The sequence below is a fragment of the Martes martes genome (genome assembly GCF_963455335.1).
Source record: "Martes martes genome assembly, chromosome: 3".
Classification (NCBI taxonomy): Eukaryota; Metazoa; Chordata; class Mammalia; order Carnivora; family Mustelidae; genus Martes; species Martes martes.
Genome location: NC_137890.1, coordinates 147,883,553 through 147,955,641, shown reverse-complemented (window position 1 = coordinate 147,955,641; position 72,089 = coordinate 147,883,553). Strand labels below are relative to the sequence as shown.

At 40.4% G+C, this 72,089-nt stretch overlaps 1 protein-coding gene across 1 annotated transcript; it reads right to left on the bottom strand.

Moving 5' to 3' along the window:
- Window positions 1–20,227: 20,227 nt before the first annotated feature.
- On the bottom strand, window positions 20,228–40,409 carry RND3 (Rho family GTPase 3). The gene is made up of 5 exons (XM_080798422.1): window positions 40,034–40,409; window positions 39,476–39,563; window positions 27,766–27,875; window positions 23,884–24,018; window positions 20,228–22,272 (listed from the first exon to the last, which is right to left on the bottom strand). The coding sequence occupies exons 1-5, from the start codon at window positions 40,181–40,183 to the stop codon at window positions 22,021–22,023; spliced, it is 735 nt and encodes a 244-aa protein (XP_080654548.1). The 5' UTR covers window positions 40,184–40,409; the 3' UTR covers window positions 20,228–22,020.
- Window positions 40,410–72,089: the final 31,680 nt, after the last annotated feature.

Here is a 72,089-nt window from a genome sequence, read left to right as displayed (position 1 = left end):
CCCTCAATCTGACTCCTTTGTAATTAGTGTCAGTTATCTAAGATCTCAGTTGTGAGTCAGTTGTCAGTTATGGTTTCTGATGTTGCAAGTTTTTGGTTTCTTCTCTGTCTTCCCAGGTACTTTATGGAAAAGGCAGTGAGAACTTTGGGAATGATTTTCTGACCTCCTTGGAATACGCTGGACCACCAATAAGCTGTGATTCTGAGCCATCATTTCTGGACAGTGAAAAACTGCTTTCATTAAAATGAGCTTTGGAGTAACTTGCTAGCCTTTTTAGAGTGAGGTTGAAATGCCTAAATTATAAAAGTCAGTGTAGCAATTTAGAATTTTGGAGATGTTTTATCCTGAGGAACAACGAAGTATCTGGGAGGAAATATATACTGCATTATCAGAGGAAGGGACACTTCCAAGATGTGCTTTGATGGAACACATCTCTAGAGAGTCTGAAGCCAAGCTTCAAGCCCTACCTGAGCTGTCTCCTTCTGTTTAATACAGCTCAAATGAGCCCCACACTTCCCAGCGGAAATTATAAAGGCAAAGACTATACTTTGTATGCTTGAAGAAGTAAGAACTCTTTCCCCCTTTTGCCCCCTTCAATTTGCACAGGCTTATGCAGAAAGATAGAAATAAAAGGAAAACAGATGAAAAATGGCCTCTAACTTCAACTATGAATATTAGCCATGTTTTTTATCCATGTTTTTATTGTGGAGTCTCTAACATTGTTTTGGCCCATTTGAAGTTCCCACAAAAAGACAGTAATTATGTAATAAAAAATGGGAAGCAATTGGGGGCAATATTAAAGTCTGAAGCAGTTCAATAAATAATTGTCGGCTAAGGTATCCACATCCATGTTTGCCTTTGACTTTTTGAGCCCAACTTTTAAATTTCGTGTCCTTTGGAGAGGTACAGATTTGTAAGGTGACTTGTGATTTAAATTACCTGGAACTATGAAAAATTACTATCAAAGAAACTATTGAACTCTTCAGTTAGTCTTTACCTAACTAATATCTTATACTGTCAGTATGGTTGTCAGTATGGTTGTCTTATAAACAGGGTCCACAATGTAAATTATGAGCCAGAGAATTGATTGAATATGAATGATACAGTTCCAAAAAATAACAGGGAAATAAATTGTTTCTACAGTAGCATTTTATTTAAGTTATGTGATAATTATCTTCACTGTAAACCAGGCATGCTTAGTGTTCTCCCAAAACAAATCTATAATAGAAGAAATGTAGGAAGCCATAGTGGGCTGAACCTGACAGACATACCTACCACATAGTGGTAGTAAAGCTTTGCTCATTGTCTACTGACTGTAACCTAATATGGAGAATCAAAATGAGAAGTTTTAATTAACCAGAAAAGTAATAAATCTCTGCTTGATTATGGCTGTGTAGATAAAAGCTCAGGGACCTCTCTGAGCAGTGTTTCGTTTTTAATGGCATGCTTCTTGAGTCTTTGCAAAGAATCCACTTCAGTAGCGTACACAGAACGTGGGTATACATGTGTGCATTTTTCCTCAAGTGAAAAATATAAATACTGTATTAGGTTGTGGAAAGGAGAGGACCACACATGTGAATGAAAGAAACTTCAGAGACTGAAACAAAACTAATTGTGGACTTAGAGCTCTTTTTGGCAGTATGTGCTTTGATGAAGATGTTGGGGGAGTTAGGAATTTTCATGCGTAAGAAGCTACAGGATAATCAGGTCTCCAGCCAAAAGGCAAGCATAAACTATGCTGCAAGTTTCGCCTCCAAATCAGTGGCGGGGCAGGTTTTCTGTTCCGGAGTTTACCCGTACAGGAAGCGATTGAGTTTTTGAAGATGAAAGCCTGTAAAAGGTCCTGGGAACTAGCCAACAATGGCTAATGTCACTGACAGGATATAATGGATGATTAAAAAAAAAAAATATGTGAAGAATAGAGATAAAATCTTTGGGTTACTTGATTGATCCTTCATAAAGATTTAAAATATACTTAAATATATAAAAACTTAAGTCTTTAATCTGAAAATAAAGTTCCGTTTTCGGTGCTATTTTCACGTCGGCCTCTGATTTTACCAGATGAGACAACAATATGAAGCACTCAAAAATGTAATTATCTCTAAAGTGGGGTGTGGGGTTTTTTTTGAGATTTTATTTGTTTTATTTGAGAGAGAGAGCAAGCATGAGCAGGTTGATGGGCTGAGGGAGAAGCAGACTCACTGCTGAGCAGGGAGCCCAATGTGGGGCTCAATCCCAGGGCTCCCGGATCATCACCTGAGCCCAAGGCAGATGCTTAACCGAGCCACCCAGGAGCCCCTAAAGTGCTATTTTTAAATAAAAGTGACAAATTCTAGGTATGGATCTCAAACTGATTGGAACATTTTGTGTACAAAATGGAGTCCCGTGTTGTCATTTACACTACTTTCGTACATATATGGTAGCAATGGAGTTGCATAACTTTTGTAAAAGCAGAAATTCTACCTTTCTATGTGCCATAATTTTATAAAAATCCTATTTCTTTGTAATTCAGTAAAAAACAATTTCTGACATTCTCTGTCATTATTTTATAAAATCTTATTTCTAAAACTCAGTCTCCACAATGAGAAACACGAAAAAAGTAAAATTTATGATCAATTTTCCATCTCCTCATGTTTCCTGTGTCTTTAAACACCCCAACTTCCTGACTTTGTTCTAATAAAATATTCCTTTCTGCCTTTCTGGTTCAAAATGTATCCCCCCTTCTTTCCCTGTGAAAACAACAATCTTTGTCTAATTTCTTACTTAGTAGGCTTTGCTAGAAAACTAGGAAAAATTATTTAACCTAAATCAAATGGGTGGCAACAGGGTTTTGTGGTGTTTTGTTTTTTTTGTTTCTATGTCACTTTCCCAGTGAGAAAAAGAAAAGCAGTCTCTGACAAGCAGGAGCTGGCTGGCAATCACAGCGAGGGCTTGGTGTTCTCCTGCTAAACACAGCAGTCTCACAGAACATCAACACCAGATGAGGGTACTCTGGGATCACGACAGATCGAGGCAAAGACGGGACTACTCTGTAATAACGTCTGAACAGAACAAAACATGAACATTGTCCCTGTCACAACATGCCAAACACCCCTCTGTCCAGATAATATGAGTCACTCTTGCATATTTACCAATGACAGCTACAGTGCCCCTCAATTCCTCCTTTATCTCTACTTACAATTCATTAAGCTACTCAACTATAGCACTAACTCCATTTGCTGACAGCACCCAATCCACTGTGAATTTTCTCTTCCTTGAATCCTTCTCCAAATCCCCTACAAGATCAGATCCTACAATAACTCATTCCTCTTTCTCTATGATTCTCTCATGGCAATGAAATAAATTCAATCCAATTTTATCTACTATAGCTGTGTTCCTGGTGGTCTTTTGTATGGATGATATTGAAGCAAAATTCCAAAATTCAGTCTAGTGACAGAAGCTGCTGATTTTCAAAAAATAAGTGGGCAATGTTAAGATTCTATTGGTCAGATAAGCTTTCTCTCAAGATGTAAGAGAATATTGCTTAAGTTCTTACATCTGTTTTCATTTACCCAATCCTTCCTTTACATTGTTTCATTAAACAAATATTTACTGAGTACATATACTGTGCCAGGCACTGTGTGTTAAGATCAAGGAATTAAAAAAAAAAAAAAATCAAAGTTCCTGTACTCATTAAGCTTACAGGTTAAACCAGGTATTAAAAAATAATAATCTACAAGTGCCAAGAATGAAGAGATTTTTGTCTTACACACTTGGATATTTCCTCTGTCATCACAAAATTTAAAATGTTTTAATCAAATAGGTATTCCTATTTCTGCCATTTATTCAACGCTTGGGGAATAAACAGGTCAATTACTGTGTTAAAACAAGAAAAAGGCTCACCTCACTACCATAACTGAGATTTTGGAATAAATAGTAAACATTAACTATGATTCAACGTATAATTTTTTTAAAAGATTTTCTTTTCTTTTTTTTTCCCCCCCTAAGATTTATTTATTTATTTTAGAGAGAGAGAAAGAAAAAGCTCACATGAGCAGGGAGAGGGGACTGAGGAAGAGGGAGAGAAATCCTCAAGCACACTCCCCATTGAGCACAGAGCCTGACATGGACGGGGCTCCACACAGGGCTTGAACCCAGGACCATGAGATCATGACCTGAGCCAAAATCAAGAGTCAGCGGCCCAACCAACTGAGTCACCCAGGCACCCCTAAAGGCTTTTCTGATTTGATTATCTAACCTTAGTACCAATTTCCTTTCCTGACCAATGGGAGGCAAGATGAATTTCTTAACAATTTTAGTATTATAAGATATAGAAGGGAACAACAATTAGTTTAAATTATATCCATAACCCTTTTGAAAGTTTTTAGTGAGTGAATTTCTAGATTCAGAGATGAAGGTCTGTTGATACAATGTTTCCCCACGGTAACAATGGGAGAATTTTCTTAGCCAAGGTTATAACATTACTCAAGAGGACATGCATTGAGCTAAGTATGTACCATGTTATATCTCTTAACCTTTATTCATGCCTATAGTCATTCTTCAATTATTCATTTATCAGACTAAATTTATTGAGTATCAATAGTTTCCAATAGGCTCTAGTAGTGGTCTAAGTCCTGGGGACACACATTAATCAAAAACCACAGACATAAATATAAGGTTACAACTGTGATCAGTGCTAAGGAGAAGGGACACATGGTGCTCTGAGAGCATCTAATGCAGACAGCAAAAGTGACAGTATTGGATGAATCAGGAAAAGCTTTCCTGGGAATTGTGCTAAGATTTAGAAGTAAAAATGTTCATAGCAAGACTGTCGTATGTTTTATCATAATCACATCTTAGAAAAGAGAATAGAGTCTCAGATATATCTAGCAATAGAAAAGTGGCTGAGCCAAGATTTGAACCCCTGTCTACAATTTTTACAATCCAGCATGTATCCACCACACTTAAAGACCTTGAACTTCAACCTCTTAGGACATTCTTGCTCTGCTGGAATTATGTGTACTCACTTGCCTTCCCAATTAAACAGAGGTATTCTAGAGGAAAGAAATTCTAGCTTAAATAACACATGGCTCAGGATACATAGTGTCACTCTCCGAAGGTTGACTAGATGACAAATAATCAGTATGTTCAATGCAATTTTGTTCATTTTTAAAGATCTTTTTTAGGGAGAAGGGATTTTGGAGGATTTATGTATCTTAAAACAAAATGTCTATGGAAGTGTCAATTGTTGCTATTTCTTTTTTTTTTCTTTTCTCTCAATTATAGAGATATTTATCCAAAATCTTTCTACTGAAAGTAGGACTGCACTAAAAACTGTATTTTTTTTTTTTGTAGTAACCTGTGGTCTCTCACTATTTGAAGGATTTCCTCTTTGATTTCCTATGAAAAATCAAAGCCAAAAACATGATTCATTTTAAAGCAAATGCAGATATATGTAACACAGGTCTTGATTCAAATTATTTTTTTTCCTTATTTTTGTGTATTTATTTTATTATCTTGTTTTTATTTTCTTGTTTTTTTTAAATTTTTTTTATTATCTTATTATCTTTTTTTTATTATCTTGTTTTTATTTATTATCTTGTTCCGTATGTCCTACAAGTCACCTCTAATCCTTCTTGGAATATGGCAAGATATAAATGAATAAACCAATATTATTTTAAAAGGTTTCACAAAAGAATTTAGATTTAGGGAATGAACTTCCATTAAATCTAGTTCCATTATTCTTCTCCTGTTTTTTTAATTTTAAATTTAATCTCTGTATCATGGAAAAAGTAAGAAAAGCTCTTCAGCAGAAAAGAAAACAGAAAGGGGACCTAAAGTGGATGCATGAAGATGAAGTTACAGAAACAGTTAAGTCATCGTTATCTCGATGATGATGATGATGGTGGTGGTGATGGTAATGAAGAAGGCTTAGAGGATAATTGTGTGGATATTTTCTACAGAACCTTTGTACTAACAGTAAATGGTTCTGTCACCTGGTTCCTGATTCACTGCCAAGTGCCAAAATTTAATGGGTAAATAAAAGTAATAAAAAGTGAAGGATATGGATATTAAGACCAGTGAATGAGCAAACTAAAATGGGGAGAAAAGCGAACCTAAGGTGAGGTTGAGTGGAAGAAAGGATGGGTGTTTTATGGAGTTGGTATTATAGAGGATTTTGTTTTCTTTGCCTTGTTTTCCGAAAACAAGAATACATTCATGGATTACATTATGTAATTAATTCATTTCGAGAGTAGCTGCCTACCGAGCTAGCTCTCTGGCTGGGATTTCTGCATCTTATAAGTTCACCTATATCACAATCACTACATAAGCAGCAATCTAGTGAGAGCCCAAAACTTATTTTTTCCAAAGTCCTTAGGTCCTTTCAATCTTAAAGTGATTATCATCAAGTTTCAAAACTATGTTAACCTGAAGGATCTTATATAGATATATAACTAGATTTTCTAAAACTGAATGCCACTTAGTAAAAAACCTAATCTAAGGTTAGTTTTTATTTATTTATTTTTTAGCATAGAATGTATTATTTGTTTCAGGGGTACAGTCCTGTGATTCCTCGGTTTTACACAATTCACAGCACTCCCCATAGCACATTCCCTCCCCAGTGTCCTTCACCCAGCCACTCCATCCCTCCCACTCTCCCCAACCCCTCCAGCAACCCTCAGTTTGTTTCCAGAGATTAAGAGTCTCTTGTGGTTGGTCTCCCTCTCTGGTTTTGTCTTGTTTCATTTTTCCCTCCCTTCCTCCATGATCCTCTGTCTTGTTTCTCAAATTCTTCATATCAGTGAGATCATACGATAATTTTCTTTCTCTTGATTGACTTATATCGCTTAACATAATACTAAGTTTAGTTTTTAAAGCAGATGCTATTTTGGTCAACTCTTCTGTAAAGGGAAGACTTAACTAGATGGTTTGTTGTTAACATAAAGGAATTCTTAGAATCACCAAAAACGCAACTGTTCTACCAGCTTGATACAGAGAAAAGAGCCCAAGTTTCAGACAAATAAGACATCTGAGCTAATTTCACTGCCTAGTTTTGTACAGAGCTCTGGACCCCCGAAAAGAAGAAAAATGACATTTTTCCCAGTGGTATTTTATGTTAACGGGTGTGCAAACATCAACACTATGGAAGATTTGGCTATAACAAAACCATATGGAACTATTACTAGCCCATATGGAACCATGACAGGGGAAATGTCAGCTAATGGTTTTCACCAAATAATGCTGCTTATAAAAGTGGAAGGATCAAGAAGGTAGAACAGAAAACAGGGGGTAAATCAATTCAGGGAAATTCCTGTACGTTATTTGTTTGAGCAGCCAGGAAACCAATATTTAGTGAGCATGTATGAAAGATGCTAAGGAGAGTTAAAAAGAATATGACTCAGTCCTCACTCATCGTGAGATACCAATCAGTACTCTCTCTAGGCCTTAATTTTTGTAATGGCTTTAATAATTTTAATAACAATTTAAAATCCCTGCAAGTTGCTAAATACATTGCTTATATTCCTGAGAGAAGTGTATTTTTCTTTGTCATTCTGCACTACTCTTTACTTAGTCAACACAAGGAGATTCAGAATTCCCTTTCATCTCTAAAATACTGTACTACATTGGGGCGCCTGGGTGGCTCAGCAGGTTAAAGCCTCTGCCTTCAGCTCAGGTCATAATCCCAGGGTTCTGGGATCGAGCCCCGCATCAGGCTCTCTGCTCAGCGGGTAGCCTGCTTCCTCCTCTCTCTCTCTGCCTGACTCTCTGCCTATTTGTGATCTCTGTTTGTCAAATAAAAATAAATAAATAAATAAATAAATAAATAAATAAATAAAATACTGTACTACACTATAGTACAATATAATTTGATGATCCTAATTCATATAAGGGCATAAGTAGGTCTATTTTTAATTCTATCCAAGTGTATTTCATTGCTATCATATACCTTGTAAAAAGAAGGCCCATACTTTTAGTGTGTAATAATTTTTCATTGTTTATTTAAAAAATACTCATTGGATAATCTTTATGCACGAGATACTGTGTTAGATGCTGGGATAGAATTCCGAGACTCACAGATCTTACAATGTAGTGATCTTTATCACAGCAACACACAGGACAGATTTGTGGAGGACTTACAAAGATTTAAAGAACTACATTCACAAGAATTGGGTTCCACTTTTCTTTAAAAAATTTTAAAAAATTTCCTTAACTTTGTCAAAAGGTATCCGTGATCTTCATTTGGCCTCAGCAGTACACTAAGATCCTCCAAGGATATTATCAGGAGAAGTAAAACTATGATGGGTTATACATAGTAACACAAGCAGCTCCACTGGGTTAAAAGAACAAGAACCATGAGACAGTGAGAAAAAAGCAGGGAGGATGAAAAATTATAGATAAGCGAGCCAGAAGAAAAGTCTACTACTGTGTAATTATCTATTGCTTAAGGATGTGGTCCCTGTGGTTTTGGGTAGACTTGTTGGAGGCATGTTTGTCTGCAGGGTTGGGGGGTTATAGGCAGGGATTGGAGGACAAACAAAGATAAATCTTGTTGGGGAGCAAACACAGAAGGAACTGCACTACGGAACCTTCTCGTGAACATTCCCAAATATCTCCTGGATTAGCTTGTTGGTAGCTATATAAGTTACATGCATTTCTGAAAAAGCAAGCAAATAAAGAAATTAACTGAAAAAGTCCTGATGATGTTTTCCCATGAGAACAATGGGAAATTTTGCTAGTGTAAGGTATGGTATCGCCTAAGAGGCAAGGCACTGAGCTAAGGATGTGCCATTTTATGTCTCTTAATCTTTTTATTAATCTTAATCTTTATTCAGGTGTATCTACATTTTTTAAATGAATTTAAATCTAAATTTAAATTTAAATTTATTCAGCACCTCCTATGTTGCAGATGCGAGACTAGGTACCAGAGACACACATTAGTCAAAGAATCACAGAGGTAAGTATCAGATTACAGATGTGATAGTGCTAAGAAGGAGAGGCACACAGTGCTATGAGACTGTCTGATGAGGAAAGTGACACCATTAGATGGGGTAAGAAGAGCTTCCCTGGAATCATGCTAAGATCTAGAAGAAGTAGATGAATGAACTTCTGAGATCTACTGTACAACATTGTAGAAACCATAGTCAAAATATTACATACTACACTTAAAAGGTAGTTGTTGCCAGTTGAGAATGTAGATCTGAGGGCGCGTAGGTGGCTCAGTCAGTTAAGCGTCTGCCTTCGGCCCAGGTCATGATCCCAGGGTCCTGGGATAGAGTCCTGCGTTGGCTCCCTGCTCACTGGGGAATCTGCTTCTCCCTCTCCCTCTGCCACTCCCCCTGCTCATTCTCTCATTCTCATTCTCTCTCTCTCTCTCTCTCTCATGCCCTCTTTCTCTGATAAATAAATAAAATCTTGAAAAAAAGAAGGTGGATCTGATGTTCTTTTCACAATAAAATAAGAGAGGAAGGAAGGAAAGAAGAGAGGGAAGGAGACAGATATTTCTGAAAGAATAAGGGAGGAAGGATAGGGAAGGAGGAGGAAGGAAAAATAAGATGTTCAGAGCAAACCTATGTTGTAGGTATTATTATCCTCATTATCATTCCGTCTCTTAGGAGAAAGCATGAATTCTCAGAATCCAGCAATGGAGAAGTGGAAGAGTCAGGATTTGAACCTGTGTCTCCATGCTTATCTACCATATTGAGGTACGTGCCTATAAGGAGCTCATGATGCCATTAGTCATGATGCTAGGACCAGAAGGGATCTTGCTTTGGGAAGGCATGATCGACCTTACCTCCGGACAGCTGGAGGTCTGTGCTAAGACTTCACTGCTTGCTTCAGTGTCCTTTCTGCTATTTAGTGTTTCTCATTGGTCAGTTCTTTTTTTAGAGCAAATTGTGTTCTAATTGCATTTTCTATTAGTTTCTATTTCTTATTTCCTAAGTAAAAATGAAAAATGTTGACCATACTCTCTCACAGTTGAATAATGACAACAAAGCGAAAAAGCCCTATTCTATGACCCACCTTTGAAAAGCAAGTCTTGTTACTTCATTTTCTTATCTTGAAATAACATGGATTGCCTGAAAGCAATAACGACATTACTTTTCATATTTAGAATATTCTGTTTTTTGAAGTTTGTTTTAAAATGAATTCTACTTTGGACGCTTCCAATCCCTCTTTCATTTTGGAGGCCTGAATCTAGTGTTACAATCTGCATGCACTGACTGCCTCTGAAAATTTAGTGGAAGGTTAGGCCCAGGTTTCCTGAAGACCTTCTTCTGTACTGTTACCCCTCATGCCAAGACTGAATCTATTTTCTTAAACACAATTGCCTACTTTTTCTCATATATTCACTTGGAGTCAAATTAAAAACGTCTTAGGCCCTTTTCCTATTTTCTCAAATGCTGTTCATTATGTCTTGTCTTCTATTTTTACGGTTTTCCATCCCCCTTCCCCATCTCCACTTGGCACATGTTCTTGGCACATGAGTTTCAGTCTCCTGGCTTCAGATGAGCATAGCCCTGATTTGCTTTCTTCCTTTCTGTGGGAGTGGGCTAGTATTGGCAGGGAAAACGAAGGAAGAATTTTAAATTTGCCATTCCTTCAATAAACACATATTTATTGAGAGCCTAGTGTGTGCCAGAAACAAGGTCAGATTGTGGTTGTAATGATGAAAAAGGCGGATATGTCTCCTTATACTGTGATACATCCTGTTATAGGGCAGTCCCTTAGATCCAGAAAACAGGAACATTTAACCCAGCTTGTAAGGTCAGTGGGAATATACCCAGATCAGTGTTACCTGAGTTGAGATTTGAAGGACCAGAACAAGTTTGCCAGATAACCAAGGCCAACTATGGGAAGAGAAAAGAGTATTTCTCGCAGAAGCAACAGAGAATATAATGACAGTAGGCTTTTCCCTAGTTTTCGTGCAAACTAAGGAATGCAGAAGAACATATATTAATATTTTATTCTTTTAGTTGGGACTGGGAAAAAAGCTTACATCCTATATGTAGTATTATATAAATAATTCCCTTATAAGCAATTACCTCTACACTTTGGGATCAAATTATGACCTGTATGGGGGCAGGGACTAGTGGTCCATGGACAGTAAGAGTTATAGACTTAAAAGACCTCAAAGAGGCTCCTCGAGGCTGGGGTAGACCACAGGAAGGGAGGAAACCAGTGGCCGTGAAGAGGGAAAATGTTGTAAGAGATGAATCTCAAGGGCCAAACAAGCAACAGAGGGGGCTGTACCTCAGAATATGACCATAAAAGTAACGGGAAGCCAGTTTTAAGCCAATTTGTTGTTTCACAAGGAAAGGTAGGAGGCATTGTATTTTATCCATCCCCCCTTCTCCTTATGACTTTCTTTGCTCTCCATTAAACTAGAAATATCGGCAATAAAAATCAATTGAAACGATACTGTCTCCTATCTCAGTTTTTTTTTTTAAGATTTTATTTATTATTTTGACAGACAGATCAGAAGCAGGCAGAGAGGCAGGCAGAGAGAGAGGGAGGAAGCAGGCTCCCCGCCGAGCAAAGAGCCCAATGTGGGGCTCGATCCCAGGACCCTGAGATCATGACCCGAGCCGAAGGCAGAGGCTTAACCCACTGAGCCACCCAGGCACCCCTCCTATCTCAGTTTTATGAGAAACAACCCCATTGATCCTTCTAGGGTGGTTTGATTAGAATAAAAACCCAGATTGAAATTATCACCAAAACCATTTTCTCACCATCTCATTGTGGACGGCGCTTAAAGGAGTAACAATGTGGGGGCGCCTGGGTGGCTCAGTGGGTTAAAGCCTCTGCCTTCGGCTCAGGTCATGATCCCAGGGTCCTGGGATCGAGCCCCGCATCGGGCTCTCTGCTCAGCAGGGAGCCTGCTTCCCTTCCTCTCTCTCTCTCTCTGCCTACTTGTGCTCTCTTTCAAATAAATAAATAAAATCTTTAAAAAAAAAAAAAAAAAAGGAGTAACAATGTGAAAAAAAATGCAGAGATCTGGGGTCTGTTGTCTAAAAGCTTCTCATACACTATTCTGCCTCTGTTCTCCCGCCAGCTCTCACCATTCCTCCACCGCTCCTCAACCTTTTTTTGTGTCATTCGCGAACAGCACATCCAACCCAATTTTTCTCTTGAGTGATGTCGAGAGATGCCAAGGAATTTGGCAGCACTCTATCTAGAAAGATATTTTCTTCCCACCCCAGCAGGACATCAGAGAGTGACAAAAGGAGCCACGATATGGACCCCGACGAGGTTGGGTTTCTCTTGGCTGACAGCTTCATTTCAGGAACATGCTTTGCCAACACACCCAGACTTCTGCAGCTGGAAGGTTTACATAAATCTAGATGACTCTTTAAAAATAGAAGCAATCTGTTCCTTTTTCTCCAGACACCCATTTCTTTATAATTAAGTCAGCATTAAGGGGATTTCCCACCATCTTTTATCTAAAGCTTCAGAGAGGATGAGTCACTCCTGCCTAAGGTGGGTTTAACAGATCCTGGGTAAGCAGTAGGAAAGTCTCACAAATTAAAAAGATGGCTTGGTCTGAGAGGAAAAGACACCACTCACATTGTCCCTCGTTAAGGAATTAAGGCTTGGGATTTGAATTGCTGAATTCTGTTCTTTAGGACAGCTCAGCTGTGACTGCTACTTTGCTCTTGAAGTTAATTGGTCTTACCGTGTAGATCAGGGTCCTCTTTTCTCCAGCAACACACACTCACGCTATGGTGCTTGGGTCTTTATTGAGACATCATGTCACTCCTTTTGTTATTGATTATGAAAAAAGTAATACCCTCCTGCTTCTGCACATGGGATCAGGAGAACACCTGTGCCTTCTCTCTTTTAATCCCAAGAAAAGTATGAGCTTGCATTTGGAAGACAAAGGATCACTTTTTTTTTCATTGGCGGAATTGGATTAGTCCTTGTTCTCAGCACGGTTACAAAGCGGGGGAAATACCTGCAAACTGTAATCTGATTTTATTTTTTTGTCTTCTAATTCTTCTAAGGCTCTGTCTTTGGAATATAGGACAGGAGCAGAAAACATCGTCAACAATAATAGTAACAGCGACCGGAGAGAACTGTTTATACTTTCCCAATGTTAACTTACCTCTCTGAACTCTGGTTTTATTTTTATTTGTCTTTCTCACCACTAGACTGGCATCCATAAGGCCAAGGGCAGGGTCTCAGATTTATCTCTCTCTGTGCCTGGCACTGAACACGGTGTCTGACACATAGGAAGTACTCAAAAAGCATTGGCTTTTTCCATGTTGGCTATGGAAATGATTAGGTCCCCCAAAGCATAAAACATCACCCAACCAATAACTTTTGTTGTGTTATTTTTCACTCTCAGAAAAGTTCTGTTGCATTTGCCTGCAGTGCCACATCTGGATTTAGAAGAAACCATGTATTCTAGCCCCATCAAAAGGCCCATGCACAGTAACTGGGCCTCCTCATGCTGTAGGCTGCTCATTGGTCAAGGTTCAGGAAAACAATGACTCAGGAATTCCAAGGCCTAGGTTTCCTCATTCCAAGGCCTAGGTTTCCTCTCTGCCAGTACCTTGTTTCTAATGACCTCCAGCAAGTCCCCAAATGTGACAGGGCCTCCATTCTCCTGTTTGTGTAATAGAGAAGTTGTACAGAGGAATTTCTAGCCTGGAGAGCATAGATATATGGGTGAGTATCAAAACACCCCTGGGAACTTCCTGAAATTGTGTGGAAAATGTTATGGTTACATGGATAAATGCACATATGCATTTTGGGCGGGGGGAGGGAGGGTTATCCTTATCATCAAGTTTTTTTTTTCTTTTTAAAGAAAAATGACTTAAAAAATAAAGGTAAAGAAAATCCTGAATAGATAACTTCTGACATCATTTTCTCCTATAAAATGTCTACATTTCTAAGGAAACATCAAAAACCTCCTCAGCCACAATACTTTTTCCCCTCTGATTGTCCATTTTGCCTCTGATGAGAATATAAATATCTATATACATCCTGCTTAAACTCCACCTACATTAATAAGTGTGGAACTAAGCCTCTCACTCTTCCAAGGCCCACAAAAATTTTTGTATATGTTTTATGCTAAAACACTGACTCTTTTCCCTCAAATACTCTGTCTTCTAGGATTAGGGCTATAAATATTACCAACCCAAAAAGAGCTGGGGAGATAGCACCCCCAAGATTATCCCTCCACATGGCAGGCCATGGGATGAGACTGCAGCCTAGGAGCTTTGGAGGGAAGATTCCAGACACTCACCACGTATGGCAGGTAGACACTGAAGGAAAGGAGTGTCTTGGGTCTTTGGTAGCAACTCCATGAGCAAAGCCCATTACCTCATAACATAAAGGAGCCGAATGTAAAGGATGAAGGAAGAGGAGAGTTCTGTTTAATTTACCTGTGTTAGCTTCCTATGGCTCCTTTAACAGATTGCCACACACTTAGTGGCTTAAAACAACACAAATTTATTATAGTACAGTTCCTGAGGTCAGAAGTCTAGCTCTTCAGTGGTGCGTTCCTTCTGGAAGTTCTAGGGGAGAACTCCTTTCCTCTATCTTTCCAACTTCTAGAGACCAACTACGTCCTTTGGCTATGGGTCTTCTGCCTCCTTATTCAAAGCCAACAGCTTCGCTTTCTCTTTCTCTCTGTCCCTCGGTAGAGCCTCTGTCCTCACACCGCCACTGTTGACTCTGAGTCCTCCTGTGTCCCTCGGATAAAGATTTATGATTACTTGGGGCCCACCTGGATAATCTAGAATGGTTTCTCCATCTTAAGATCTTTCTCTTGGCCACAAATGCAAAGTGCCTTTGGCCATGTAGGGTAACATTTGCAGTTAGTGGGGTCAGGAAGCAGGCATGCCTGGGGAGCTGCTCTCCAGCCTCTGGTGTATTTGTTTGCCTCTATTTACTTCTTATGCCACAGTTTTGTAGGAAGAATCATGTTCACGGATACGATGTGCAGAGAAGGAAAAAGCAGAAAAGGAATTCATATGGCTAAGCATGAACACGTAGTAAGAAAAGAGGGAAAGAACTATGTGTTTGGAGTGGAAGAAAACCCAAAGTTTTTAATAAGTGGTAGACTGCCACTGGGGGACATAAAGAATGAAGGAGTCCCCCCTCCGCAGCAATTTGTCACATACCCCACTTTCAGATTATTTATGTACAAAGTTAGAAAATTGGGAGGATTTTCAAGTAATAATATTATATATTACAATATTATCCTAATACATTACTGTGCTTTATAACTAAATAAAATGAGAATGTTCTGTGATATTCTCATAGGTTGATGTTTTCCTGGCAGTAGAGATGTGTGTGGTTAAGAAGGGGGGCAACTGTAGAGTTGGGATAAAAATGGGGTGAGTACATTCCGGATGGCCACAGGTACACAAAGATTTCCTGCATAGTCTTGTCCTCCCATTAGGGTAATTCCAGACCCAGCCAGCTTCTCAGGGGCTGAGATAATCCTGAGAACTCTGCTTAACCCAGACTATTGGACATGATTCCAGTCAGGCTTTAGCAACCCAAGGAGTACCCTTTCATTTGGTAGTTCAGGTTGTGACTTAATTAGTCAACTAACCTGCCATCTACTGTTGCAAATGATGAGTATACATTGGCACATGAGACGTAGTCCTTCCCTTGCAGAGCTAAGAGGAGTCAAGGGCATTTCAAGACACCCTGGAGTTCCTGCTGTCTCAGAAAAAGGAGACCTAGAGGTCTACACTCACAGACTGGAGTACATCTGGACACACAAAATGACTGAGAAATTCCAGATCTTCTCAGACTGTCTGAAGATGTTAAAAAGACCATAAAAGTCATATTGGCTGATCGCCTTTGACCATCTTTCCACAGGAGATGTTTGAAGAAAGATGAACAAATGATTAGAAATGACCACTTGGCCCAGTTGGACAATGAGTGGTTGAAGGGCAAGGCCTGAGAGGTTGGGAACTAGACAAACAAAGGATGACAAACTTCTTTTCCAGAGGTGTGCAATGGCACTTAAAAAAGAGGAAAACTTACCACACCATCCTGATGACAGGGGCACGTAGCATTTCCCTCAGCTCTGCTATGGTGAGTTAATTTCCCCTGGTGATGATGAGTCAAGTGGAAATCACTGCCTTGTTTGAATCGAGTTGAGCGTTCTCTGTCCATCTCTGTTCTCTAGAACTACATCAGCTGCCCGCGAAGGAAAGTAAGTTTTAGCTATCAACATCCTTAAACAGCAATTTATGGAGGGTACACGTTTGTGAAACCAAAAGTGAGTAACTGTAGCTTTCTCTTCTAATTGGCATTCTTGGATTTTGAAAGGCCTTATGTGTCAACCATCCGTGAGTCCCACTATGGACTGAATCGTGCACCCCAAAATTCATATGTTAAAGCCCTAATTCCCAAAGTGACTGTATTTGGAGATAAGGCTTTTGGGAGGTAATTAAGTTTAAAGGAGGTTATAAATGTTGGGGTACTAACCCAATAGTATTGGTGGCTTTTTAAGAAGAGAAGGTATCTCCTCCTTTTCCACCCCCACTCTGAAGAAAGGCCATGAGAGCACACAGCGAGCAGTGGCCATTTATAACCCAGGAAGAGAGATCTCACCAGGAACACGGTGGGGGGGGCACCTCGATCTTGCACTTCTTCTCCAGAACTGTAACAAACACATGTCTGTTGTGTAGTCCCCCCAGTCTGTGGTATTTTGTTAGGGCAGCCTCAGCAGACTAAGACGGGTCTGCTAAGACATTGCCTCCTGAGAATGCTCTCACCTCCCAAGAAGCAGAAGTAAAGGCAGAGGTGAAAGAGGGAGCAGGAGCGTGAGGAGAGTCACGAGGTAGCTGGGATCACGGGAAGGACGAGGAAGGGTGCGGCCCTGGGGAGATGGGGCTTCATGTAGTCACACTCTGGCTCAGCAGGCGGATGCGTGGCCGTGACGTTCGGCTTTCATGCACCCGGGACACACACCATCCACATGAAGTGTTTTTATGGCAAGACGGTGTCGTGGTGAAGAGCGTAGGATTGCAGAACCAGACTGCCCTGCCTGAGCTCTAAGCTCGAGTCTTCCATGGGATCCTGAAGAAAATACCTGGTTCCTCCACTGAAAAGGGGGAACTTGATGGGACTTAACCTACTGAATAGACTTGTGGAGGGGAATGAGTTATTATGGAAACCATTTAGAACCGTGCCTGGCACACAATGTGTGCAATTTCAGTGGTAACTATTACTTTGACGATAGGCGGGACCATATACTGATCTCATTTTCATTTCCATTGTGGAATCCTTTTTCAAAATTTTCTTTCAGTGTTCACGGAAGAAGGGCACTAATGATTGCCCTCAAAAGAAACAAAACCTGAAAAGAAAACAAACAATCCCAAAGAGTGAATTCGTTTTGCCAATCCTCAATTTTTTTTTTTTTTTTTTTTTTTTTTTTTTTTTTTTTTTTTTGCTTTAAAGGTTCATTCGAATGTTTCCTGTGTTCCCAAGTGGGTTCGGAGACAAAGAGTTTTAGAATTCACTGTTAGTGATACTTTCAAAGATTTTTTAGACTCCTACTAAATGCTTATATTCAACATTAGGTAAAGAATGGGTTCTTCACCCAAAGTGCTATCATAAATACCTCCTGAGTTAATTTTGTAATCTCCCGAGATTCATTTTGTAATTGTTTTTTTTTTCCCATTTATCTCAAACTTTATTTCATTTTCACTTTTCCAGTATGTTCAACAAATGAAGACTTCACAGAAAGAAAGTACAGATCTCTAACAATGCCTGCACATTTTATAACAGATTGTGGCTGTTTAGGTTCAGATGGGAATGATCCTTTCCCCTACAGGTCTTCTAACTAGTCACAGAAGTCTAAGTCATTGTACAAGAACTAAAATGATGACTGGCAACCATCATTCACATTGCTCTTCCTCGATCACCATAAAGGGACTCCAACTGTTACGACACTTGAAAATTCCTTTTGCACCATCATTATTATATATAGAAACATCGTGGAACATTGATAGCTCTTTGCATTGGTGTACCTGGGTACATATCGTAGTGTTCACCACCAACCCAGCATTTTCGGTTCAGTTAATATTGATGGAAATCACACCCATACATTGTGCATCCTGTCGCCCTCTACTAGATTGTAACCTCTCTGGACAAAGATTTTTTTAGTTGTGATTATGTTCCAAGTTTAGAAAATGCTAGGCACATAGTAAGTACCCAAAAATATGTGGCCAATTTAAGAATGACATAAATAAAAATTGGGGCGATTCAAAAAAGAGAATGCTAATGTCAAAATAATCTTATCAAAAAGAGGCTATGAAGCTTTCAGAGTTTCAGGAGTCTTAAGGGAATGAGGTGGGTTTATTTTTTTAATTCCTTTTAATAAAAAATAATTCCCTGGGTTCTTCCTAAATTTGCACTTAAGGCACATTTTCTAAAAGGCCAGAATCTTCTAAGCAACTATTCTTGGAAAAGATTAATAGAAGTGAGAGAGACACAATTAAAGTCTCACTCCAAGTTTGAAAATCACCTTTCAGTATTTAAAGAGGCATTAATCATGATCATTAATCAATAGAAAGGAATGTTCACAGAACACTTAGAATAAATGTTTGCAGAAGCAAAACGTCAGAGGAGAAAAGGCAGGCATATATGCCCGGGGCTGAAGACAAACTTTTCTTTTTGGTTTAGCAAATTAAAGCCACTGGAAAAGAACAATTCACTAGAGGGAAACATTACTGTACAACCTATAAAATACTGCCAAGGTCAGCAGAACCTCAGCTGTGTGTGTGTTTGTTTCTGTGCCTGCCACTGTTCAGAAATGTTTCTTGCAAGCCTGATTTAGATATTAAGCCTAGAAGTTACTCAACACCAAGGATTAGGAAAGTACTTTTATTTCCTTTATTGCTTACTGACAAGAATGAGTTACATTTTCGGTAATTCTTCACGCTTTCTCAATTTTTTTTAATAAGGCTATCCTATTCTGTCAATGCTCTTTAAATTTGTTCACTGATGCCAGCTCCTCTGGATTTCCCCTCCTTTGTGCTTCTGAGAATTATTTCCAAGCAAGTAACGATACCTCAAAGATTGCTAGAGGCATTTTTTTTTAAAAAGCCACAAGGATGGGGCGCCTGGGTGTCTCAGTGGGTTAAAGCCTCTGCTTTCAGCTCAGGTCATGTATCAGGGTCCTGCGATCAAGCCCCACATCGATCAAGCCCCACATCGGGCTCTCTGCTCAGCGGGGAGCCTGCTTCCCCCTCTCTCTCTGCCTGCCTCTCTGCCTACTTGTGATCTCTGACAAATAAATAAAATCTTTAAAAAAATGAAAAAAAAAATTTTTTAAAAAGCCACAAGGATGCAGTTTTTATAGGAAGTGACTTAGCTATACAGAAAGAACAGCTGAGTTTTGAAGTCCTACACGGAGTCTCTTTGGACATTTCTGCGGAACTCATGTGCCAAGATTTTTCGAAGTTATTCCATGCTTTCATCTCTCAGGTCACTGGAGAAGCTTATATTGTTTCCCTGTGTTATTCAGAGATGTTGCTACCACAAACAAGGCCATTTTTTCCTTCTGCCTTTTTTTCCCTTCCCTGTAATTGTTAATAGCTAGGTCCTGGGTCAGCTACACAACTGGCCTCTGTGAAGAACATGCAATCCAAGGTGTTGGCTGGGTTAGGGACTGAGGCTGGGGGTGGGTATGGGGAAGGGGACCAAAGGCAGAAACGCAAACCAGGCCTGAGACCGTATCACACTCTCACTACTCACGAGTTCAAGGAATTTCCTTATTTTTTACAATTTTAAAATTAATTTTTTTAAAGATTTTATTTATATGACAGAGAGATCACAAGCAGGCAGAGAGGCAGGCAGAGAGAGAGAGAAGCAGGCTCCCCGCTGAGCAGAGAGCCCGACTCGGGACTCGATCCCAAGACCCTGAGGTCATGACCTGAGCCTAAGACAGCAGCCCAACCCACTGAGCCACCCAGGTGCCCCTCTTTCCTTATTTTTTAATTTTATGCAGTGTCCTAGCTCTTTTTGTCTATGATCATATCACTTCTTCTGATAATACCCCATTTTCTTCTTGTGATTTTAAATCTTCATGAAAACCTCTCATCAAGGCAGATTTTCCTATCCCCAGGAAACTTTCTGGGGATAGAAACTCAGAACTTTTGAGTTCAAAGCCAACTACTTCAAAAAAACGTGAGGCCAGATGCCCGCATCATGTCTACTAAACAAAACCGAACAGTTAAATCAGGAAGTAGATAATAACAGACGAATCACATTTAGACAAAGACATGGTTACTTTTTTATTTGAAGGAAAAAAAAAGTATGTTTTAATAAATACTGCGGAAACATTGACCAAACAAACATACAAAGTGACTTCAACATTTAAAAAAATGCAATGAAAGTTCTGCTTTTAACAGTTATAACTTATTTTTCTCTTTACAATATTTAAATACAGAAAGCACTTGCCAGCTATCTTGTAACACTGCCCAAAGCATAATGTGGCATCGACCAAAGCATATTCTGTTGGTAAAACGTCTGTACTTCGTGGGAAATGACTAGAATGGTATTTTCTTGCAGAGACAAAACAAAGTGCTTGTGAGACAAAGAACTGAGTATTGTAATTACCTTAATCTCTTCTCCTGCCACAATTTAATGGGAGCACAGCTTCAACACTTCAAAAATGAAGCTTTATCACTGGAAAGAAAGCTCGTTTTCAACAAGCGCCAACAATAAACAGGTCAGATCTGGTTTCTACTCTGAAAGAAGCTCTAAAAGGAACTGGTCAAAAAATATCTGTAAACTCTTTTAAATGCTGATTATTTGATGTAACAACAGCAATCAAGTATTGAACACGGACCTTGGGTGAGTCTGGGTAAGTGATGATTAGCAATCTCTCTCTGGAAATGCCCGAGTACAGCGTCGGGACTGACATCACAGACTTTTCCTCTTAAGGATTCTCTAAAGCTTGGGTAAGAGGGTCCTTCTCTTATAGCTGTTCTTTTAAAGGAAACTGAAATACACCAAGAGATCATTAGATGCTGTCAACTTCCGAAGCTTCATCCCAAAATTAACAGGCCTTTTGCTTTGTACTTTTGGTGACTGAATTCCAGACAGCTTTCCTCACAAACTGTGCTTTCTGCTACTATTCCTTCATCATCTCTTCAGGCGAAAATAGTACCTACATTATTTTCCCCCCTTGGATCATTTTAGGACGTCAAACCAAGACACCTCTTCTCTGACTTTGCATTTTCATCAATGATGGCAAAAGAAATCACACACCCTCTTTTCTAAACAGTGCACAAAAATATCACACTGAGCAATTTACCACTTTTTCATGACAATCACAATGATGAACAGAACCATCAGACTGAATAAAAACGGACAACTTTTTTTCTAGTTGATCTCTTTGATCTCTGTAGTGCTGGTCTGCGTATCTTGCAAGACTCCAAAAGCCTTTCTTTGGAACCACCTTGCTCAGCTATCTTCAGGAAGGCAAGATTTCAAAAAGCCTCCCCAACTTTTCCTCTGGATATCCCATGGGTCCTGATACAATTTCCATTTTAATGATGAGCTAGGAGGAAATTAGATCACATCCTCTAGAAAACTAAACGCTAAGGTCACAGTGCCAGTTCCCCAATGAGGACGGTATATTAATATATACTTTTCTGTAAAGGAGATTAAAACATTTAAAAATCAAATCAAAGTAGAGATCCATGAATAGACTGTAACGAAGAAAAACAAAAACGCAAGCACCATTCAGAGCGTCATTCTTCTCCGGGGAGGTCCTCGTGTTCCTCCTATCTACCTCTAGCCCATGTGAATCTCTCTTTTTTGGCCTATTTTTCAAGTCACACTTCCAAACCCTTCCATGTGTTCACGTCACCACCTGTTCTACATGCCGAACCTAAGGACAGGATTCCAAAAAGATGAGCCTCTTTTCCAACACCTCCTAAGCCTCCAGAATATGTGACTCTGGCTGTGCACGTCATTCAGGTGTCACCTTTCTGTTCTCTGGTTTGTGTTCTTTACACGAGGCGTCCTTGTCCTCCTTAAAGACAACGGGCTGGGGGTTCACATCACAGTGCAACTCTTTGCTTTATCCTTTCGTAAGTCCGTAGCAACCGCAGAGAGTTCTGGTCTGCTGGGCATGTGTGAGATCCGCTTTGTGGCCCTCTGTGATTTGTTCCGCTTCACGTTTTTATTTGTCTTGTTTACACATGCCAAGGTGGCAACGTGAAAAATGTCTCTGACACTATTTTCTGACTGTAAAGCTGAGCATTCGATGTACGTGGCTGCTCCAATCTGTTTGGCCATATTTGCCCCCTGAAAAGCAAAAGAATGCCATCATAATCAACAGTAAGTCCTGGGGGTAAGTTACAGAGTGTCTTCCCGATACCACAAAGTAACAGTGCGGCGCAAAAAATTTCTAATATGCGAACTGCATTTCCCAAGTGTCGCTGCAAAAGAAATCCGCTCGGTTTAAAAATTTTGATTATTTATAATAAATATTTTTTAAAGATTTTATTTATTTATTTGAGAGAGAGACAGTGAGAGAGAGCATGAGAGGGGAGAAAGTCAGAGGGAGAAGCAGACTCTCCAGGGAGCAGGGAGCCTGATGTGGGACTCGATCCCAGGACTCTGGGATCATGACCTGAGCTGAAGGCAGTCACTCAACCAACTGAGCCACCCAGGCACCCCTATTTATAATAAATTTTAATAATAAATCATTTCATAAATATCTGCAGTCAAGACTCAGTCCCCTAAGATGTTCAATTATCATTACTCAATAGATAGTGCTTGACTTGCCAGAGGTGTGAAAGTCTGATTTCTCGAGTGTAAATGGTGCTCAAGACTCATGAATAGGCTATATAAAAAGCAGGGGGAGGGGAGGGTATTTGGAACCCATTCTAAAATGGATGGCCCAAAAGGAGTAACCCTGTTGTGACATCCAGAACTGTGGGAAACACAACATATGGACATTCTAAACACAGACCAGACAAGGTGTAGACAGTAATAAGCATGTGTGGACCAAAATGACTTACTGAAGGAACTAGGTTGTTATTAATTAGACACGTAAGACAAACATGACTGCAGCATTTAAAATGATGAATACGAAGGAGAATTCTAGCTGGTTAACTTTAACTCTCTTTAATTCTGGTTTTAAGTTGCAGGAGAATAAACGTCTGAAGTGATCCTCCTCCCTTTGAGATACTTGGGGAAACGCCTACAGAAATGATCAATCTCTAGAAGACAGTTTTATGGAGAGTTCTACTTTCACTGGCCATGTCCTCCTTAAGTATTTGATTGTACTGCTGAGTGTAAAGTAAGATTACGTCTCTCAAAGAGTATTACCAATCTGACCACATCATCTCTTAGATCTATTTAACTTTAAACCCAGTGAGAGTTGCAGAGATAGACAAAGGGCAGAATATGACCCACTGTTTATATACTCAGTAATCAAGTATCATGTGATTACCCTACTCAATGACAGGGCATTTCACATTTTGAAAGATGATCCCCAAACTTGTCTTATTTATGCATACACATCTATCCTTATATAATCCTTATATAAAGTGAACTGCTAAAAAAATATCGAGAAGTTTTTTGAGAGGGCCAGGCATAACCGCCATCAACACCTCAGCCAAGCCCCTGTCTGCCCCACATCACTTTGCAGTCTTCACAATCTGAGCTATGGGCTGTCACAGGGGGCTCTGATGGTCACTGTAAAGGCAGAGGCACAAAATCGCCAGCCTGTTTCTCCAGATGTCACCATCCCAACACGGGGCACTCATTCTCCATCTTACTCAAGAGCCTTTATTCAACCTGGAGTTGACCCCTGGCTGAACCTTTAGAAGAGCAGCTACTTTTACTTTCTTAGGAATGATGTTGTGTCACTCTTCAAAAACCACATTTGCACCCTGACAACATACATACCTGATCATAGGACACCGGCGTCTGTCTGTGATTTGAGAGCTCTACTAAGGTACTGACATCTGTCCGAAGGTCAGATTTGCAGCCAACCAAGAGCATTTTGGTGTTGGGGCAAAACTCCTGGATTTCACCTTTCCACTATGGGGACAGGCAGAGAGGAGAAAGATGAAAATTAACAAAGTACATCTATATATTAACAAAGGCATCTATATGTTGGTCAACAACTCTTCCACTGGCAAACACTGGGAACGGGACTCAAAAAGAACATTTAAAAGACACCGTCACTTCAAATGAAGAAGCAAATGCACATTTATCTTTCAGTATCTTTCAGATTAAATTTCACGATATTTTTTAAAGATTTATTTATTTTTCAAGAGAGATAGAGTGCACAAGCAGGGGGAGTGACAGGGAGAGGGAGAAGCAGGCTTCCTGCCGAGCAGGGAGCCCGATGCAGGGCTTGATTCCAAGAACTTGGTATCATGACCTGAGCCTAAGGCAGGTGCTTAACTGACTGAGCCACCCAGGCATCCCAAGTTTTACTACTTCCTAAAACTTTTTTCCTTATTTATTTGAGAATGAGAGAGCATGCCCACATGTGTGCACGAGTGGGAGGAGGGGCAGAGGGAGGAGAAGATGTAGTCTACCCGCTGAGCAAGGAGCCCCATGCAGGGCTCCATCTCAGCACCCTGAGATCATGACCTGAGCCAAAGGCAGATGCTTAACAAAATGAGCTACCCAGGCGCCCCAAAGTTTTACTACTTTTTAAAGTGGACCCATTAGGGAACACTTATGTATATTATCTATTCTCCTTCTCTGTGACTCATAATCCATCCCTACTGCAAGAGACTTGCTGGGGGTAGCTTCATTAATTTCTTAATTATTAGGGTATCTCTGAAAGATAAAAGTGCCTTACGAGTAATTATATATTCTAACAAACAACTATATCCTCAGATACACTGAGCTGGAATTTCCCCGCATGGAAGGCTGGGAATAAGGTAGAGTCAACACAAGCACAGGTATGCATCCACGAATTCCATCAAGGACTGAACAGCCACCATGGGCTCAAATTTCTAGTGACGTATCAGGGACAGGAGACAATGTTAATAACTTCACTCAAGCGCCTGGGTGGCTCAGTAGTTAAGTGTCTGCCTTTGGCTCAGGTCATCATCTCGGGGTCCTGGGATTGAGTCCAGCATCGATCGGGCTCCCTGCTTGGTGGGAAGCCTGCTTCTCCCTCTCCCACTCCCCCTGCTTGTGTTCCTCTCTTGGTGTCTCTGTCAAATCAATAAAATCTTCAAAAAACAACAACAAAAAAAACCACACCCTCCACCAAGTGACTAGAACACAGACCATGACATTTACGAAGGCCCATCTTTTGAGCTCTCAGGAAAGCATCTGGTCCTATGGCTGTTACGCCCTTAAGTTAGTTTTAAATTACATTAAGTTGTTAAATGTTTCAATTTAGTCCAACTTGGCTAGTTGTCGCCTGACCTAACCAGAATTATTAGAACCTCCAGAAATGCCTAGCAAGGAATTCCAATTGTCCTCTTTAAGAGCGAACAGCTTTTTGTGGTTTCATTTCCTCAAGCTTGAGATGACCATCAGGACGGGAGTCAGGGGTTCAGAGCATTCCCAGGAGAGTTCTGGCTCCTGGAGAAGGGGGACTGGAGGGTGGATATCAGGACCCAGGCCGGCTCTCCCAGACCACACATACAATTATGCATCATGTGCTTTACTAGGTACTGTGGTCATTAAAAAGATTAAGACATAGTTGTGGAATTCACAGAAGAGCAAGGGTGACAAAGCCATGTATGTAATACTAGAACAGAAGGACATCCTGCGGGACTCTCTTAAAAGACCACTAGAGGGGCGCCTGGGTGGCTCAGTGGGTTAAAGCCTCTGCCTTCGGCTCAGGTCGTGATCTCAGGGTCCTGGAATCGAGCCCCACATCGGGCTCTCTCCTCAGCAGTGAGCCTGCTTCCCCCTCTCTCTCTGCCTGCCTCCCTGGCTACTTGTGATCTCTCTCTGTCAAATAAATAAATAAAATCTTAAAAAAAATAAATAAATAAAAGACCACTTGAGGGGACATCTCCAGGTCCAGACGTGTACTTTGGGCAGACTAAAGGAAGTAATTCACTTTCCACGAGAGCCTAACTGATCGACCAACTACCTCCTCCCTTCCTTTCCTCTGGAGTTATTTAGAAGCATCTACCACTTGCTAGATGGCAACCGGAAGATGAACTGAAAAAAAATAAATAAATAAATGAAAAGATCTATCCTGCTTTATGTCACTTGAAACTCTCTGATATTCAAGGACTTAAAGAGTCAATTAATCAAGACAAACCACAGCACGGGTTATCATGAGCCTTAAACTTCACACAAATGTAAAACACATTCATTAATATCTCTAAGGCCAGAGTCACTATTCATTAGGTCTCAGAAGACAAAAGCAAAATAAAACAAGAGCAACGCTTTTCATCATAAATTATGCATAACTTGATACTAGATCAAGTGAAAATCCCAGTAAATAAGCAATCTCTTTCATCTACAGACAAGCCGTAGACACGTCGTTACGCTGTTCTTCGGCTGTGTAATGACTCTGGCCTCCCTCTGCATGTCTAGCAACTGTTCACAAGCCTTGAAGACAGGAAAGGTGTATTCCTGCCCGAATCTGACAAACATTAGCATTATTTGCGTTAGAAAACACATTACTGAAAATTGAACGGAGTTAAAAAGAGCCTTTGATCTTTTAAGAAATTCATCCTTCCCGGAGCTAACTGTGTTTGTTATGTTTGGTAAACAGACAGGGGTGAGGAACGACTGCATCACCGTCCAAATCCTAATTTCCTAATGACACCTAAGACAAGCAAGTCTAACAGGGAAATGTAAACTAACAAAAACAGGCAAGATAAGGAAAACACTACCTTGCTCTCAACCACATTCTCTGCCTAAGCCTCAATGCAAGGGGCAGGGGGTGGGGGGTGGGGGGGGTGGGGAGTGCATTACAGAAGGGTCTGATTCTGAAACCTCCCAGCTCCCAGGCCAGGACTGAGAAAACAGCTAATGGCTAATCCATGCTGATGCATGGACACGCACACGCCTTCTGGGACTAGCAGGAGGTTCAGTCCTAGGCTGGTGGAGGCCCAGAAACACCCTGCCTTCCTCCCTGGTCTCCCCAGGATCTGTGAGAGAGATCTGTGACCCAGCCTGCAACATGCCCCCTTCCTCCCGACATCCTCCTGCTTCCAGCCTGATCTTGCTCAGGGCCCTTCTCCACCTACTGAACCTCATGAACCCCCAGAAACTAGCTATGTTATCTTTCACGTGTTTATAACTCCTGTTTTTATTACTCTATGATTGCTCTCTGATCACAATTCACTTTGTCTAATGTCTGTAAACACAACTCCCCTCCCCCTGTGATAGTTCTATTTCTAATAACTAACATCATTACCAAAGCACAGCTTCTTTACTAAAAGGGCAGTTACTGCATTCATTTCACTAAGCTGAGGTCAAATGTAAACCTGTAAACTAAGGAGCAAACTATAGGGGAAAGGAAAGATGGAAAAAAGAAGACACATGCTTCAGAGTAATCAAGTATCATTATTTTTAGCTGCACCATTTCTGCCCAAAGGATAAACACAGAGGCTCTTTATAGGGTATCTTGTTTCTTAAAATGAAAGAAACTCTTACACAGGTTCATCACCAAAACTTGTGACATGTATGTGTGGAAACACTGGTATGGTATGAGAGTGGTTTTTTTCAATCTTCTAATTACGAAATACGTAGGCATGGTATTAAGCAGACTGTTGGGGCCCCCCAGCCAACACTCCGTGTCTATTTTACACATGGGCCGGACTGAACTGGGCCCTCGTCCCCAGCACTTACCTTTTTTAGGACGCTGTCCAGAGTCTCTGGCCTACTGATGTCAAAGCAAATGAGCACAGCGTCTGAATCCGGGTAAGAGAGGGGTCGGACGTTGTCATAATAAGGAGAACCTGAGAAGGAACAAAGAGACACACATTTTCAGATCAAAATTCCATGTATCCCTCATACATGAACTCTGCCCTTCTGAGCTAGATCCCTTGACTATCACATAGCCCCATTCCTACTTCTTCTAATCTTAGAAAAGAATGCAAACCAGCAAAAGCCCAGTGGTAATATATTCCATTTCTACCAGAAGACAATGAAGCCTCACTGGTATCTGTCTCAAATTCAAGGAGAGCAGCCAGGACCTTAGGTTGAAATCTGCACAGTCCCGAGTCCCTAACGGCACCTGGGTGATGTGCAGAGCGGAAGCATCAATAGTCAGGGGACCTGGGGCGCAAATCTACCTCCACCCCTGAAGGGGGGGCAAGGTAGATTCAGGGCTCTTGTGTCTTTTGATTCTCTATTCTAAAATGAAGATGACAACAGTATCGATCCAGGATTAAATGAACCCCAGAAGGGACTGGCACTTAGGGGGGATGGTAAGCATCAATCATGGTATGGTTATGTTTGTGTTGTTGCTATTATAAGCTGAGTGGTAGCAAGCACTATAAATGGCGCTACTTCTTGGGAAGGAGACCAGAACTCAGATCTCTCTGAAAACAGGATGGCGTTGAGTGGGGGAGGGAAGAAAAGGCCAGCTCTGCAAAGAGAACTGCAGCAAACACAAAGCCACCCTATCGCAAAGTTACAAGTTTAGATAAGCCACTGATCTTTGAGCTTGCTCACTTAAACTTACCCCCAAACCCTATATGGGCTCTCTTCCTGTTACAACCAAAGAATGCAATAAATGTCATATTGGATGGTGTCCCTTTTTCACAGTTCCATCTCGGAGAGGGAAGGATCTCAGCCCAAGCTAAATCCAGGGTACCCGAAAGGTTCAAGTTACCACCCAATTAAAACAACCCCAGAACTATCTCATCATTTAGAAAAATCTCTTCTATTCCTTTAAGAATCCCAAAGGATGGGCCATTACATGAAGTCAATTATTATAAAATGGTGGGGCTACAAAATTAAACACAGCTTGCCGATGTTATTTGTTCTTTAAGGAAGTCATCATCCATATTCTGTATACTGAATCCGTAATCTGACATTTCACAAGCCATCATGTGAAAATCGTTTCACATGCATACACATTTGAGTCCAGAAGAGAGAAAGAAAATCTAAGCTACTGAAGTTGTTTTGAAACAATTTCATTTTGACAACACCTTCCATTTCCAGCAGAAAAACATTCCACGTTGTTGCCCGAGAAATCAAATCTCCATCGTCAAAGTCAGGAGAAGAGCGACTGAAGAGGCTTTTAAAACAATCCTTTACAATTCTAGCAAATCAACGTTTTTCAGGAGGCTGCTCTGGAGATCTCCAAGTTACTAGAGTCAAGGTGCACACTCTATCTTGGGTCCGTAGCTCACTACCTGACCCCACGGACACTGTGGCCTTTTCACTGGCTGCTTTTCAGGAAGGTCATGACAACCTCAAGCCGGCTGTGTCTACAAGGAAGATGGGAATGTTCTAGGAACCAGGAAGGAATCTAAGCCAGAATTTTTCACAAGCTACAGTAGCTCCCTACTCACATCTGGAATCAGGGCTCTGGTGTAACAGAGACCGACAACTCAAAGACATTTTCCAAAAGCTTAAAGGGTTTAGAGTTTAAAAAAAAAAAAAAATCAAGTCACTTTAAATATTAAGGCATGCATACTGGAAAGAAGCTGTCTCTGACAAGTTGTGACTGCTTTTTCAGCCACTTGAAGAATTCTGAGGTCAAGAGAGTAATTCACAAACAGCTCACTAATTCAAACATTTTTGAGAGGTCTCAGAAATGAGGTGGCTTATCACTGTTTCTGAGTATTATGGTTATTTCTGTATTTGTTCTGTGAAGTTCCATTACAGCCTCTCTGGCTTCTCGGTCCAAAGTCCAACTTTGACACAGTTTCTTCCCTAAACATTTAGGAAGTCTCTTGCCAAACACAAGAGTCAGAAGATTCCAGATGGCAGAGTGGAAATCCAAAATACCAGACACTTACACGGGGACTTCCTCTGCTTTTCCAAGTTGGCAAGATAGAACATGACCCCAAATCCATAAAGTACAGCTCTTCAACAATGCCAGTGGTCAGGAGGCCAACAAGGCCTCAGAGATCTTTCTTGGTAATCACTCACATTACAAAATGCAACTAACCCATGGTGGGCTACTTTGCAGCCTGAATCAGACCTCAATTTCAGAGACAAGGCAGCTCCAGGTGCTTTCAGGACAGGAAGACATAGGACTGGATAAGAGTACTCACCACTGATCTCGGATCAAAGAGTACTCTACCTAACGATGGAGACCATCTTTGCCCAATACAAAATTAGGAAAGACATCTGGGGAACTACCAAGGTGCTAAAATAGGATATTTAACGCTGGGACTACTGTAAAATCTAGAGGAATGGTTTCAGCACTCGGGTCACCATGGGGCTGCAGAGAATAACCCTCTCTCCCTTTTGTGAACCCGGCTTCCCTCCCCCACCCAGCATATGGCCACAAAGAGGATCCAGCTTTGTCTTCAGGCCTCAGTCAAGCCTGGAGACCCCTGCTTACAGTACTATCAAGCGAGCTGGCTTCTGTGCTTAGTAGGTATATCCATATATCTGCAGAATGTAGACACTGGCCTGACTTGAAAATGAAAACAGAGTTTGCAACTGAAACCGAATTCCTATGGAGGTCTGTTTCTACTTTTATTTTTATTGGGCTTAGTATTTTGAATGAAAATATATTTGTATGTAAAGGTTCCTGAGAAGGAAACTACCTTGCTTGGTGAGGTACAGAGGTATAATTTTTAGGAGCTTTAACAAGATCTAATTAGGAATGACACTTTGATCTGATCTTATTACTTCTGCTAATGAACGGCAAAACTTTCTGATCAACAAGTGTCCAAGAGTGGTAATAAAAGTGATCCCCACCTTTATTACTTATAAGCGTAATTTGTCTAACCACTAACTACAAGAATAATTTGTCATTAAAAATAAAAAGGCCATTTGTTAATTTTATTTTTTGATAGGCTTCAGGTGAAAACTTCTCGGATCAAAAAGATCTGTCTCTATTGTTTGGTAGTAAAGAAAAAAAAAAAAGACAATATAGAATTATAGAGAACTGTTCTACCAGGAAAAACTCATAACAATTCATCAGCTAAGCGGGGCCTTCAGTTAAAAAAAAAAAAAGGAAAAAAATCCTGTGTCATTTGACAGTGTCTGCTCTGTTTAAACACTCTGAATTCTTCCCTATTCTTCCCATAAAGCCCGTGCTACTGCACAGAGTAAGAAAAGCAAAGCTGGAGAGTGCAGGGTGTAATCACTGGCATGCATGGTGGTATAACTCACCAGCCAAGGGAAAAAGAAGAGGAATTCCAAGAATGCCCCTGGGAAGTGGCAAGCCATGTGGGAAGGCAAAAGTGACATGAAAGGGAGGAACCGAAAGCAAGCCGAGGACAAGGACTGTGTCTGCCTCGAACTCCTACAACCCTCCAGAAAAGTCTTAAAACATCCCATAAAGCCAAACAGCAAAACACTTAACTTCCATAGATTCAGGAGATGCACATGACAAGCTTCCAGGGAACACGCAGGACTGAACCCAACACAAGGAAGGGCGCCTCACATTCTGTAAGTAAGGACGTACCGAACTGAAAGGGCAGTACCGTAGGGCCGGTGCTCTGCTACCCAAGAATGTGCTAGGGCCTGGTTCAGTTAGTCCGGGTACCGAGCTTTGCTTGTCAAGTACAACTCTCCCTCAGCATGTGCACCAGGCTCCATGCCTATGGAATTCCCAGATGCTGCATTTCTCCCCCACTCCACGGAACTCTAAGCACACAGCGCTATTCCAAAGTCCTTCCTAATTCACCTCTCAGACCACCAAAGGGCAAACGCCAGAAAACTCTGTACTGTCAAGACACAACTACAGCACATATGTAAAATGTGTCCATCCCCCGCCCCATAGAGTCAAAGAGCTTTGCTCTGGGTAGACCAGAATCAGGGCGTACTGGGGGCTCTCCGAGTTCCTCAGGCTTGGCCAACATTAGCAAAGTTCTAAAACGCTTTTGAAACTTCAGGTCTAATTATCTTTGTCTTCAAGATCATTAATTCTGGGTGACAGCAGTGTTTCCAGCCCAAGAATAGTCACAAAGTGCCTCACCCAGAAACTAATTCGGAGACGCATAGCTGCTTGCTTCAGTCATCCTCGCACAAAGATAGTACATGCCATATATGTCCATAATTAAATGTATATGTAAGAAGATTCATGCCCAAAAGGGAGGCTTTATGGAACCTTTTGCAAAACCAGTTCAAACACTGAGGCTTTACAGGAGTTTCAGAGCTGCAAACCCTCCTAGTTGAGTATTTCATAAACGCCACTCCCTTTCCTTGAAACTGAAATTGAAAAACTTCCCCATCTCCTATAAGAAATTCCTACCAAGAACAATATACTGGGAATACCGCGTGATTTTGGCAGAGAAAATACATTAACCTTTGGTATTTTTAGTGGCCAGCAAGAGAACATCTGTACCAAACAGCAGCTAACTTATGAGCCTACAGGAGCCACCCAATTATTACCAGATTCCATTTCCTCATGCCGTCTCTACTGAGAGTGAAAGCTTCCAATCAGCAATCATCTAACGAATGTGAACCAAGGGGCACCTGGGCGGCTCAGTCAGTTAAGCATCTACTTTCAGCTCAGGTCATGATCCCAGGGTCCTGAGATCAAGCCCCGCATCGGGCTCCCAGCTCAGTGAGGAGCCTGCTTCTCCCTCTCCCACTTCCCCTGCTTGTGTTCCTTCTGTCAAATAAATAAATAAAATCCTAAAAAAAAAAAAAAAAAAAAAACAGAAAGAAAGAAAGAAAGAATGTGAATCAAGCCTGGGCAGAACTTTTGTGTCTGACTTAGCAGAAGACTCTGCTGAATTATTTTCTCAAGTAGTCTGCACTTTAAGCACCATGTTCATAAATATGCAAACCAACATTCCCAGGGACGCTGTTTCCTCCATTTCTTTAGAAGTTCAGATTAGTAAGAATTATGAACAGATTTTTATGAACATTTGAGGGTACTTCTGTGTTGCCATAAAAATACAATCAATATTTTCAATTTCTGGGGGCAATGCAGGTCCACAGTTGGAGAGAAAGTCAAAGAGGCAGAAATGATTGCTGTTTTTGAGCTCTGAATAAAGCTTTAGCTTTAAATTCCTAATCTTATTGAGATACTTGAAAAAATAGAAGACTCAAAATATTTTACTTCAAGTAGAACTATGGCAGGTCACAGAACTTCAGAGTCTAAGTGTTGACGGGTATTTTCAAACTTACATTATCATTTTGTAATAGATGGAAGATTCTCTGATATATTACTTAAGCACCCAACTCCTTGGAAGAGAGTCCCATGCATGAATTTGCCTTGCCACATGCCGTGTTTTCAAAACCAACGAGCACACCACCTGATAAACCTTGAGGCAGCTTATATTCCATGCCGATGAAATTTGTCTTGTCAAGGGGGTCTCTCAGTGAAGTTGCTAATATATCGTAACTGAGAAGATGTTTCAAGGGCCTCAGAGAATGACCAAGGCACAACTCATTCATTTGGCACAGCCCACCAGGCACCATGAGCTAATCGGAGAAAACTACTGGTCCTTGGTGTCATATCTACATGCAAGAATTGGATTAATGAAGAAACATCTGGTTATTTCAAGCTGGACACCTCACGGAAATGTACAATTTAGCAAGAAACCAGATTGGGAGGGGAGAAAACATGACTAAAGGAGATTTTTTAAAAGGTCTAGAAACAGATAAAGAATTAGAAAGGGAATTTATACTTTTAATACATGGTGGACAAATCTCCAAGTGTAGTTTTATATATTGCTAATTGAAAATCACCACACAAATTCAGAGCTGTTTTGCTTTAATCTGCATCTCCTACAGAGTTTCAGGGTGAACACTGAATTGAGACTGGTTTTGAAACTCAAAGCTGCTAGGGATCATCACCACCTTAAAATCCAACTGGTTTTCTGCATTTTTGCCCTTGCCCTTGAGAGTCACAAGTCTTCCTGCTTCTCTGGCTCCTTTGGAAATTCTTGCCCTCTTCCTTTCTCTAATGAGATTAATCTAAGCGAGAATTCTTCAGCTTTCAGAATCTTGTTTTCACTGATAGCCATTAAATGCAGGCATGTTTTCAAGCGGGAGAGATGTTAAAGACGTCTTAAGAACTGAGTCAACTTCTAGAGATAAGGAAAGAATTGTGGTGGGTTTCAAGGAGAATGAGTCACCAGTCAGGGGCCTGGGCGGACCCAGTGGCCTTCAACTATTCTTTGGATCTTCTTTCTGTGACAGAAATCTGGCTTTTGAATCCCTGGAGTCACCCCCCTATAAAAACAAAGACTAAGGTTCCAAGGACTGGAGGGACAATAAGTACCTTGAAGGCAAGAACTGCTTTGCCCCCTCCCTGCCCCTGCTCCCACAGCATCTAGCAGAATTCCTGCACAAAGAGTACCTTAAAAAACACTTACTGGTTTTGTAATCATTTCTACAGGTCCTGCCTTGATTGGCCAATTCACATGTTAAATTTTAAAAAAAGGGACCAGTGAACTCTTTTGAAGCTGCTTTTCTGGATTAACTATGTATTAATCCTCAACACTGCTGAAATACGTCTATCCCTGTTAAGAAATATTTCCAATTCAGTGCTTGTCACGAAGACCATTCTTCCAATGTGGTGGGTAAGGTACAAATGTAATAGGCAATGACTGGTTTGTATGGGAGTTTGTCCTCAAAGTCAGGCCAAGGGTAATTGAGATTTTTCTTTTTCCCTTTTCCTTCAAGTGTTAAGATTTAAAGAATACTACATTCTCTGTTAATTATGCTAAAAACACAGGAAGTGCTAACTTTAGCACCCACGGACTAAAAGGCAGCTTGTACCATGACAAGATTCAAGAGTGTTCATGAGGCAAGAGCATAGTTATTGTGGGGGAATTTTAGCAGCCGAATTGAGTATTATATAACTAATAATATACCTTAAATGAAATGTGCATTAACTTGCACTGGTTAAAAGCTGGCATGAATGATTATTACTCCCTAAATCACGTGTGCTGAAATTACACCGCAATCAAATCACTTAGGAAAAGATATGGTGATCCTTAAGTGACTAAGTTCCTATTATTAGTAGGCATTTGGCTTCATGCTACAAACTGCTTGTGCCTGGCAAATGTGGCACATTTTGAGACACAAGATATCAGAACTACTTTGGTCTCACTTATCACTTCAAAATGTTGAAACCATTACCCATTGTTCTGCAGGAACTCACTGAGTGTATCTGAAAAGTCAATACCAGCATTTCTACAACTAGTAATAGAAATGGTCACCTCGTCGATGAAAAGGTAGTCTATTTCTCATTAAAGCCCAGACTATGACAGATCTGCATCCAAAGACTACCTTTAAGTATCCCCTTTTAGAGAATTTATGGTGGCATTATTTAAAAGGTTTTGTTTACTTTGGGGGGCAGCTGGACTAACTTCAAGAAGCTATAAGAAATCAAGTGGTAAACTGCCATTTGTGGTTGATTTAATTGGTGGATGCCTTGCGGGTGGGAAGGAGGACCTGTTTCCTACCTGAGCAGGATCTAAAGGAGGCATCAGCATTAAGGACTACTGACTAGGGAAATACACTGCAACCAGGTGGGACAGAGCCCTTGGGTACAAGGACCAACAAAATGAGCTCAACATAAGTTGGTTATCAGCTACACTAGGCAGGGAGAGCTTCTTTCTCCCCACTCTGCCCCACCAGGGCTGTATGACTCTTAGGGGCGAGACTATAAATTAACACTGCATCTCTAAGGCCTAGCAGAGGGCCCGTTCATAGTAGGTGTGCAAAGATGGGAGGGGAGTGGAAAGTGTTAAGGTCTGTGCCTCAGAAAGTGGGGAGTGAATTATCTTCTCTTGGTGCAAAAAGGCCCCACATGTCCTAATTCCACTTGATGTTCTTTTCTATACCCAAAGTAGCAATTCTGCCCATGCATAATTGCATGACTGCTGAGGGGGAAAGGAGACCCCTGACTGAGAAGCTGTTCAAGTACAGAAGCCACAAAAGACAACTACTTCCATCTCTTAAATGTTTGCCCCTCTGCTAGGACGCTAGACAGGATGTGAATACCATGTAAAGGACAATATTTATGCTCTCTCTCTTCCTAAGAGAAGTGAGGCATACCTCAGTTTTCTTATTAATCATTAACTTTCAGGGAGTTCTAGAAGGGAAGAAAAATCTGACATGTAGGACTTCAGAGAACAAATCTGGGTGGAATGTTCTCTCTCGAGTGAGACTGACAGCACCTGGAAAAAATCAATGTATCAAGAGGCCATCAGGCATATGCAATTATTTTCACAACCTGAACTAAACAATGTCTTAGTGGGCAAAGAAAATGTCAAATATTTGTCAAAAAATAATGCTGTTCAGAAATTTGTTATGAAAACCTTGAGAAGAAGTAGAAAAATGTTTGGTACTTAATATGATTATCATATCTGCATCATAGCTGATACAATGGTTCTTGCTAGATGTTTTTCACTCACGGATGATAAACCATTTTTGGTGGAAACAATCAATTCTCAGAATTTAACAAGTGTTTGGTGATGGTGCTTAACTAACATTTCACCTCACAAACAGCATAACAGGATTCTAAATAATTCCCTTATGCCTTTTTTCCCCCCATTTGTATAAACCTAAATTCCGACTAAGATTTCATTACTGGATAATTCTGCAGTGTGATGTTTTCTTAATCATGGTTTTTTAAAACCTTTATATTTTAGTTAAACATGAATAGGTTTTGTTTCATTAAATAAAAATACCAGTGATTATTTCACTACAGACTTCATTTCAGGTGATTATCCTTAATCTGATGAAAGACAGTGTTTATAAAGTTGCCATTCTTTGTGCACAGGTAATTCAGAGGTAATACATGTCAGAGAATCTTATCTCCTTGGAAACTATGCATATGATTATTCATTTGTTCATTTAACAGATTTTACCCCGTGACTACTGTGTGAAAGGCATGATGTTAGGTGTGCAAGGACTACACACTCTCAGGCATGGATTAAATATTTGAGAATATCTAAGTGTTTTTACTTGCACACGTGAAGCATAGCCTCCAACTGTAAACTGACCACATTGTTTGTTTTCTAGCCTTTGAAAAAACAATGTGCCTTTTCTCTTCTAAAAATGTCAATTTAGCCCTTTGGTAGCCTAATCTAATTTCTGTGATTCATGAAGCAGGACACAGGGAAGGCAAGACCAACATTCCTATAAACCCAGCCACGTCCCCTCCCTACCCAAGTGAGTTTCCTTCCTAAATCCACCAGGAAGGGGTGGTCCGGTTCAGAACCTGGCTTGCTGTGGAGGTGGTGAAAAACCCCAGGATGGGATGCCAGATGCACTGGGACTCAGAGCTGAAGCCCATGGAGGTCCCTGTCAACAAAAGAACTTGCCTGTCTGGTGTACTAAGGCCAAGAAGCATAGAGCTGGGAGAGATCCCACACTGTCTAGCTCTGTATCTTTTTCTCAGATGATGAAATGAGACTCAGGGAGGTAAGGATTTGCACAGAGAAATCCCTGGTTACCAGTAGCTAAGATCTGAACATGAGTTTTTATCAACACTACATCAATTACAGACCCCATGCCTAAGTAATTCTTATTATGCATTAGGTCCAAACAGGCTTGGGGAGGGTTAAGTACTGACGCTAATTATTGGTACCGTATCAGATGTCCTGCACTCCAGGCATAACAAATGTCATGGTATGTCTGGGAATTAGAGAAAATTAAGTACCAGGCTATGTAACAATTCCGGTAATAGAAACTACTGAAAATGATTAATAAATAAATAAATAAATAAATAAAAACACTTCCATTCTGTCTATCCACACGGTGCCTGTAGTCGCTAGACGGTGCGTGCACACCCCGGTACAAAACACTGTGAGGTTCTGGTTCTGCTACCCTTGGCCAAGCTTGAGGAAGAGCCTGACTCTCGGGTGGAAACAAATTCAGCGCCTCCGACTGCAACACTATGCGCATCTGGCACCGGCCATGGAGAGGCGCTCGTGCGAGACTTCTCCTTTGCCTTTGTGCAGGGACTGCCTCTGGCGACCCTGTCAGTCTGGTGCCTTCCTTTTGCTCTCTAATCCCGTGTGTCTCCCCCTCCCCCCTCCCCCCTCCCCCCTCCCCCGGGGCTCCAGAAGTTAAAACCCGGGGCTGTGGGAAGCTCGCACAGTCCAGAAGCACCTCCACGAGGCCACTCCCACCTGGGCGCAGGTCCACCTTGGGGGCCTCCCTGCTTGACAGCAACGGCTGCATGTTGGCACTTGCGCGCTCCTCCTCGCTAGTTTCACCCGGGATTTGGCTCGGTCCACCTGCAGCAGCCCGACTCCCTGCTAAGCTCCCATACCCCAGCGCTGGGGCCTTCACCCGGCCTTCCCCGTGGCCCCTCCTCCAGAGGCGACACCCTTGTGTGAAACGGGATTCTTCCCCTCCCCCTCGGATCCTCCGTGCACTGCAGGGGGGGGGGGGGACGGGTACCAGCCCGAGATTCCAGGTGGAGCCTCCCGCCCCCACCAAACCAGACCCAGGCCAGATCCCTAACAGCCGCGTGCTGGGAACCTCCCCGAGGGGTACCGGTCCTCTCTACCACCGCCCACTACGTAGGTGGGTGGGCGCAGAGAAAGCGATAACCCGGCCTTGAACCCCGGACCCTTGAAAATAATTCACCACGACGCCAATAATTCAACTGGACAGAAAGGTCAAAGGCGAAGAGCACTGCCCGCGGCCTCGCAGGCTGGCAGAGGGTGATGAAATAGGAGGTCAGGAAAGAACGGCGAGGGCCGGGGTGGGGGTGCGGGGTGCGACGTGATCACTGGGGCTGGCGAGGGGCGTCAGATCTGCGGCTCCGCACCGAGGCTGCGCGGGCGGCCGGAGACGAGGGCCGGCGACCGCTCCGCCGGCTGCTGCCCGCGCCACCAGCGCATTCCTGGCTGTAGGCGTCACGAGCGCCGCGGCTGCCTGCGCTCACGTTGCTCTCCACCCCCCCGAAACGCTGAATACACACGTAACTGCGTCGCTTCGGGGATTCTCCCCCACCTCCCACCACTCCCGCTGCGCTCCCCGCGTCTCCGACAGTCATCAGGTTAGCTCCTGGAGGGGCGCCTGCCGCGAGCCCGGCAGTTCTGAGGCCCGCACGCATTCCCCCCACCCCCATCGGGCCACCTTGGCCGCTCACAGGCGACTCGGGAACGACCTCCCCTCCCCCCGGGCCAGCCGCTCCCCGGCCACCTGGCTACAAGCGGTTCCACCGCGGGGTCACGCGGCGGGCACACAGCGCCCTTCTCTCCCCACTCCCATTCCCCCCTACCCGTCGTCGTCCCCCACCCCACCCAGAAGGGACAAAACGTTCACCCAGCAGGGACCGCGGGAATCCCTCGGAAAAGGCCGAGTTAACCCAGGGGCGCAGAGTGCGCGGCTGGTGCGCGGTTGGGTGCTTGGGAGCGTGCCGCGCGGGGTCCCGAGACCCGCCACGCACCCGGTGCTGCTGGAAACCCGCCCCCAGCGCCACGCGGTCCGAGGACTCTCTTACCCGAAGTGTCCCACAGGCTCAACTCTATTCTTTGTGTGTCGATTTCAAAACTGGCCGTGTAATTCTCAAACACTGTAGGGACATAATTCTGGACAAACAAAATGGACAGAGACAGGAAAAAGGGCAAAGAGATTATCTACAAAGCACGACACCCGCACAACACCCTCTGAAAATCGCTTCCTCACTCCCCGATTAAAAAAAAAAAAAAAAAAAACCCACACGCCAGACACGCGGCCCCTTTCTGAAACCCCAGCCTCATCACCCGCACCGCCCTGCTCCCCAAGCGTGAGGATCCAAACCTCCCAACCCGGGCTCCGCACACAGGACCGAACAAGTTTCAGAGGCTAACAGCGGAATGTGCAGACGCGTCCCCAAAACGTTCCAGCTCACTTTCCCTTTCCCGGCAGTCTCACCAGGGGGAAAGTAGTAAGAAAGACTGCTTAGGAGAAGAAAATCGGGTGCAGGGGGCAATGCGAGGAGAAGCCCAACCCCCGACGGGGGGATCCCCACCGGCGGACCCCTCCCTCGTCCGAGCCCCGGCCGGCCGGCCGCACTCACCTCGGGGAAGCAGTCTTTGGCGAAGACGTGCAGCAGCGCAGTTTTCCCACACTGACTGTCTCCCACTACTACTATCTTGCATTTCACGTTCTGATTAGGATCCATGATAGATTTACTAGATAATTTCTGGCTGGCTCTTCTCTCCTTCATTGATCTTGCCTTATTTTCTCTTGGAACAGGAATTTTCTCTTAAGAGGAAAAATAGATACTTCTCTGTCTATAAAAAGCAGATATAAAAATACAACCCGAAGCTGGTGGGAACTCCTGAAGCGCCGCGCAGACGAGCGGCTGGAGGAGCAGGCTCGTTACTCCCCTCTAACAAGTTTTACGCCTGACTCCACACCGCGCTTCCCAAGTCCAATTCCGATCCGACTGCTTTGTTTCACGCTCTCCGCAAGGCTTTATACGCCCGGCCTTCCAATCCTCTTTCTCAATGAGAGAAGGAAACCGATCCGCCTCCTCCCCTTTTATGGAGCCTGGGAGCAAGCGCCCTCTCGTTACTCTCTGAAAATGTAAACAGTGCGCCCTCTAGGGTGGCCGTGCGGGATCTATTTCCAGACTAAGCCTCTGGGACAACTTGAAGACCCCAACCATGCTTTGCTGATGGATGGGACTGTGCAAGTCCAGCAGGAGGTGGGAAACGGAATGTCTGTGCAAAGGGATTTTTATTAGGATTCCTTTAAAAACCTTTTAATAGGGGCTGATGTACATGAGCCTCATGAACATTTGTAAAAGCAAAACCATTTCTCATCCAAGTTAAAACATAGTTAAAAAAACAGAGGAAGCAATCTTGGATTGGGAAGGGTTAAGTGGTTGTATTTTTTTTTTTTTTTTAAAGAAAGAAATGGTTTGTATCACGTATATAGGCCATGGAACAATAGCTAAGCCAGGCTATTTCAGATGCGGGAACTGGCTTGTCTGGGTCACAGCAACACAGTGGCTTCTGAAACCTGTCAGTTTCAGTCACTCAGGAGGAGGCAGAAAGGTTTTGAAGAGTGGGTAGAAGAGGTGGGAACAGAGAAAAAAGAGAAGCAGGAGATGCTTATAACTCAGTGCAGAAGCCATTGTAAACTCAGCTCTATTGCAGTAGGAGCCCAAACACGCAAGGCAGCCATTGCCCCGGTTGCAATGAGGAGACCAGGTAGAGGATATCTGATTCTGCCCTGGTTTCCTCTATCTGTAGCCTCCCCTTCCCTGGAATCAAAGATGTATCCAGAGAACACAAATGTACTTAGTTGGAAAGTGCAGGTACAACTCTGCTCCCTCTACCCCTCATTTTTCACACCCAGCCCCCTACCCACCCGCCCCAAAAATCTCAAAGAGGAACAATAATGGCTATGCACTTGTTCTCTTTTCCCTATCAGAAGTCCTTCTTTTCTCATCTTTGTCTCCTGTGCTTCAAATGGAAAGGTTTCAGCTATTAAACTGTAGTAAGGACATTGGTCAAAAATATTATAGGTACCTCTGTGGAGATTTCTAGGCTCATAAATGAGGAGGTGAGGTAAAAACCCAGAACGTGCAGGGCACCTGGGTGACTCAGTCGATTAAGCATCTGTCTATGGCTCAAGTCATGATTCCAGGGTCCTGGGATGGAATCTGGTATTGGGCTCCTTGTTCAGCCAGGAGTCTGCTTCTCACTCTCCCTCTGTCCCTCCCACCCCCGCTTGTGCTCTCTCTCTCAAATAAATAAACAAAAATTAAAAAAAAAAAAAAGAAAGAAAACCCAGAATATTCAGTATGGGAAATGAAAAGACACTGAAAGGGGGTTAAAGGCAGAGATGTTAAGCATTGGATGGTAAGACCATGAAGCCTCATGCATCCAAGGATGGTCTTGTCTCCCATTCAGAGCAGAGAAAAACTGGAGGCGCCACCCCATCCCCACCGCAAAGCAAGACCCTGCCTAAGACCCAGTGTGCGGGTGTGTGTTTACACACATGTAGGGCTGACTCCCAGAAAAATGGGTAGCTGGCCCTAATCAAGTTCCCAAAGCAGAGTTGGCCAAAGTTTTCTCAGCAAAACTTCAGTCCTCCTCACAAAAATCTGTCCTGTGTCCCCATGAATGATGGAGACACTGTGTCCTTTTCACCCCTTGAAGATACACCGGTTACAGACACAAAAAAAGTTCTAAGGAAAAGTAGCCTACTTAGCATGGTTTGACCCAGCATGCCCTATTTAAGCACAGGAAGCTTCTATCCAATTATTTGTTCTTTCATTCGAAGAGCAATGGGAACAACGGCTGGGGTCAAGATCACCAAGAAGTGGATCTGTGTGACCCTGGATGAGTTCTTCACCCTCTCTGAGCCTCAGCTTGATCATCTGTAAAATGGGAATCATAATAGTGATGATGAGAGGGTGCAAGTGAACTTTGCAGAATAGTTTGTGGCACAATAAAGAATCTCTGCTCGATTTTATATTTTGCATGTAACTCTTACTTACACTTCTTAGAATTATTGAACATATCTTGGGAAATACTGGTCTCAATAGTGGACTCACTAATTGGAACTGGGAGAATAGATCTACCTTTCTCTTCTCTCAGATTTTTAACGTATAAGTTGCCCTTTTCTAGAGATAGGATGTGACCTTCCACATTACTGAAATGACATCATCTATGTGGGTAAGCCACTCTAACTAGCAGTAATTATGAATTATTAGTATTTGGCTGACAGTGAATAGGTAGGTAATTTGTCACATAAACTGGGCACTTTTGAGAGCAAAAAAGGTACTACTAATGATTATGTCAGAACGGCAGTTGTAAACAGGGTCTGTCCCAGGCAAAATGAGAGGTATAATCACTTTACCAATGAATAATCTGAAATCATAGTGGATGACTATTTTTGGAAATCAGGTGACCTGAATCTCCAGGAATCTGCCAGTTGCTGAGTGAAATTTAATGGCTGTGTAACAGAGTAGAAAACCAACTGCCTGAAGTTACCAGTCTCGGAGTCTCATTAGAGCAAGAATCCTTTCCTTGCCTTTTCTGGATCTCTAGTGCTCAGTGTCTCATAGATCGTCAATATTTTTAAAAATTCATTTAGTATTTAGTTCAACAGACATTTATTAAGCACCTGCTATATGTCAGGCACATTTCTAGGAATGGTTGATGTAACAATAAACAAGCCAGCTCCATTTGCTGCTCTCACAGAGTGCATATTTCAAAACAGAGAAAGACAATAGGGAAGTAGGTACATAAATAAGAATGAATGCGCTAAGCTCTATGGAGAAAAAAACAGGGTGGCATGATAAACCATAGTAGGTAGGGATTAGACCCAGTGGCTTGGCAATGCCTCTCTAAGGAGGCTGAGTCTTCAATGACGAGCAAATGAGCGCAATGAGAGCAAATCAGCCACGAGAAGCTCTCCTGAAAGGAAAGGGAACAGAGAGTGAAAAGGTCCCATGCAGGGAAAGAGTTTGGCAGGTATGAGGAACAGAAGGAGGGCCAGAGGGATTGGAGCCCCCAAAAGGGGAGAGAAAATGGGTAGCAGAGCAGAAGGGAGCAGGCAGAAACTAAACAATTGGGCCTTGGCGATATGATCATAGAATTTGGATTTTATTATTACTTTTTAAGATTTTATTTATTTTAGAGAGAAAAAGTGAGAGAGTGAGCATGAGTGGGGGGAGAGGAAGAGAGGGAAGGAGAGAATCTCAAGCAGACTCCCTGCTGAGCTCAGAGCCCATTGTGGGACTTGATTTCATGACCCCGAGATCATGACCTGAGCTGAACTTGGACGCTTAACCAGTGGAGCCACCCAGGTGCCCTGGACTTTATTCTAAGGGTAATATGGAGTCAGACATAGGAGTGCTTAAAGCTGGGTAATAACATGATTACTCGGACGAACGAACGAACGAATGAATGAATGAATGAATTGTTCCAAGTTTAGTTCTGCACCTGTTACTTCACTAACTGTTAAACTCTGGTGTAACTTCTCAACTTCAATGAGATTTTCAGATCGAAATGATATCTAAAGTCCTAGAAGAGACTATAGTTTTAGACTGTAAGGCAAGTTTTTCCCTTAAGAAAAACGTTCATTTGGAAGATGTGAAACCCCATCAAGGGATCATACATTACTTAATGTCCTTCTTTTTCTTATTCTCCCTGTTTGCCTTCCTATTACTCCATCCTTTCTCCTTAACCCCTAAGTTCAAGAGAGAAAAAATAGCAAACATTTCAAAACAAATTGGCTAATAAACCATGTGTATTCAGCATTCAGCTGCCCTAAGAGGTTTGAGCTTGAGAATTCTTTCCTTTGTGGTTAACCCTTTACTTATTAGGGGAAATCCCCCCCCCCCCACCCCCGGAACTACATTTCATCTGACACACAAAAAAAGTGTTGGTGCCAGGCCTGGAGAGAAGGCTAATTTCTAGAAAAGAGCCATCCAGGGGTCGCAGCAAAAGTTAGACAACAGCTCTGTGTTCTTTCTGGACTGTAAGTCAGATTTGGATTTTGGTCCAGGTTATACGAATGCACTGTCTGGCCTTGGGCAAACACGGACTGAATTATTTCCCTTAGGTTCATCCTTACAAGAGGATGGTAACACCTGTCTCCTTCACATTGTGAAATAAGGCTGCTTAGATAATCATGTGCCCTATGCTTTCAGACAGTCAGAAACCCACTACAGACATCCCCCCTTTCCAGGTTCAGTGTATTTCCGGAGCTCTCGGCTCACGGGGCAGTATTGTAAGGCATACGCCTCATTGTTTATTCCCAGTTGCTGCCTCTCTTCGGACTCCAGCGGGAGCGTTTGAAGGAGCAAGTGCACCGTGAGGAGAAAGCACAGGTCTCTCACGGGCATGAGCAGCAGAGCAGAGGGATGTCAGAGAAACAAGAACACGTGCAGGGTGACTTCGTAGACGTCATGTCAGAAGATAGGGATATGAATCATGGGCATTCTCTTTGAGAATTTAATTAAGAGGGTGGATAGGCAATAGCTTCAAATACATGAGGTTCACTTTGAAAATAAAGGCAGAGGCGCACTCTGCTCTGAGGTGGTCTCTTCTCGCGAGAGCCACCCGGCTGGCCGTCCGTAACATCAACAAAATGGGAGGTTTGGGTTTGTTTGTTTTTGTTTTTGTTTTTTTGAAGACAGAGGAATGGAGGAAAGGTTCATAAAATTCAGTGGATTGAATTTGCTACCTGGGAAGAATTTGTTCTCTCGGAAGGCAATCTTTATCTTTATTTCCCCTTAAAATCATGGCTGATTGCCCTGTCAGGGGCATTCCATTAAGCTGCGTAGTCTCTTTGGTAAGGGTACTCCGGTTGGGTCGCAGAATTTGGTCTTGTTTTCCTCATTACTCCTGGCTGCTAATACGATTTACTGCTGCTGTGTAGACTTAGCTCTTACCCTTTAGCCACAGGAAATGACACAGCTGTGTGAGTGTTAAATAATAAGTGATTGCCCAGTGGATCATCCTGTTCTCTGTTTATAGCAAATCTGACAAAGAAATTGCATTCTTCAGAGGCCAGGACCACATAATTTTGGTTCTGTATTTAATAGGGCACCCATAACCCTTCCCAACTTCTCCTTCCAAACTTCAGTATCTTTGATTTCTGATGGCATTTCTTTATTTTATAGTTCAGTATTTCCTAGAGGAAACAAAAAGATCAACACAGAGGATTAATACAGGATTATAAGACTCATTGATTAATATACTAAACATCCATATATACTTGATATCAGTCTGTCAGTGCAATACAAAAAAAAAAAAAATTTAAGGAACTTCCCTAAGAAAAAATTTTCAAAATGAGTGCTTTAGAGTGCCTGGGTGCCTCAGTGGGTTAAGCCTCTGCCTTCAGCTCAGGTCATGATCTCAGGGGCCTGGGATCGAGCACTGCATCAGGCTCTCTGCTCAGCGGGAAGCCTGCTTCCCCCTCTCTCTCTGCCTGCCTCTCTGCCTACTTGTGATCTCTGTCTGTCAAATAAATAAGTAAAATCTTAAAAAAAAAATGAGTGCTTTGTAACTTGTTATTTTTGAAAGACATATAGTACGTTCAAAAGATACACCCTTTTCAGTATTCTAGGAGTAGTCAAAGAGAAGCAAAGATTATTACTGAGCACAGATGAGGCCATCTTTTAGAGACTGCCAGAACTGCATTGTCTCTCTGATGAGACTTTCAGAGCCAAGTTATTTATGCGTCTGTGTATGGTCAAGTGGCATTCGGTATTTTAAACCAAGTCTTAAAAGAGGGAGTCGGAAATGTCCTGTCAAGTTTAGGGAAAAATCCTTTGTGGAAATTCGTGTCCCTTATAATGAAATGCTACCAAGAAAGAAGGAAAGAAAAGAAAATTTAGTTGAGGTTGCTGTTTGTTCAAAGAAAAGGCAGTAATTGTTAGATAAAACTTAAAAACAAAAACACCCAGTAGCCACTATATTATTATTCCTGAACTCAACCTGAGGAAACAAAATAATTGGCCAGGTTGAACTGAAAGGATTCATTAGCTTAGGGAAAGACAAAAACAGTAGGTTTCAAAGCATTTACCCTTAAACTGTAGATATTACTCTATAGCAGTAGCTTTTGACATAAGACCTGGCAGAGGGGCTACTACTTTCATAAATAAAACCAACCAACCCACCAGCCAAGAGAAAAGTCCACAGTTGTTCTCTGGGATGCTAGATCCAGAATTAGAGGTCAAATTGCAATTATTTTGATGATAAGCCTCCAAAGAGATGTCCAGGTTGGTCTATAATATTTATTTAAAAGTTGAGTACCTTAGATGAGTTATTTTAGAACTGCAATGGTGTGTGATGCATGAACAAGGCTCATAATGGATCACTAGTGATTCCAGACCAAGGATTTGAGAATCACTGCTCTAAGCCGGATTTTAGAGATGGAACATGTCTTTTTTGACACTACCAATTTGACTGCAGCAGAGAAATAGTTTCTGCTGACGGGGTAGCTCTTACCAATGAGTTTTGGCTTACCTGTTAAAGACTATAGAATATATGACAATATCAATTCTTTCTTCCTTTTTGTTGCAGAAATGGGAACAAAATTATTTTCTTTTCTTTCCATGAATTATTCAAAATAGTTTATGTTCTTACCCTAAGAGATCCTTCCAGTTAAGTTTTCTTTATATCTGGCTATAAATTAAAACCCCAAATCTTATTCTTTCCTCTGAAGGACACCTGTTTAAGGGAAGAAGGCATTCTGGAAAATATACCTGAAATGCTCAAAATAATACTTAAGAATATCTAAGATAATGCACGTTGAGATAAAATCTTGCAACCACTAATTTTTGAATGCATATATGTGGAAAAGAAAATTACTGTTTTATCCCTGACCAGCAACAATCTTGTCTTCTATAAACATCTTCTAGTAATGTGGGTCCTCCAGACCCTCCTTCTCTGCTCCAACCTCCAAAGAACCCTCTCTGAAGGGCACTGCTTTTCATAATGCTGGCTCCCAAATGTAGGGCTTTGGGCACTTATTGAGTGTTGTTGAATGTGATTATGAACTAACTGTTAGCGCCTTAAAACAGGCCACCTAAGTAGAGGTCAAATGACTCACCACAGTCTGATCCGGGCCCTTATCCAACACCTTTCTGTAGGTCACATCATTGTCACCAAAGCACGACAGACTGCCCATAGGTTAAATGAATGTGTAAGCGTTATGATGCAATGTCTGGTAGCTAACAAGATGTGTAAGTCATATGGCAGGGGCAGTGGGAGGGGGATGGGGGGAACAACTGTCCTGTGCTTTAAAAGCAGAGAGGAGGTCCTAATACATCAATTACACAATTCATCTTAATTTTAACTCCGAACAAAAAGCTACCATCAGCACATTGCATGTAGCCATTGATCTTAATAAATATTTACTGAGGATTTCTGCCAGTATACATTATTCTGGCTTATAGCCTTCCACATGCCTCTGAAAATGCCTCCTGGTGCTCTCACATTGTCACAGTAATGCTATGGAGTCAAATGACTGCTCTTGGGAGTCCCCCGGGTCATCCGGTCCACATAGAGAAGTCTAGCTTCGTGTCATGCAGGGTCACTACAGGCTGCTGACATTTTGGCACTGGGGCATTTACGCCAATTCATATACAGTGAAAACAGACCTTGGAAACCAAATTCTATAGCACATCAGAAATCCTGGCATGATGTGGAAGAAAAAAATATAAGGTAAATATGAATGTATTTATTTTTATTAAAAAGCAGGACTTAGAAAGAAAGGCCAATGTTAGCATTCTAAAGAGAGGCTTTTTTATTATAATGTACAATGGAGGTCATTCAATTTTGATTCATTTTTCCAAAAAGCTAACTAGCTGTTGCCCAATTAATACATCTTAAGAAATTTTCCCCAAATGGTGCTTTCCACATACATGAACTCATAGTTTTATTTCTCCCCAGAGTTCTCAGTTTGCATTTTCAACAGCCTTGTCGAGTGCTACCTGGCCCGTGCTACCTGGCCTGTGCTTCCCAGTCAGAGGGGCTGGAAAGTCAGGTCAAAAGAGTTGGAGAGTAGAGCATCAAGGCGCCTGGGCAACTCCCTGGACCACACTCACTAGGGCACTCCGTGGGCTGTCAGACTCCCTAATGTCCCTCAGACTGGCTAAGGCCAGTAGAACTTACCACACAGCCCTCAGACAGTCCCAGGTGAATGAAGAGAAGGCCTTAGAAGTAGCAATTCTAATTGTGCAATTGTCTTTCGGTACTAGCCCCAAATGTCTGGGTGCCAGTGTAACGGAAGTCAAAGGAGGAGCAAACTGGGTAATTCTAGGCCCCTGATAGCCACTGTTCCCTGCCCCCAACACACAAGTCCCTGAAGGCTTTCACTACTATGAGGAAAATCAGTTTGTATTAAAATATAAACAGCACGTTCGACTGCAAACCCTATCTCTGAAGGAAATTTGGGCTGCAAGCATGATCTCTAGATTTTCTAAGATTTCACAGGAGTAAAAACAAAAACAAAAAACAAAACAAACCGTAACAAAAACAAAGTTACAGTTTGGAGAGCAGCATTTTGCTTACATCTTGAAAATATAAATGATCCTTACATAGTTTTAAAAAGCCCAATACAATTACTTTTTAAATTAAATGCAAATGAACAGTTGTGTTCACCTTGCGGAACACAGGCAGGTTCAATTCGATGATGCCTTGCAGTCCCCTGTCTGATCTTAAAACCTCTACAGAAAAGCTGATGTAAGAAACTGAAATGTGGGTTCTTGCCATGAAACCCTTTCTCAGTCATAAGCCAACCCTGGAAGCTTATGGGCTCAGGCAAATACCATTAGTTATGCACTGGTGGTCTACTCACTTTTACTTTGAAAATCATGGATAATTTTACCAATGAGAGGCATCTATACATAATGGCTTCACATGATGTTGGGAGTATAGTTATTTTGATTACACTAACTAGCTGTGTGATCTTGAGCAAATATTTAACTTCTCTGAGTGTCAAGTTCTCTACCTGTAAAATTAGATGGCTGACCCACGTGACCTCTGAAATTTTGTACAGCTCTAATATATCATGGTTTATGACTTGTTTTTATTTTTATTTATTATTTCTTTAAATATTTAATTTATTTATTTGGGAGAGAGAGCGTGAGCACAAGAGGGGTGAGGGGCAGAGGGAGAAGCAGACTCCCCGCTGAGCAGGGAGCCGGATGTGGGACTCGATCCCTGGACTCCGGGATCGTGACCTGAGCCAAAGGCAGTCACTTAACCAACTGACCCACCCAGGTGCCCCTGGATTGTTTTAGATCCATAGGAAGAACTACATCCTCCACGGCCTACTTTCTATCAGCCTATAGCAGCTGGCTCCCAAATGTAGGGCTTTGGGCACTTATATCATTTTCTAGGACTTGGATCCTCCACAGGCATTTTTAAATTTTAACTCACAAATCCAACTACATGATATGTTGAAGTTATTGGCCTATAAGGCATTTAACTTTTGTCTTGTCTAAATATTATCTTCTATAAGGCATTAGGAAAAATCCATTCAAGTCCGATTCAAAAGAGCATATTGCCACATGGTCAAATGAACTGGTTTCTTCAGAAGCACACATGCACATGTAACTATAGATTGTGCCATATCATACATGTCCATGTCCATGTCATACAGCTTCAGGGACTGGGGGACTTTTTTTCTTTATTTTATTGAAGTATAATAACACACAGTAGTAAGTATAGACTTTGAGTGTACAGATGAGTGAATCTTAAGGAATGCAAATTCTCACATTATCAGTGTCCCAAGAAAGCTATAAAACACTGAATTTGAAATTTTCCTTCCGTATTTTCCCAGTCAGTTTCTCTTCTGAAAGGAACAGGTATGCTTTTTATTTTATCCCCGTAGATTAATTTTGCCTATTCCTGAATGTTGTGTGTTGTTTAATATAATGTTGTTTAGATTAATCTATGTGATTACATGTGTTTGCAATTTGTTTCTTTTTCTTGCTGCACAGTATTCCATTGTGTGAATTTACCACTTTATCTATGCTTGATTCCAATTTTTCGCTCCAATAAAGTTACAGTGAATATTCCTTTACATGGTTTTGGGGGACTTATGTTATCTTTAGCAGGGGAGGGGTGTGTGTATATTAATATCTAGAAGGGAATTGTCGGGTCAAAGTTTAAATAGATATCTAACTTAATGAGAAATTGCCAAACAGCTTTCCAGTGCTGATGTACTATTTTACTATCCCATCAGCAAAGTATGAGTAATTCCACTGCCCTTCATTTGTCCTGTCATTTGGTACTTTTACTTTTAGCCACCCTAATGGATGTATAATGATATCTTTTTGTGGTTTTAATTTGCATTTCCCTTATGTATTTCCTGTATTTTCGTAAGTCTCTTGGGAATTTATATATTCTCTTCTATGAAGTATCTGTGCAAAACTTTTGCCCATTTTTATTGAGTATGATCTTTTTACTATTGATTTGTAGTTTTAAAAAATACTCTCCTATGTAAGTTATTTGTCAGGTGTATGCACTGAAAAAATTGTATCCAGCCTGTGGCTTACTTTTTCATTTCTGTAACAGTATTTTTTGAATTTTGTTAAGTTTCGTTTATCAGGGTTTTTTTTTTTTTTTCCCTTTTTGCCTTCTGCTTATAAATATTTTCTTTCCCTAACTTCACAAAGATACTCTCCAGCTGTTTTCTTTACAGGCTTTGATTTTAGGGACGCCTGGGTGGCTCAGTTGGTTAAGCGGCTGCCTTCGGCTCAGGTCATGATCCCAGCATCCTGGGATCAAGTCCCACATCGGCTCCTTGCTCAGCAGGGAGCCTGCTTCTCCCTCTGCCTCTGCCTGCCACTCTGTCTGCCTGTGCTCGCTCGCTCTCTCTCCCTCTCTCTCTCTCTGACAAATAAATAAAATATTAAAAAAAAAATAAACTTATAGGCTTTGATTTTAGCTTCTGCATTAGGTCTATAATCCTTTCCCAGTTAATTTTTGTATATAGTTTAAAAAAAAATGAGTATCCAGTGTATCTAGCACCTTTCGTTGGGCAAAATTATTTTACTATTAAATTTCATTGACATCTTTGTAAAAAACATTTTGACCATAAATGTACAATCTATTTCTGTACTCTCTATATCGTTCCATAAATCTGTTATCTCTCCTTACACGAAAACCACATTTTCTCAGTTATAACTTTATATGAACTTTTGATCATATAGTGAAAATTCTCCAATTTTATTCTTCTTTTGGAACGTTGTTTTAGTTATTGAAGGCCCTTTACATTTTCAATATCAATTTTAGTTCCACCTTATTAGGAAAAAAAAAAAAGACTTGCTGGGTATGTGATTGGAACTGCATTGAATCTATAGATGAATATGGGAAGAATTGGGATCTTAGCAATATTCAGTCTTCTGACACAGGAATCTAGCTCACTTCTCCTTTTTTTTTTGGTGTTTAATTTTCTCATTAGTATTTTGTATTTTTTAAAGTATGGGTCTTGCCCATATTATATTAAATGTATTTCTAAGTATGTCACATATTTTTGCCATCATTTTGAAATGCTTATTTCTGACTATTTATCGCTAGTATGTAGAAGCAGAATTAATTTTTTTTTTTTTTGGTGTATCAATCTCAAATCTTGTGACCTTGTTGAAATCACATAATCATTTATTACATTTAATAGATTTTTGGTTTGGGTTTGGGGGGTTGTTTCCGTTTTATGCTAAATTCCATAGGATTCTCTTCATACAAAATCCTGTTGTCTGAAATAAAGACAGTTTAAATTTTTCTTAGAATCAATACAGTGTTGGCTAGGATTGGTGAAAGGAAATATCCTTAGCTTGAGGTTTGCCTTGGTGGAAAGTGTTCACTAATTCTCCAGATTTTTCATAAATATCCTTTATTATATTAAGGAAGTTTTCTTCTGTTTCTGGTTTGCTGAGTTTGCTGGGTTTTGTCAAATGCTTTTCTATACTTATTGAAATTATTGGGTGAATTTCTCATTTAGTTTAATACAGTGATTTCAGTTGATAGATGTTTAAATATTAAACCAATATTGCATTCCTCAGATGAATGCTATTTGCTTATAATGTATTATCTTTTTAATATATTGTTGAATTTTGTTAAGGTTTTGTGTGGGTATGTGTGTTCATGAGGAATATTGGTCTATAATTTCTTTTCTTATAGTATCATTTTCAAATTTTAGTTATAAGTTTATTCTGGCTACATTGGGATGCATCCCTTCCCCCTTATTTTCCAAAAAGTTATGTGTAATTTTTTTTTCTTTTAAAAGTTTGATAGAATTTAACCTGAGCCAAGTGTCTGAGTGAGGAATTTTCTTTGAGGAAATTTTTAATTACAAATTCAATTTCTTCAACATAGATACTTTTATTCACATCATATATTTTCTTGTATCCATTTTGGAAATAATATCTCTCAAAGAATTTTTCCACTTCATCTATGTTATCAAAATTCTTGGCATAGAGCTCTTCATAAAATTTTCTTATTTTCTTTCTAAGGATCTGTAGTGATACTCCCTCTTTCACTCTTGATTTTGGCATTTAAAAAAAATTATTAGTTTTGATAGAGGTTTATCAATCCTATTACTATTTTAGAAAAACCAACTTCTGATTCCTTCAAAGTTGTTAATTTTCTTATTATTTAAGATTACTTCATTGCTTTCTGTTCTTATATTTATTATTTCCTTCTTTCCACTTATTTGGGCCTTAATTTCCTTTTCTTTTCTGTAATTTTTCTTGAGAGAGAGAGAGAAAGAGAGAGAGTGCAAGTGGGGGATTGGGGAGGTGGAGGGAGAGAAAGACTCCTAAGCAGATGAGGACCAAGCCCCAGGTGGGGCTCGATCTCACAACCCTGAGCCAAAGTGAAGAGTTGGATGCCTAACCGACTGAGCCATCCAGGTGCCCCTTCTTCTATAATTTTAAAGTACAATTAATTTTAGACTTTTATTGTTTTTCTAATATAAGCATTTAAAAAGCTATAAATTTCCTTTTAGACACTCTCTTAGTAACACTGTACAAATTTCAATATTTCTGTTTTTTATTGTTCTATGCAAAATATTTTCTAACTTCTTTTGTGATTTCTTCTTAGACCAATTGGTCCTTTAGAAATACATTGTTTAATATCCAAATATTTGGAGGAATTTATTGATCTTTTTTTATTATTGAGTTCTCATACAATCCTGTTGGGGTCAGATAAAATACTCTGGGATTTCAATCCTTTAAAATTTACTGAGGGTTTTTAATAGACTAGCATACTGGTTTTTTGTTTAACATTCCGTGTGTGCTTGAAAAGAATGTGTTTTCTGCAGCTGTCAGATGTAGTGTTCTATAAAAGTCTATTAGGTCACTGGTTGAGAGTGCTGTTCAAATCTTATTTTGCTGTTGAGTTTTAAAAATCTATTTGTTCTATCCATTTTTGAGAGTTGCCTGTTAAAGTTTCTAGTGATGATTGTGAATTTATCTCCTTCCCCATTTAGTTTTGTCTGTTTGTTAGGTGTTATTAGGTTATTACGTTCAGAATTAACTCTATTATTAGGTATATTATGTTCAGAATTGCTGTGTCAGTTGATAACATTCAATACTTTATCATTATAAAATATCTCTCTTTATTATGGACAATATTTCTTGTTTGAAGCCTACTTTGTGTGATAGAAATACAATTACACTAGCTTTCTTATGATTTGTGTTTGGATGGTGTATATTTTTTCTTTCTTTTTTTTTACTTTTAAAGTCTTTGTGACTCTCTATTTGAAGCGTGTATTCATATTGGCAACATACATTTCAGACATTATTCATTCTGATAATCTGTTTTTAATTATAAATTTTAATCCAATCACATTTAATATAGTAATTAATATAGTTCAATTGTGTATACTTCTGTTGTTGTTTTTTTTTCTTTTTCCTTCCATGCTAAGTTTCCTTTTGTCACATATTATCTAAATAGGTTCCTAGGTGTCATCTTCTTGGCTAGGTTGTTTCTCTCTCTCTCAAGAAAAGTAGATCAATACAACATATATGTATTAAATATAATCAAATAAATAGGTAAATGAAAAATAAGTCTGTTGGGAACATAGTCTAGGGTGGATCACACAACTCATGGTCATTTTGCAGAGAGGACTTATCAGAGGATCAGTGTCAACATTGGTGGTACTACTCTGGGGCCAACATTAGCCCTGATACTGCTAAATATTTTCCTTGGTGATTTGTGAGAATAATAATTATGGAAGTAAATGATTACTGCCAAGTGGAAAGGTTGGTTAGTCCATGGTTGCCCAGATTATAAAAATAAAATAATACGTTGGAGCAATAATCAGTAGCAAACAAAACGAATGTTAATTAGATATGTCTTTAGCTGATACACTTAAAAACAAAGCTAAAAAAAATTTAAAGCTCGTAAGGATGAGAGAGATTAGCAGGAAAAAAAGTCTTGAGGTCCACATGGATAATAAAATGATCCTTTTACCCCTTACATCCAATAATTTTAAAATATCATGAGACCAGGATTCAGAAGTAGTAATACAGCATGTCACAGTGATGACCTAATTTCTGTACTTAGCACCAACATGCTGTGTCCAGTTGCAGCTTCCCTAACTAAGACAGACGAACAAGACAGACTTCAGGGAAGCATCAAAAATTTGGTTTTAGAGATGGATGAATAGTTAGAGATAATTGTGTCCAAACTCCACATTTCACTGATGACAAAACTCAGAGAAGGTTAAAGTATTTTATCCAAGGGCATACAGTTCCATAATTTGTGGAGAACTGTGACTAGAGTCTTACCTCTTAATTCCTTATCTGTTGTTCCTTCCAATTCTCAGAGTGAACTAAGGGATTCTGAAATGAGAATAGATGAGGAAAGATGCAGGGAAGTTTCGAGATTATTCATTGTAGAGAAGAAAATGTTTAGATTATATACAATACCTATCATCAAGCCTATGAAAATTATTATTTAAAGGTTGGTGACTAGACACTCTTCATTTTCTCTAACAAAGAACTTCATTTTTTACTGAGGACTAAATGGGAGGAAATGCACAATAAAATGCAACTGGAGGAATTTAGGAAACACATAAGGGAACTATTTCATGCAGCAAGAATCATTACTTATTAGTGTGGTAACTTACAATATCTGTTACAGTCCAATATCATTCCCAGAGTGAGTTGACTCCCTGTTGAGCCTTTATTTTATGATTTCAGCTTTCATCTTGTACTATGAACTATAGGGCTGTGGTGTTAGGTGAGACAATTTACCTAAGCGTTCCCTTGACTGGCCAAGATCTGTTGGAGAATATGACACTCCCCGTGAGCAGCAAAATTCTTCTTGATGGATGCTATAGCAAAATTTTAAATTGCCAAGATGTGAATTGTTCAAAATAATAATTTGTTACCAGTTTATTGAGGAAATTTTTTAAAAAAGCAACCTAGATACTACAAACTACATGAAAAAGTACAATTAGAAGTCATTACCTATGGTGGATTTTGCTTCTGAGACAGAATTTTTAAACGGAAAGCAGGTTCAATTAACATTAAAATCTGTATTACATAAGTTCAGAATATAAATTTGGAGCAATCTTAAGGATCTTAGAAATTCAGAGATTGCTTTTTGTTGTTATTTATTTTCTACCCCAAAGATCCTATGCTACATATTTCCTCCTTTTTCCCTTTCTTTTCTTTTTATTGTATTTATAGGAGATGACAGATGTTAGCTGAACATATTGTGGTTATCATTTCACGGTATGTGTAAGTCAAACCATCCTATTGTAGGTCTTAAACTTACACAGTAATGTATGTCAATTATTTCTCAATAAAACTGGAAAAAAACCCAATGTAGCATTCTTAATAGTTGAAAGTGAATTGAAATTGTTTTTAGGCAAGTACTTTCAGTCAAGAAAAATAACTGTGTTTTATTTTATTTCAAAGTTGATTCTTTTCCGTTAGGGAAGAGTGTTTACAAATGATTTTGACAAAGATCACACAACCAAATCATTATTTTTCTTTCAAGAATGTACCTCTATAAGAGATAACAAAATAAGAACCAGCCAAGGAAAGTAAATAAATTTGTTTACCTCTCCTGAATATATGTGGGGACCGTTTGACTTGTCCACATCCCAGATCACTTATAAAGGAAGGAAAACAGTTACACTATAATATGCAGCTGTTTGAAATGGCTTCAGTATTAAAAATGATCTTATATTTCAAGTTGTTTTCCATCAAATAACACGCACCCATTATACGATATTACAAAGCATTTTGTTAGGCCATGGAATCTGTGGCACACATTTTGTACAGCCAGTCATAGTCTTTGTGTAGGGAGAGGAGTTACGTGTAGTGGGTTGGTACAGCATGGACGATGGGGATCAAGAGACTTGGTTTCAGATTTTTGACTATTTCCTGTGAATGAGCAGTGTGGGCAAGTCACTTAACCTTTAGCTTCTCTGTGCTTGTGGATGATGACTCAATTACATTCTTTTGCTTCTAGTGATCATCTCTGACTTCTGTAGTATTTTCTGTTTGTCTCTATGCTTACTTGCGTGAAAGAAGGCAGAACAACCTCCGCCAATCCAGGAAAGTTGGTCCTGACAACGTCATAGCTGCACAGCTCGCCCACAGTATTCTCCAGCCTGGAGGGAGCAGCTCTCTCCATCTTGGGCAAAATGAATCCTAAGGGATCCTTTTGAGTGCTGGTGAATAGACAGACTGTGCCTTTGTTTAGTTTAAAATGACGCATTTGGTTTATGCTCCTGGAATATTAATCCCACAAAGTTTTATGGTAATTAGACCTATACCATGATTAGAACTTCCTTCTAACCACCCAATAAAGTGATTTTTTAGAGCTCCATGTCATCATTTCCAAACAGCCAAGCATTCTAGACAGAACCACACGACAACTATTCTGAAGGCTTGGGCTGCCATAACAAAATGCCACAGACTATGACTTAAACAGCAGAAATTTATTTTCCTGTAGCTCTAGAGACTGGGAATTCTAAGCTCAAGGTCTGACAGGGTTCTGTTTCTGATGAAGCCTCTCTTCCTCGTTTGTAGATGGCCATCTTCTTACCGGATCCTCACATGGCCTTTCCTCTCTTTGCACAGAGAGACAGAGAGAAAGAGGTGTCTCTCTCTTCTTCCAAGGCTCTCAGTCCCATCTGATGAAGGCTCCATCATTATGACGTCATTACCTCCTTCAAATACAGTCACATTGGGGATTAGGGCTTTGACATACTACTTTCAGGGGCATAATTTAGTCCATAGCCAACAATAAATATGAAGACTTATTGGCATTGTCTCCATTTCTTAATGCATTTTTCTAAAGAAAGGCAATTATTTAAATGTATGACTAAATGTGATTTGATTTTTTTTATTTTACTAGATTTTTTTAATGGTAAAGTACTTCTGCATCTTTGCTTGACTTTGTTAGGGTCTTTTTTTTTTTTTTAATTTTATCTATTTATTTGACAGACAGATATCACAAGTAGGCAAGAGAGGCAGGCGGGGGGAGGCGGGGAAAGCAGGCTCTCCACCAAGGAGAGAATCCAATCCGGGGCTCGATCCCAGGACCATGGGACACCACGACCCCAGCCGAAGGCAGAGGCTTTAACCCACAGAGCCACTCTAGCCCCTCTGCTAGAGTCTCATACTTATGAAATATATTTAGATATGTTATAAATCTGAAAGTGACCTTTGTTACATCACCACCTGTTGAGGTCAAAAGATCACCATAGCTTTATAAAGTAGCTTTAGAAAAACTACGTGGGGAGCAAGAAACATGCACACCATCTTGTAAGACCAGAGAAATTGAGTTCAGTGCCTCCTGAAAACTGTAAAGCTTGTGAACCCGAGGTCTAAGGAAAATCACAAAATCACAGACAAATAAGTAACTTCTGCAACTTGATCAGCTTTCAGACTTTCACTGAACTTTGCTTTCCTCATTAATTCACCCACCATCCTCTCTCGTACCCACGTTCTTTTAAGGTCAAGAATTAAATGTAAAACCCTTCCGTGGAATGCATACAAGGCGTAACCTGAGCCTCTAGCAGGAGAAATTCTTGTGCTGGGAAGTGGTGGCACAACTTTGACCTTATAAATTGATCCAATAAATCTGAATTTCTAAGTGAGTAGGCATTCAATAGGTCACAAGATGACCTTATTTAGAAGAATAAATAATGTAATCATATACAGCCCTGAAGAGAAAGACATCAACTCTGGACTGAAGCAAGTTATTTAATATTTGAAATTGCTGGCATGTTTAACACTCATCAGATGGACCAGAATACTAAGAAAGTATTATACGGGTTATTTTATAAAATACATTTCTAGCAGTTATCTGATCAACAATTGTTGTTTATTGAGTACCTACTAGGAAATAGTATCAGATAGAAAAAAGCATGATTGCTCTGCTTTCCAAATTGAGACAACCTTCCAAGGTCACTTAAAGTATTTTTTTTAAAGATTTTATTCATTTATTTGACAGAGAGACATCACAAGTAGGCATAGAGACAGGCAGACAGAGAAGGGGGAAGCAGGCTCCCTGCCGAGTAGAGAGCCCGATGCGGGGCTTGATCCCAGGACCCTAAGATCATGACCTGAGCTGAAGGCAGAGGCTTAACCCGCTGAGCCACCCAGGTGCCCCACTTAAAGTATTTTAAACTAATATGAAACATAGATCCATTGTGTTATAAACAAAGGATTTCATAAGAAGGGCAAAATAATTAAAATTTTATTTATTTTTTTAAAGATTTTATTTACTTGAGAGTGAAGGAGCATGAGAGGGAGAACATGAGCATGCAGGGAGGGGCAGAGGGAGAAGCAAAGGGAGAGGGAGAAGCAGACTCCCCACTGAGCAGGGAATCTGACATAGAACTCGATCCCAGGACCCTGAGGTCATGACCTGAGCCAAAGGCAGCTGCCTAGCCAATGGAGCCACCCAGGCACCCCTAAAATTTTTAAATGAAAATCACAAACATTGGTATTTTATTCCATCCCAAATTATTGAGTTCCATTGTAGTGAAAGCTGTCAATTCACTATTCAGAACAGGTCAGACATGGGGGTGAAGAAGTACCAAGGGAAAAGAAAAAGCTCTAAATAAATACTTGTCCTTGCCAAAGAGTCACTCAGGTCTCTCCTTGGGGTGCTGAAATCCACGTGCCCTCACCATACTCTCTCACTTAACTTCCATTTGTCTCTTGCCTCAGTTTGAGTGCCCCAGTGAGATAGTGGAGAGAAGTCACTCTTGGGATTAGCTGTGTGTTGTAAAGTACTTTTGCTAATAATAGTGTAAATAAGTACCTGGTTCAGAGGGGGTTAAATCAAGGGCATGGAGCATTCTTGCTTTGGGTGGCAGAAATCTCAAAGGTGTTACTGAGCTCAAATGTAATGTAAACTGCTGAAAAGCAATAATTAAACTTACACCTTTAACTTTGTTAAATGACTGATCTAAAAAGCTCCACCCCTCTCTCTGAAAAAAAAAAAAAATTAAGTAGCAGGAGTCTGCTGTTGGCAACAGTGATTATATGAGACATGCAGTCTGGGATTATTTGGATTAAGAACAAATTGTACGCATGGAGTGTTCAACCACTGAGGAAATATTATGATTCTTCTAGGACATGTTCACTATTAAATGACATAAACATATATCAGATAAAGCCAAAATCTCCCCAGAAAGGAAGCAATTCACAATTCATAAGACTGTACACCCAAAAAAGTGAGGAAAAATTAAATGTTCTTTCTTTTGGGTCTTAAAATAATAAAATTCTCTATTATAAAATTTCCCTTAGTGCCTCTTGAAAGGAAAATATTGTCATAAAGGCCAAGTGGAGGAAAAGTCAAGATTTATGTCGAAACTATATTGAACTGTATTGAAACTATATTAAACTATATTGAAAAGAGTCAAGATTTTCACAATACAAAGGCAACAAACCTTACTAGAACAACTCAAGAAACCAAAGAAACAGGGACCTCATTTAATCCAAGAGAGAGATTGATGGCTAAAGAGAGTCAGGTGTTCCATTCAGGGCCTTCTGTTGAGGTTACGGAGATGGCAAAGAAGAATCTACGGCCCTGTGCTTTTCCTTCAAATTCTGGCTTAACCGTGTGCATATGTTTGTGCACATTTGAAGATTTTCATTGGGCCTCAGATTCAGCTCCTGCCTCCTTCCTTTATATGGATTTGTCTTTTAATGTAGATTATAAAATTCTGTCCGGCAGACACCCCAGAACTTTGTCTGCTGTGGTACACACTTCCATTGAGCACTCAGTACTCTAGACTTGGCTATCCATGAGGACCTTCTCTCTGGAAGCAAGCCCTCTACTACTTGATTTTTCCTGGAGAACTAGAGAGTAATCTTCCTGGGAGAAGTGATTCTGCTCACCCAGGAGAGATGATTTTGCTGGGGAAGAGTTTGCTCTCCGTGCTTCTCCGCTGACATGGCACTAACAGAATTCTTTGAAGAAGCCCATGGCCTCACCAGTGCTCAGTCACCCTACGTTCTGGAGATAATACCACACAATCACCTAGAGGCATCTCAACTAAGTGAGCATGACTCTCCCAATTAGGCAAGAGTCCTCCCTATTAAATATTATTAGATTTAATTTGGTGCCCCGGGAAAATTCTTGAGGAAGCCCATCCCACTAAGGACAGGGCATTGTAGAGGCACAACATCACGCTCAGAAAACACCTCAACAGTCATGCTGATTAAGTCGCAAACAAGATCCTTTGGTGACATGGTCACTAGGTGTATAGAAACATCAACCATGACAACCGGAAAGAACTTTGGCAATGTCATCACGTCTGACCCTGTCAATTTACAGATGAGGAAATAAAAGTCCGTGGTGGTGTGGTAGACTAGTTAGGAGAAATAAGACTCGATCTTAGTTAGGCTTCCTGACTCTTCCAGCCCTGGGCTTTTTACAAGATACCAGCATACATCCTAAAATACACCAGTGACTGAAAGCACATCTCTAAAGCTGTGATCTCTCAATGTTGTTGTTGGCAGTGGAATTACAGTCCTTAGCTTTGCATTTCTAACCAGTGTTTTAACCTTGAGGAAGTCAATCTGACTGCATCTCATTTTTAATTGTAAATTAGAGATAATTCTGTCTATCTCAGGAAGTTGTGGTGAAAACGTAATAAATATTGCATGACAAGGTGGTTTAAAATATAATGTTAAAATGGAGATGAAAATTTGTCTTTGGAGCTTAATCTGTGACTTTTGGTTCCAGATGGTGGGTTGAGTACATGTTTTGTTTTATGCAATGGGCAAGCATGATCGCTCACTATTGTCTTAATTATTAGTGAAATTATCTTCTGTTCATGTGGTTATTAACCGTTTGTATTTTTTATTTGTATCTTTCAGTTAGAACTATTTTCCTATTTAGCTGTGGTTTTCTTGCTATTTTGTAGTTTTTTTTTTTAATCTCTTAGAAATACTCGTTTTTTTAAATATATGATACAAGTATTTTCTCCCAGGCTGTTGTTTGTCTTTTGTGTTTTTAGTTTGTGTCACAAACTGCCTATGGATTATCAGAAAAGAAGTCATGCAGTCATAGAGGGGAAAGAGCTAGTTTGTCATTTCTGTGAGTTCTTACTTTTTTTTTTTTTTTTGGCTCATCAAGACCTGTGCTTTATTGTGGTTCAGTCTGAAGGTGCAGGAGTGGCCCAGCACAGCTGCAGCAGGCCCCGCAGCCCCACCCAGCGCCACACGGCCCCCACCACCTCAGACAGGAGCCCCATGGTGGGAAAGTTCTTAATTTTTTATACACATCACTTCGCCTTGACTATTGAATTTTTACTATATACTAATACTACACGGCTCAAATCTAATCTGCAACTTCTTGGTATATGTCACATTACGTTAAAAACAAAATTTAATACAACTCTTTTCAGAGATTCAATTTCCCAAGCAAAATTTTTCAGAAGTTTTTGAGGATAATCTTCAGCAAAATGAGAGATGGAACCAAGAAAAAAGAAAAGCATGAACTCTCCCGGTTTGGAAGACCAGTTGAAGAAAGACCCAGAAGGGCAGCTGCCCGCAGGCTCACAGAGCAACCAGCACAGATGGAAGGAAGAAAGACCTTCTTCTGTATGATGTGATTTTTTTTTAAAGCATATACATGTGTTACATTCACTAGAAATACTTAAGATAAAAAAGCATCATGTTTAATGTTACCAACTTTAAGCACACAAAGCCCTCCTTCTGCATTTTTATTTTTAGAACATTGTGTTTTTAAAAATGTAATTAAGTGTCGGGGTGGCTGGGTGGCTCAGTCGGTTAGGGGAATGACTCGGTTTTTACTCAGGTCATGATCTCAGGGTCCGAGAATCCAGCCTTACATGGGGCTCCATTATCAGCGTGGGGTCTGCTTGAGATTCTCTCTCACTCTCTCTCTCCCTCTAGGCCTCCCACTCGTGATGTCTCTCTCTCTCTAAATAAATAAATAAAATCTTCCAAAAAATTTAATTACATGGCAATATCAGTTAATGCAAAAGTAAGTATAGGGAAATAAATCAAAGTCTCTGGCCACCTCCTACCTGTTCAGGAGTCAGTAACATTATGCATCTTCTCAAACTCTAGTATGCATAGTTTTTATTATGATTATGTTTTACCAAAAAAAAAAAATCATACTATCTGTATTGTTTCACAACTGGTTTTTTCCCACAAGGCCATGTCACAGATATACTCCCTTATCAAAGAACACATAATCAGCTTATTCTTTTTTATAACTGTACGGATTTTGCAGATGGACAGACCACAATTTATTTAACCTGCACCTTATTAATAGATCTTTAGATTGCCTCCAGTTTTTCACTAATGCAACAAATGCTGCCAGAACCATTCAGACACATGCTTCTTTGTACAAGTATTTTCTTAAGATAAACTTCAAGATGTGAAATTGCTGGTTCAAAGGATACATGTGTTTTAAATTTTAATAGATTAGAAAGTGAAAACTCCATCCCCCAAAATGGGCTGTACTGTTTTACACTCACACTAAAAATAGATGAGTAGTCATTGCCCCACATTTTACCAATCGCTGATATTACTAACCTTTTAAAGTTTTGTTCCGTAAACCAGCAAACATGATAGCTCACTATTATTTTCATTTGGTTTTTTATTATTAGTGGGGTTTATCTTCTTTTCATATGCTTATTAGCCATTGATATTTTTTATTCATATCTTTCAATTATTATTATTTTCCCATTTGGCTGTTTGTGATTTTCTTATTATTTTGTAGTACTTTGTTTCTTAGAAGTATTCCTTTTATTATATATTCTGCAAATATTTTCTTTCCAGCTGCTGTCTTTAAGTTTTTAATTTATAAGTGTCCCTGTATCACCATCCAGGCCTTTAAAGAACTCAATTAAAACATGACTTTTCTCTTTGTCTGCATTAAAAATAAATCAAAGCAAAACTAAGCTATTGAGCAAATTCTTATTGAATGTCCACTATATTCGGTAATCACAGAGGATACTAAGGTAGAAAGACGAGTCCTGGTTATAAAGATCATCTACTACAAGGAGAAGATAGACCTGAAAATACCACAATTCCACTTTAATAAATTTGTGACATCATATACATTGGAGAAAGGTGAGAATGAATGCCAAAAACTACCCATGGGTTATCAGAGAAAAACTCAGAGAGAGGAAAGAACTAGTTTGTTATTTCTATGAGTTCTTAACTTTTTTGTACACATCAGTTTGCCTCGACTATTGAATTCTTATTATATGCTAATAGTGTATGAATCAAATATAATTTGCAACTCCTTAGTATATTTCATTTTAAAAAATTATTTATTCTCAAAATTTTAATAGGCAAATTCTTCAAAATTCATGTATCTTATTACCATTAAATCATGTAGGTATTTTTAAAGAACAATTAAAGAGTGAGTCATGTGAATGTGAAACACAAAAACGATTTCATTTTTAAAGTATTCGTTCTAAATCAGAGAGGAAGACAAACGTGAGAGACTCTGGACTCCAAGAATGAAACTGGGGGTTACGGAAGGGAGGGAAGTAGGAGAATGGGGTAAACAGGTGATGGGCAATAAGGAGGGCACGTGTGGTGATGAGCACTGGGGGTTATATGCAACTAATGAATCATCGAACCTACATCAAAAGCTAATAATGTACTATATGTCAGCTAATTGATCATAATAAAAAATAAAATAAAGTATTTATTCTAATAGTTCAAATTTAATAATTTTTAATAATCTGAAATTTTTCATATTTACAGAAATATGAACCATCTAGTAATATTTTCTAGGAACAATTTATAAAAGCATGTTATATGAAAAATAACACTCCCTCCCAACACCCCACACAGCCCTTCCATCTAAACATCCCCACTTTAAAGGAGGAAAATATGATAAAGCGTTTCTTTTAAATCTTTGAAAACTTTCTTTTTTTGGTTCCCCCTCTCTGACTCTGGCATTTGCCTTGTCTTGCATGAACTATTCCACAACGAACTCATAAAATGATGACTCCAACCGCTCATAGTATCTCAAAACCTCTTCCATTATTTGAGGTGTTAACTACAATTGGAAGGCTGGCCTGCCATCAACAAGAAACCACAAGGCACTGAAACACTTATCCCGTGGCAATCCACAGCCCTGTCCTGCTCCTGTGACCTTTACAGCATTCTTCATGCTTCTCTACCCCATCCCCTGCTTGGTTCAGTTCTTTTCCAGGATTCATCTGAAAAAGATTTTCAAGGAAGCTTCTGCTGCATGTAGAAGGTAAAGTGTTGACCTAGGCAAAGTTTCTTCTCTAAATATCTCTCTTTTATCTCAACCCGAGAAAGACATAAAATAACCTTCGAATACCTTGAATTTTTAAATAATAACAATAAAAAGTCCAAGTAAATTGGCTCTACCTATACTTCTAAGCAATCAGAGATTTGTTTCTAAATAGCTCTGGGGGATTTCACCATATGACTCCTATTAATGGAAATTGCTGAGCTAATCTCTCCATGTGACATTACAAATATTAGCTTCCCATCCAACTTTGTTTGAAGCTTTTCTGTATTTCTTTTGCTGTTAGAACAAGAACTGTAAATCTGGAAAGAATTTTTAAGATCAATCAATTCGGGCTTCTAATATTACATATGAAGGAATAGATGGCTAGAGGTTGTTACTGATTATCGAATGGCTGTATGAGTTTGGGCAATTTGATCTGCTGACTTTAAAGACCAGCTTGGAATTTAGCAAGCTGTTTGTAGGCACCATCTACATAAAAGATAAGTAAGGAAGCTTGGAGAATAATCTAGATTATGAATTCTATGTTGCAAGGGTTTTCTTTTATCCTACAAGCACTATTACTAATGATTGTGTCAATATTTGGAAGTTGTCCATGTAAAAGACTCTATTGGGAGAACATGGTAAGGGTCACCAGATCAGCCAACTAAAGGGTGGTTATTATGAATAGGGAACAACCTTGTGGAATGATCTCTCCAGAATGTATTTTGCAATGGCTACCCGAATTAAAAAATGCACATTGCAGCAACATCATAAAAGCTAGATTTTAGGGGGGCCTGGGTGGCTCAGTCAGTTAAGCATCTGCCTTCGGCTAAGGTCATGACCTCCAGGTCTTATGATTAAGCCCCACGTCCAGCTCCCTGCTCAGCGGAGAGTCTGCTTCTCCCTCTCCCACAGCTTCCTCTCTCTCTCTCTCTCTGTCTCTCTCTGTCTCAAATGAATAAAAAATTCTTAAAAAAATTTTTTTTAAAAAGCTAAACTTTAATAAGCTTTGGTTGAGTGGGTTCCTACAGTATAGGTCACTTTATAAAGCTTTTAATTGCATGATGAACCAGTCACTGGATGGTGTAAGCTGCTCTGCATGTATTTTGCATGTTAATAATTCTCAGTCGCATTGCAATCCTCCTTGCAGAAATGGAAATTCTTCCACATTTATAGGTTCAGTTCTTTTATTTAGAACAAATAAGATGCCTGTTTTTCTTTCATGATATTCTGTTTTCATTTTTTTTACTTTGGTTTTTGGTAGGTTCTTTGGTGACTTTTTTACAACTGAATATTTTCACACATTACTCAGATTACACAGGGCATATGGCGTACTTTACAAGCTCTTGTTGCCTATTCAAATATCTCCTCAGGTGGAGAGAAAACATTTGGCATTCATTACTGTATGATTCATGATCTTCTGACTTTGTTTTTGTGGTGGCCATAGTGACCCAGGTCTGAATAAATCTGAATCTTATCTTTGTCTCTTTAGCTTCTATTCCAATGAAAGTGGAATATTGTGAAAACCAATAATTCATGCACTTAGTTTTTCCTCGGGAAGGGGCAGATGTCTGACGAATTAAACAAAAGTCCACCAGTACTGGTGCTGGATGTTTAAACCTAACATTTTCTAGAAAAGAATTACTTTGTTGTGTAGATATTTCTATCTGGAAAACTGTTTTTTCATCAAAATTCTTCTTTTGAGTAATGAGTGATCCCATACTTAAATCCACAAATATTGTAATGTTACGTGTGGAAGCTTTTTGGTTTTGTGTTTTTAGAGACCTTATTTTCTCTCACTGCATACAGAACCGATGATTTTTATTTCACCATATATGGGGCTTTATCACAGCAGAAGGATGATTTAGTAATTGAAGTATAACTCCTTAGTTATTTCTACTTTGTACTTCCTTAAAAATGGCTCATGACATGACATCAAAGCCAAATTCTGCGATTAGAAAAGGGTTTGCATCAACTGGACTTTGATAACAGAAAACAACAAAACCACCCCCAAATTCTTGAAATAACAAAAGAGAAAATACAGCCAAGAGAAAAAACAGAAAAGTAGTCTTGGCATTTGCTCACCTCTTTTAACCCTTGTTCCTTCGTCAATAAAAACATGTTGGAAAAATTGTTGTGAACAAAGGGTCTTCAATGGAAACAACTCTTTAGGTATGTTCGCAAGGAAATGGCAGAGTACATTTACTGAGCCCGGATCAAGCCCAGTTGTCTTCCATTATTTATCTTTGACAGACTTAAATTTTCATTGAGAATTGACATTATGGGACTCTTTCACATAGGCTGTGGGGAGACTAGTGGTGAACACGTGACACCAACCAACGAAAGAAATAAAAGTGTATTTAGAAACACAAGCTGTGAGGCACGTCTCACACAAAGAAATTTCATCTCTAGGTATGTATGCGCTCGGAGGCAAGAATCAGCACCTGAAAGCCAGAGCCCCTGTGCTGTTTGGAATGAGCCTGGCTTCTGGCAGTACCTTTTAAAAAGGTACAGAGATTTGTGCAGAGGAAAGCACTGAGGACAAGCTGGCTATTCCCTTCTCGGTGCGATGGAGGGGGAGAAGTTGGGCACAAAAGCTTGCAGTATTCAAGTACTGTGATTTTTTTTTTTTTCTTATAAAGATGGAAGCCATTATTTTCTAAAGCATGTGGTTTCGATGGTGCATACTTGATTGATGACTAAGAATTCTTTTTCTCCACGCCATATTAGCACCCTCGTATAATTAGTTTCCCTTTTGAAACTTAGATGAGGCTGAATTCTGTCTTACCAAAGTAGTTACTTGGTGTGGACAGCCTAGGTTTCAAACACATCAGACACATGGAAAATTGGGGCCTTCTCCTTCTTGAACTTCACAGGGTAAAAATCCCTGTCCTTCCACTGCATTCTGCAGGCATAGCTATAACGCCGGTCTGAACATCTTAGAAAAGCCTTAGTTTCGTCGGCACCTCAGTCTTGTCAGAATGACATGGGCGTGTGAGCTTAGCTGGATTTAACAGGATATGAACCTGAGCACATATTACAAATGCAAATCAAGTCTCCATCTTTTTCACCATAAAAGGCATGAACATAAATTCCAAAGATGATTCCACGTTAAATGACGTGGGATAACAGTAGGACGTCCTTTTGTGGACCTGTTTCTCCTCCCATAAAACTTAGAACTTCTTTACCTCTCTTGAGCTTGTCAGTGCAAGCCCATGAACATTTACGTGTATAAACTTATAATTAAAAAATATATATCCTAATCCTTCAGCAAGTAATTATATTGAGTATTATTCAACCCTTCACAAGAAATCCCTTTAAGATCTAAAGGGTGACAGCCTCATCAAGTTTTCATTGCCTACCTTGGTGCATTTCCATTTTTGGAAGTATCCTCTCACTTTCTGCTTCACATACAGGAACACAAAAAGAAATTCAAAGGAAGGCACCTTGAAAGAAGAACTTCATTAAATAATTATCAAATTAGAAAATTACATACCCAAATATTCCACACATTATAATAAGACGAGATATACATGTGTTAGCATGTCTGTATGGGATATACAGTCTTGGCATATATAAATATGCATAATTTTCTCCTACAACATCATTAGAGAAAATTACATATCTAGCCGATTAGTCTTCAGAACAATTTTCTTCATATTTTCTTTCTCCTCAGCTAAAATGGCCCTACGAGCCCACCGCCACCTCCATGTTCAGCAGCCTGACTCACCCCCACTCCCCGCTGCCGGCTCTCCTCCACCAAGCTTGACATTTTATGCCTCCCTTGCAGGGCCACCTCCTTCCTCCCTCTCCAGTTCTGTTCATTCTCCCACCCTCTTCTAGAGTCTCAGATACTGGGCAAGACTCCAGCTGTTTGTAGGTGGACAAAACAATTACATAGAAATTCTAATAGAAACAAAGAAGACTCCCCATCTGATGTCATGGATGGCCCCAGACCTCTGCTGGTTCTCTCCATCTGTTTGTCCCTCAGTTACAAAGCAGAGAATATGTCATCACTCCATGCAGAATTTGGTTACCAAAGTGTTCTTCCATTCCAGCCTGCTGGCTTACAGGGAAGCCCAGTGCAGCCAAACACATCCTTCTTGAATCTCTCCACATCCCATGAGAAGGGAGATTTGCATGCTCTGGAGAGACAGTATTCATGGCTAAGCTCAGCGCTGCATGTTTGTCCCCAAATACAGAGCAATATCGGGGATCCCCAGCCCTGTCTGTGTAAGCCTGAACTTTAATGTGGGCCCTGGGAAATTCCCACCTTCAAGTTGAACACACATTTGTAAGTTGGCAGAACCTGCCTCTTCCCCAGCCGTGGCGCTGCCATTTCACTCCAGATCCTGGGAAAACCCGGGAATCTCATCTCCTGCCCTCAGCAGTCTGAACACCTCCCTCAGCCTTATCAGAGCAAACGCTAAGTATTGAGACAGCTCTGCCTTGGCTCAGAGGAGAGAATCAAGGTGGGCTCACAGATTTCCCTCTCTCCCCCGGTCCGTTTGCTCCGTGAACCCACAGGGGCAAGTCTGAGGCTCCTATGCTCCTGTGACAGTGCTTCTCAGTCTTTTTTTCATCCTTGCTCTACTAAGGAGTTTCTTAATTCATGTTTTTTTCTTAATAAATTAACAAGTTAAATAAATTTCCCTCATGACAATTTAATACCACAGATATACCATACTGCTCATACACCGTATGTGTTTCTGTGTTTTATACGTCACACAGATGTGAGGCTTTTCCTCCCTGAGAACCAGTCTTCACCCTTTGGAGGTGATATCATCCCCACTAAAATGCACGCTCTGTGGATTTGTGTCTCTGAGGTAGGACTGGTTCTGAGTTTGACATAAGCAGGGTCTCTAGCCTTTGGATTTTCTACGTAAGATATTCTCCTGTGCACATCGCCCCACAGCCTTCTCAGCCGTGGTGCATTTCACTTTATACCCTCTCAGCATTAGGAAGCATCAGGAATGTCCATGAGGCTGTTTGGGCCAGAGGTGGGGCTGTGGAGAAACAATGAAGTGTGGACAACATTTCTCTGGAGTTAACCACGGGACCAGCCAGAAAACATTCCCCTGATACCAGGCTGATTGCTGCCTGGTTCTTAATCTAAATGCCTGGGGATACAGATGTGTTGCCCTGCACATGCACTGTTTATGAAACCTTCCCAGTAGAAGAAGATCGACGTTGGAGGGGGGTTGTCTGGACAGCCAGTACAGGAAAACTGGCTGGGGGCCAGTCAGGGCAAGGAAAGAAATGAGGGCAACATGAAAACTAAGGAGATGACAGTCCTGTCCCCACACAGATCCTTCTGAAGACCACCTCCTCTTAACCCTCCACTTTGCACTTGGCGTAGACAATGTTCCTTGTGTTCGAGATACAATATGGTCAGGACTGCATTTAAGAAGCTCAGCCTTTTTAACAAGCCATTTAATGACTTTCAATTATCTACAGATTGAAATATACTCTTATTGAACCAGCATTTTAGACTCTCCATAGAACGACTCTACTTATTTTTCTGCTACTTATCTCTGATCTGCGATCTACACCTTCTAGAACACCAACTCCAACTCATTAAGACCCCACTACCAGCTCCCATGCCTTTGCTGGTGCTACGTCCTCTGCTTGTAATAAGCTGCCCTTCTATTGCCACCTATGCAAATCGTGCCCTTCCCACACTTTCAAGGTCAGCCTCCAGAAAATAATTTCTGAATTTTCCAAATAGATATTAATTCGTTTTCCTTCACCTCTCACTTCATTCCTTGTGCAAGCACCAAAAAGGAAATCCAATTGCAACAAAAGGTAGGCCAAGGTGTTTAGCTCTTCAGCTAAGCTGTGTGTTCCCTGAGAACAAGGACTCAATTACGCCTAACTGCGGATCTTATACAACAATGCCTAGCATACTGAGGACACAATAGCAGTATTGAATGTCTTGCGTTGATTAGGTTGTGTCGTTGTTTCAGGGCCAGAATGGGACAGAACTTTGCTGGAAACACCCACCCCATAACATCCCCATAATGGATAATGAGACCTGAGCCAACTCTGAAACCAGAAACATAGACCCACTTAGATAAACAGAGACAAGTGCACGCTTTATTGTCCTTCTCAGTCTTTTTGTTTTGATTTCTTTGCCTCACTTTCTTATGTTTTCTTTGAAGAAAAAAGAATTGATAGGACCAATGGCCTGTATAACCTAGATAGTTTTTCCTCTCATGTCCTAATATTTCCTGTTAACTACTAATATTCCCTTTAACTGGAGCTGGTAGGGATCATTCACATGGCTTATTAGCCTCAGCAACCCAGCTCAAGGCATAATTCATTTCATTTCCTCATATCATTATTTCAAAAATCTTCTCAAATCACTTTTTTTTTTTCTAGGAGATCTTCCTGCTGCCCAATTCCCTCAGATGATTTAAAATTTAACAATATAGCTAGATGCAAAAATCTAGCTTTTATTATTCTGTATAGAAGATATGTACTGTTGTTATATCCTTTGGAATAATTTTTTTCATTGTTTTTAAAAAATTAGTCATATCCAGAATCAAATGAGACAAACGGAAGCCATCTGGAAGACACTGTTCAGGTGAAGACCACTCAGCGCTTGGGATTCAACAGTAGTACAGCTGAAATTTGAAGTATTTGGGGGTTTTTTTTCCTTCCCCATTTGGTAACCATGGGGATAGCAGAGTATCTTAAATATAAAGCTTATGGGAAGGAACAATGTTGGAAATTCTTCTACTGAAGCATGATTTAAGCCCTGTTCTGACACATGAATCATGGGGTGGTGCTTTCTGTCAACATTCTTTGCTCTTCAGAACCAGAAAAGCCAGTATCTGTCTGGTTACTGGTGCTGCCACCACTACTGGGAAAATGGCACTACGACAGGGGAATTTTTCTGAAATCATTTCAAAA

What these genes read in the sequence shown, in the direction of transcription:
- RND3 (XM_080798422.1), bottom strand. Translation starts at nt 40,183, where the DNA reads ATGAAGGAGAGAAGAGCCAGCCAGAAATTATCTAGTAAATCTATCATG. An exon ending in CCAAAGACTGCTTCCCCGAG is followed by an intron (nt 39,564 to 40,033) that starts GTGAGTGCGGCC and finishes TTGTTTGTCCAG; the next exon opens with AATTATGTCCCTACAGTGTT. An exon ending in CGCCGGTGTCCTATGATCAG is followed by an intron (nt 22,273 to 23,883) that starts GTATGTATGTTG and finishes TTTGCTTTTCAG; the next exon opens with GGGGCAAATATGGCCAAACA.